Source organism: Triticum urartu, chromosome 2A, assembly GCF_056163025.1.
Source record: "Triticum urartu cultivar PI428250 chromosome 2A, HENAU_Tu73, whole genome shotgun sequence".
In the NCBI taxonomy this organism is placed as follows: domain Eukaryota; kingdom Viridiplantae; phylum Streptophyta; class Magnoliopsida; order Poales; family Poaceae; genus Triticum; species Triticum urartu.
Genome location: NC_141874.1, coordinates 88026778 through 88097606, shown reverse-complemented (window position 1 = coordinate 88097606; position 70829 = coordinate 88026778). Strand labels below are relative to the sequence as shown.

The window sequence follows — 70829 nt, the reverse complement described above, 5'->3', positions numbered from 1 at the left end:
CAAACAAGCAACAAGAACACAATCAACCACGTGCAAGGATCAAACAAGATGATGCAAACATGGTATGCTATGCGGGATGCGATGCGGGATGCATATGCAAGATATGATAGGAAATGCATGAACCTGGCCTCAACTTGGAAAACCAAGTGTGCCACTGGAAAGATGAGATGAAAACGCTTGAAAACGATATAAAGATCACCGGAATCGAAGTTACGGTTTGGAAATGGCAAGCGATTCAAACATGACCACGTTCTGCGATTTACAGCAAGTAGTCATCTAAATGCAATGAGGTGAACATGCTACAGTACCCAAACATGGCATCAAAATACATGGCAGGGATGCATTCAAGATGCTTAACAAAAGTCTAGCACTGAGCTATGGCCAATTCATCCATTAGGAGGTTCAAACAAGCATGGCAAAAATGCAAATGGTAAAACAGATCTCAGACTTAGTGAAATTAACACTTGTCTGGAATTTCAGATCAGGTAGCCCTCTTCGGAGCAACAAAACTATATGCTACAGGGCCTGAACATGGCAAAGTAAGACATGGCATGGAGCTACTCAAAGAGCTTAACAAAAGTCCCTTAGTGACCTTGATCCAAAAGGGATCACAAAATACAATTCCAAGCATGTGAACATAGCAAAAACATAATCAGTTTTCAGACTTAGTGAAAACTGGGACATGCTGAAATCATAACTCAAGTAGGCATGTTTACGAGCTCGATGCACTCACTACGATGCAAGTCATGGCAAGACAAGCATACATCTATCAAGAAGGCACAAAATGCAAGCTAGGCATGGCAAGAACAATGGCATAGCATGCACGGATCAACTACAACAACATCGGCAAAATCGCAAACAAGTTGACGATCTGCCCAGATTCACAAAGTAGCAAAAGTAGAGCTCGATTGACTCAAGCTAGGGTGCTCGATATGTGCAAACAAAGGCATGGATGGATAGAGAACTACAAGATTAACAAAACATCCTTACTGATCATCCTCAAAAGAGGCACCAATCACTAGGAAACAACATGAACATATGGCATCATGAACTAAACAGCTCAAGGACTTAGTGGAAATGCTAAGTCCCTGAAAACAGAATTACCGAGTGCCTCACTTTGCAAGCTTGCACTAGTCACTACACACATCACAAAAATACATGGGTTGCACCTCTGGAAAGATGAAAAAACCCTTAACAAAACATATGTAGAACTCATGGGCATATCATGCACACAATAATCATGGCAAAAATGACAAATGTCTAAGATGGAGTAGCAGATCTGACAATTAACTCAAGTAGCCCTCTTCTAACAGAATTTCGGGCATCAAGATGAACTCAAATGCAATTGATGCAATGGAATGAAATGATGCTCTCTCTGAGACGAACATTTTGATATGCTATATGCATGAATCGGAGCTACGGATGCAAAGTTACGTGGCCTCGAACAGGAGCACTTGGATCTGCAATTCCTGGGACTTAGAAGAAGAAAAACACCTTCTAGGGTTACTGTTCATCCAGATCTGGATCGGGCCAGATCACTGTAGCTGCACGCGTCCCGAAGTTCGCCCGGCCGGAGTCTCGCCGGAACAGGGCTGACGGAGTGATGAGAGGCCGGATCCGGGGCGTGGTCGTCGGAGTCGGACTTGGCACGGTCGACGAGGGGGCGGCGAGGCGGCGGTGACCGGATCCGGCGCCGGAGTGAGGACGCGGCTGCCGGAGCGGGGTGGCGCCGGTGATGCCGCACGGCGGCCGGAGCAGATGGCGGGCGGCGGCGCTAGGGAGCTCGGGCGACGTGGGAGGAAGCAGGCGGCGGCGGCTCTAGATGGGCTTCGGGGGCCGGTTGCGGGCCTCCCGGGCCGGCGGCGGGAGCAGTGCGGCGGCGCCACGTGGCCGCGAGTGGTTGGCGCGGGCGGCGGAGCGGACAATGTCCGGCGGCGGTTCTTTTGTCCGGTGCGGCGCGGTGGAAGAGGAACTAGGGTTTCGGAGAGGGGGATCCGCGAATTTCGGGAGGGGTCTATTTATAGAGGTAGGAGGAGCTAGGGAGCTCCAAATGAGGTGCGGTTTTCGGCCACGCGATCGTGATCAAACGCTCTAGATGATGGAGCAGAGTTTGGTGGGTTTTGGGCCAAATTGGAGGGGTGTTGGGCTGCAACACACACGAGGCCTTTTCGGTCCCTCGGTTAACCGTTGGAGTATCAAACGAAGTCCAAATGATACGTAACTTGACAGGCGGTCTACCGGTAGTAAACCAAGGCCGCTTGGCAAGTCTCGGTCCAATCCGGAACTGTTTAATCCCCACACATGAAAGAAAGGTGGAAATGACCACCGGAGGAGAACGAAGCACCGGAATGCAAAACGGACAACGGGGAAAATGCTCAGATGCATGAGACGAACACGTATGCAAATGCAATGCACATGATGACATGATATGAGATGCATGACAATGATAACAACACACGGAGACAAAGACCCGAACCCGAGAAAATAAATTAACTTAAAGCCGGAAACGGCAAGAGTTGGATTACAAATTGGGAAAGTCATATCCGGGGTGTTACAATCACCTTTGGGATGCAGCTTGGGTTCGTCGTCCACGCCCATATGCCGAGTGTGCGTGCGTCTTCCTTGCGGGTGGAGCGCGGGAGGATGTAGTCGAGCTCGCTGTCGACGCCAATGACGCGGTCGATGGTGTCCTCATTCCAGGCATGCAGGGGGATGCCCTCCAAGCTGAGTTGAACATGGTGCTTCATCTCTTGGTGCTCTGCTTGCGCCTCCATGATCCAAGGCTTGGGGTGAAGCTGCAGCTGGTCACGCTCGAAGTTGCCGCGGGCGATGACGTCGTCACGGTGGTGAGGGTGGGTGAACTTGGCGAGGAAGTCCTCTGGGACGTGGCGCACGACGGTGACGAGGTTGAGCGGCACATTGAACTCCTTGTGCAGGGCGTTGGCGACGGCCGAGGTGGAAACAGAGCGGCGGCGGTCACCTCCCAGCGAGATGAGCACGCAGCAGCTGGCGAGGGCGTCGGCCTGCACCTCCATGTCCGGTGTTGCCGGCGTGACGACCCTCCCCATGGCCGGCCTGAGCTGCGGGTCGCCAGCGCGGAGCTGCGGGGCGCCAGCGCGGCGCGCCATCAAGGCGTCGCGGTAGGAGAGGTCTTGCGGGAGAGGCGGTCGTAGAGGAGGAGCGGCCTGGCGAGCCCGAACTGGAGCAGCAGGGCGAGCAGAAGCAGGAGGACGCCCCCGTTCGGGCACCCACGGGCCCGATGGCCAGGCCGGAAGCAGGCGTTGCAACGCACCTCCTCCGTGCACACCCTGATGTGGTGAAGTGGGGAGAAACAATTGAAGCACTTGCCCACGAGGTGCGGGGGGATATGAAGGTGCTTGCGATGTGCAGAGGGCGGCGGAGGCAGACGCGGCCGCTGGGAATCGCGCGCCGAGCCCACGCGCGTCCAGCCTGGCTCCAGCAGCTCGCTCTGAGCATGGCCATGAAGGCGCGCAGCGGGGGCAGCGGGAGACCGGGGAGAAAGCTGGGGAGGCGCCGTCCCGTCGCCGCATGTCCCATCACCCGCATTGATGGCGGCATCACCATGAATGCCCACTGCAGGGGCGACGATGATGGACGCGACGCGCACGCATCCGCCCTGAAGCTCCGGTTGCGTCTCCAGAACCACGCCCGCATTCAAAGCCTCCTGGATCCGCACGCAGGAGGACGGCGAGGGCAGAGAGGATCCAGATCCGCGCGGCGGCCGATCTAGATCGGGCAGGGACGCGTCAGCGGCAGCAGAGATCACCACCAGGATGAAACCGCGCGGCAGGCGGGGCGGGGGCGGTGGCAGCTGAAACGGGCGCAGCGAGAGGGAGGAAGGGGTGGCTGGCGAGGCCGGAATGGCCCTCGCCGGGAGGGGTTGGTGGTGGTGAGGCGGGCTCGGGGGTGGAGGGTCGCTGCGCTCCATTCGGTCGTATGTGTTTCAATTTGAAATACAAAAGAAAATTTATATATAGCTGGCTGGACTTGGGGCTCATAAACTTGAAACTATACAACACAAAACACTTTTATCTATATTTATCTCTAAGAAACAAAAATCAAGTCTGTCTTCAGCTAATTGTGAACAATGTAAAATGCAAAGGCAACATAAAGAAAAAACAAAATACATGAGAATATAAATTGTTAATTTTTTTAAAAAAATATATGTTGTTTTCTTACATAAGTTAAAGAAAAAAAATAGACAACAAAGATTTGGGTCCCTTTATAGTAACAAGTCTCATCATGGTCGGATGGTTAGCCCATGCACATGCAGCCAGCCACCAGCAGGACACAAAGGTTTGAACCATGGGGCTCACAATCTTCCGTTCAGATTTAGATATTATTCTGTATGGTCTTCAAAGGACATATCATGTATAGTTGTGAAAGTTTAACAAGAGTCATTATTGGTCTGGTGGCTATCCATGCTAGTCGTTTAGTAGGGGATCATTCATTTGATCCACACTGCGGTGTCTTTTTTTCATTTTATTTGACTGATTTTGTACGTGAGTAAATAAAATGCAAGGGAGTTATCTGGAAAAAAATGCTTCCAGCCGCCACTGACAGGTGGGCCTACGCCATGCTGGTAGGCCACATGTGCAGGCCATACGTCCAGATACGAGAGGAAGCACCGTATTTGAATGTGCGAACAAGTTATATGATCGCAATTCCGTATTTTGCAAGTTTTAGAACCAAACTGCACATCAAACGCAAGTTGTATGACTCCCAGTGATATTGACTCATGCGAAAACTATCAGAAAAACCAAACCATGACAAATGCCCAAAAAAACTCTATAGAAATAATCCAAAATAAACAATATTACAAATATGTCCTTTGGTGTCCCTGCAACCAACCAGATCTGAAACCGTCGTTGACCGTTAACGCGTTGAGAAGCACACCCGAGGAAAGAGATGGAACACCAACAAATCGAAATCCAGGCCAACGCCGTAACCTTGAAGGCATTGAGAGCCAAAGACCGGGCCTGAAGAACAGTCACTTGACGATGTGGCGTATCAGCCGAGGACGATCCCCACGACAATCTGGATCCAGACTTGACGCACCCCACTATCGTTGCAAAGGAAGAACGCCAGACCCACCACCATGGGGTCACCTGTTGAGAAACGTAGCATGTAATTTCAAAAAAATTCCTACGATCACACAAGATATATCTAGGAGATGCATAGCAACAAGAGGTGAAGAGTGTGCCCATGTACCCTCGTAGACCGAAAGCGAAAGCGTTAGGTTAACGCGGTTGATGTAGTCGAACATCTTCACGATCCGACCGATCTAGTACCAAATGTACGACACCTCCGAGTTCAACACACATTCAGCTCGATGACATCCCTCGAACTCTTGATCCAGCAGAGGGTCGAGGGAGTTTCATCAGCACGACGGCATGGTGACGGTGATGGTGATGTGATCCGCGCAGGGCTTCGCCTAACCACTACGACGCTATAACCGGAGGAGTAAACTGTTGCACACGGCTAAGAGAACAACTGTTGTGTCTTGGGGTGCCCCCTGCCCCCGTATATAAAGGAGGAGGGGAGGAGGCGGCCGGCCCTAGGGCGCGCCATGGGGGGAAACTGAATAGGACTCCAAGTCCTATTCGGCCCCCCTTCCTTTCTTACGAAGGGGGAAAAGGGAAGGGAGAGGGAGGAAAAGAAGGGAAGGGGGCGCGCCCCCTCCCCTAGTCCAATTCGGACTCCCCATGGGAGGGGGGCGCGACCACCCTTGTGGGCTGCCTCCTCTCTCCCTATGGCCCATGTAGGTGATACGTCTCCGTCGTATATACTTTTTCAAACATTTTTGCCCTTGTTTTGAACTCTAACTTGCATGATTTGAATGGAACTAACCCGGACTGACGCTGTTTTCAGCAGAATTGCCATGGTGTTATTTTTGTGCAGAAATAAAAGTTCTCGGAATGACCTGAAAATCAACGGAGAATTATTTTGGAATATATAAAAAACACTTGAAGGAAGATCCACGTCAGGGGGGCCTCCACCTGTCCACGAGGGTGGGGGCGCGCCCTACCCTCCTGGGCGCACCCCTGCCTCGTGGGCCCCTGATGCTCCACCGACCTCAATCTTGACTCCATATATTCACTTTCGGGGAGAAAAAACCAGGGAGAAGGATTCATCGTGTTTTACGATACGGAGCCGCCGCCAAGCCCTAAACTCTCTCGGGGGGCTGATCTGGAGTCCGTTCGGGGCTCCGGAGAGGGGAATCCGTCGCCATCATCATCATCAACCATCACCAATTTCGTGATGCTCACCGCCGTGCGTGAGTAATTCCATCGTAGGCTTGCTGGACGGTGATGGGTTGGATGAGATTTATCATGTAATCGAGTTAGTTTTGTTAGGGTTTGATCCCTAGTATCCACTATGTTCTGAGATTGATGTTGCTATGACTTTGCTATGCTTAATGCTTGTCACTAGGGCCTGAGTGCCATGATTTCAGATCTGAACCTATTATGTTTTCATTAATATATGAGAGTTCTTGATCCTATCTTGCAAGTCCATAGTCACTACTATGTGTTATGATCCGACAACCCCGAAGTGACAATAATCGGGACCACTCCCGGTGATGACCATAGTTTGAGGAGTTCATGTATTCACTATGTGTTAATGCTTTGGTCCGGTACTTTATTCAAATGATGCCTTAATATCCCTTAGTTTCCAATAGGACCCCGCTGCCACGGGAGGGTAGGACAAAAGATGTCATGCAAGTTCTTTTCCATAAGCACGTATGACTATATTCGGAATACATGCCTACATTACATTGATGAATTGGAGCTAGTTCTGTGTCACCCTATGTTATGACTATTACATGATGAACCGCATCTGGCATAATTCTCCATCACCGATCCATTGCCTACGAGCTTTCCATATATTGTTCTTCGCTTATTTACTTTTCCGTTGCTATTGTTACAATCACTATAAAACACCAAAAATATTACTTTTGTTACCGTTACATTTTTCCACCGTTACCACTACTATCATATTACTTTGCTACTAAACACTTTGCTGCAGATATTAAGTTTCCAGGTGTGGTTGAATTGACAACTCAGCTGCTAATACTTGAGAATATTCTTTGGCTCCCCTTGTGTCGAATCAATAAATTTGGGTTGAATACTCTACCCTCGAAAACTGTTGCGATCCCCTATACTTGTGGGTTATCAAGACTATTTTCTAGCGCTGTTGTCGGGGAGCATAGCTCTATTCTTTGAGTCACTTGGGATTTATATCTTCTTATCAGTATGAAGAACTTGAAAGACGCGAAAACAAAAAATTATCCCTCAACTACGAGGGGAGGTAAGGAACTGCCATCTAGCTCTGCACTTGATTCACCTTCTGTTTTGAGTAAGCTTGCGACACCTAAACCTGCTTCTGCTATTAATTCTGATATGTCGCATGTTGTTGATGATGTCACTTCTGCTATGCATGATACTTATGATAAAACTACTTCTATGCTTGATACTACTGTGCCACTTGGTGAAATTCTTGATGAACAACTTGCTTGGGCTAGAGAGAATGAAATTATTGAAACTGATAATATTGATGAAAGTGATGATGAGGATTCTCCCCCTAGATATGAATTGCCTGTTGTTCCTGAGGGTTATGTTATGGATGAAGAAACTGCTAGAGACTTTCTTGCTTGCAATGATAGGAGTGATCTTAAGAAATTATTAGCTAAGCTGAAACAAAAAACTATGAATGTTAGAATGAAATATGATCCTGCTTATGCTACTTCACCTATCTTTGTTACTGATAAGGATTATGATTTCTCTATCGACCCTGATATAATTACTTTGGTTGAATCTGATCCTTTCTATGGCTATGAATCTAAAACTGTTGTGGCACATCTTACTAAATTAAATGATATAGCCACCCTATTCACTAATGATGAGAAAACTCGCTACTATTATATCCTTAAGATATTTCCGTTCTCATTAAAGGGTGATGCTAAGATATGGTTTAATTCTCTTGATCCTCGTCGTGTGCGTAGCCCACGGGATATGATTTATTACTTCTCTGCTAAATATTTCCCCGTTCATAAGAAACAAGCTGCTTTAAGGGAAATATATAATTTTGTGCAAATTGAAGAAGAGAGTCTCTCACAAGCTTGGGGGGCTTCTCCAGTTACTTAATGCTTTGCCTGATCATCCTCTTGAGAAAAATGAAATAATTGATATCTTTTATAATGGACTAACCGATGCTTCGAGAGACCACCTGGATAGTTGTGCTGGTTGTGTTTTCAGGGAAAGAACACCAGATCAAGTTGAAATTCTATTGAATAATATGTTGACTAATGAAAATAATTGGACACTTCCTGATCCAATTCCTGAACCAACTCCTAAGCCACCTCCGAAGAAAAGGGGTGTTATATTTCTCAGTCCTGAAGATATGCAAGAGGCAAAGAAATCTATGAAAGAAAAAGGTATTAAAGCTGAAGATGTTAAGAATTTACCTGAATAAATACATGGTCTTAATTTGTCATCTGTTGAAGAAATACATGGTCTTGATAAACCCGACACAGGTAGTAAAATTAAATTCTCTCTATAGATATGCTAAAGCTGAAATCCCTCCTACTAAGTTTGCTAGCCAATGCTTAGATGAGTTTGATAACTTTATGGTTAAGCAAGAAGATTTTAATGCTTATGTTGGTAGATAATTGAAACATAATGCTTATATGATTGAACACTTGAGTGATTATATGGCTAATGTTAAAGGTGAACTAAAACTTATTAGTAAACACGCTTCTATGGTTACCACTCAAGTAGAACAAGTACTTAAAGCTCATAATGATTTCCTCAATGAATTAAATAGTAAGAAAAATGATAATGTTGTTGGAGTTATGACTAGAGGTGGTAAAATGACTCAGGAACCCTTGTATCCCGAGGGCCATCCTAAGAGAATTGAGCAAGATTCTCAGAGAAATAATATTGATGTACCTAGTCTTTCTAAAAGGAAGAGAAAGAAAAATGATAGAACTTTGCATGCTTATAGTGAACCTGTTATTGACACACCTGAGAATCCCAATGATATTTCTATTTCTGATGCTGAAACACAATCTGGTAATGAGCATGAACCTAGTGATAATGTTAATAATGATGTTCATGTTGATGCTCAACCTAGTAATGACAATGAAGTAGAGATTGAACCTGCTGTTGATCTTGATAACCCACAATCAAAGAATCAACGTTATGATAAGAGAGACTTTGTTGCTAGGAAGCACGGTAAAGAAAGAGAACCATGGGTTCAGAAACCCATGCCTTTTCCTCCTAAACCATCCAAGAAAAGGGATGATGAGGATTTTGAGCGCTTTGCTAAAATGATTAGACATATCTTTTTGCGTATGCGTTTGACTGATATGCTTAAAATGAATCCTTATGCTAAATATATGAAAGATATTGTTACTAATAAAAGAAAGATACCGGAAGCTGAAATTTCCACCATGCTTGCTAATTACACTTTGAAGGGTGTAATACCTAAGAAACTAGGAGATCCCAGAGTACCAACTATACCATGCTACATTAAAAGAAACTATGTTAAAACCGCTTTATGTGATCTTGGAGCTGGTGTTAGTGTTATGCCTATCTCTTTATATCATAGACTTGATTTGAATAAGTTGACACCTACTGAAATATCTTTGCAAATGGCTGATAAATCAACTGCTATACCTGTCGGTATTTGTGAGGATGTGCCTGTTGTGGTTGCAAACATTACTATTTTAACGGACTTTGTTATTCTTGATATTTCCGAGGACGATAGTATGTCTATTATTTTTGGAAGACCCTTTTTGAATACTGTAGGGGCTGTTATTGATTGCACCAAAGGCAATGTCACTTTTCATATTAATGGTAATGAGCATATGGTACACTTTCTGAGGAAACAACTTCAAGTCCACAGTATCAATTCTATTGGAAAATTTTCAACTATTACTATTGGAGATTTTGAATTTCCTCTTCCTACTGTTAAGAAGAAATATGATATTCTTATTGTTGGGGACATGCATATCCCCGTTGAGGTAACCTAGTGTTATTTGAAAATTCTCCGGTTCCATATTATTCGGAATGAGTTTGTTAACAAGACCTGATCAACCTTGTTAGTGGATTCCTTTTGATGAGCATGAGATGGATGAATTTAGAAAACACAACTCTCTGTACCCTCTTTTTACTTTCTGTTATTTATATTAAACAAAGCAAAAATAGTATTTTTCTGTCTGTTTTCTGAATTATCCAAACAATAAAAATACCCCGAAAATAAAAGTTCTCCAAATGCCCTGAAATTTAAATATGATTTTTTTGGAATATTTGAGAATATCTGGCACTGAAAACACAGTAGGAGGAGCAAGCACCTGGCCACGAGGGTGGAGGGCGCGCCCTACCCACCTGGGCGCGCCCCCTACCTCGTGGGCCCATGGTGGCTCCCCTCCACTTATTCCAGCTGCCACGCACTCCTTCTTCCTCCCACAAACATCACTAACCAGCTCAAACCCAAGCCCAAGCTCATCTTGCTGCCATTTTCGATCTTCTTGCTCAAAGCTCCATTCACAAAACTGCTTTGGGGGATTGTTCTTTGGTATGTGACTCCTCCATTTATCTAATTAGTTTTTGTTCTAGTGCTTTATTCATTGCAAATTTTTGCTGCTTAGGTGACCCTGTTCTTGAGCTTGCATGTCAAATTTATGTGGTCAAAAGTAGTTTTAATGCATGATATATCCTCTAGGCACTTGTAGGAGTAGTTGCTATCAATTTTGTTGAGTTTGGTTCACTTTTATTTTGAAATTACTAAAAATTTCAGAAATTTTCAGAAAAAAGATGAAGAGATTTTTGAGGGGCTCATCGAGCCGAAGCTCGAAGGATAAACAAAGTGAAGAGAATAAGAAGCCCAAGTATAATCTCCCTCGCACCGCAGAGGTCCGGCCGTGTGAATGGCCTTGTGATGATTTCTTGAGAGCAGCCGGGATTTATGATGATTTCTATGAATTGGCTGAGAATGCAGGCCTCACCGCCTTCCTCCACGACCAAGGCGAACAGTATCTCTTATTCATCAATATCTTTGTGCACAATTTTCATTTACATGCTAGGAGCTCACCACCTACGGTGGAATTTTATTTGTATGATGAGCATAAGGAGATATCACTTCGTGATTTTTGTCGGGTTTATTTGACCCCTTTCGAGGGCAGCGTAGAGGAACCACATTGTGACGATGTGGATGGGTTTATTGATACCATTGATGTAGGGAAAACGAGGAAGGTTTCCGATGCACGAATTACTAGTATACATTTTCCTATTTTACGTTACTTCGCAATATTTGCTAGTAGATGCTTAATTGGTCGCGGAAACTGTGGTAACCTTAGTGCCCCTGGTATTGTTATTTTGTGCCATGCCTTGTCCCATGATGACACATTTAGTATGGGCGCTATTGTTGCAAAGCGGTTAAATCTTAACCGTATTAAGGGCCCCGTCCTTGGAGGCATCTTCGCCTCGCACCTCGCTACACTCTTTAACATACCTATTAGGCATTATGAGAAAGAAGAAAAATTGATGCCTCCTGTTTATCTAGATTATAAGAGTATGATAGCACATGATTTATTGTTAAAAATAGGAAAAAGACGTTTAAGTACAAATTAATATTTGGTAAAAATCATCCTGAGACTATTACCTTGCATGCTCCTTCCTTGTTTGATTTATCTGCAGGCAAGTACCTTGTTCCGTTGGAGGCCATTCACGCCTACCGGAACCCTACATCAGCTAAGAGCCAGAGCCGGAACCATAATTTGGTCCTCCATGACAGTCTGATTTCCAGTGGGATCCGGAGGTGATTGCCAACCAGTGACAATCCGAGGCTTCTTCACAGTACGACCCCAACTATTACTTTGGATATCCATCAGGCCAGCCGTGGCCATAGACCAACTTAGGCCAAAAGCCTAAGCTTGGGGGGGGTATGTATTTCTCACCGGCATTACATTCATGTTCACACACTCATGCTAGTTGTCGGTGCTCATACTTTTTTATTATATCATCCATGCTAGTTTATTTTCCTTTTTTTATGCTTTCTTCTTGTGTTTAATAAACCTTAAGAAAAACAAAAAAATAGTTGTAGCTTTTAATTAGTCTACTTTCCATGCTTGTAGTAGTAATTAAAAAGAAAACCCAAAAATATTTCTCGTTCTTCTTTTGTTTGTTGGGAGCTTTCCCGTGTAAATAGTTTTATTTCTTTTCTTGTTCTTTTGGGGTCGAGAGGAGAAGACCATGATTAAAATGATTGAGTGGATCTTATATGCATTATCGTTGATCTGACAAAGAGCCCATATTACTTTGTCTTCTCTCTTGAATTGAATGCTTGCAGATTCCAGCGTAGTCCAATGTACGTGCACTATTATTATTATCCACACTATTCGGTCGTGCAAATGAAAGGTAATAATGATGATTATATGATGAACCTATTGAGATGAGAAAAGCTGGTATGAACTCGACCTCTCTTGTTTTTGTAAATATGATTAGTTCATCGTTCCTGATTCAGCCTATTATGAATAAACATGTTTGCAATGACAAATAGAGATTATAGTTGCTTATGCCATGCTTAATTAGCTAGGAGCTTATAATGGTTTACCTTGCGTGCCAACATGCTATTAAAATGGTTGTGATGTGGTATGATAGGGTGGTATCCTCTTTTGAACGATTCGAGTGGCTTGACTTGGCACATGTTCACGCATGTAGTTGAAACAAAATCAACATAGCCTCTACGATATTTATATTCATTGTGCATTATATCCTACTCATGCTTGCATTCGGTGTTGATTAATTTTAATGCATGTTCATGACTGTTGTCGCTCTCTAGCTGGTCGCTTCCCAGTCTTTTGCTAGCCTTCACCTGTACTAAGTGAGAATACTGCTTGTGCATCCAATTCCATAAACCCCAAAGTTGTTCCATATGAGTCCACCATACCTACCTATATACGGTATCTACCTGCCATTCCAAGTAAATTTGTATCTGCCAAACTCTAAACCTTCAAATAAACATTCTGTTTTGTATACTCGAATAGCTCATGTATCAACTAGGGTTGTTCGTATCTTCCATGTTAGGCGGGTTATTCTCAAGAGGAGTGGACTCCACTCCTCACTCACCAGAAAATGGCTGGTCACCGGGATGCCCAGTCCCATGCTTTATGCAAATCAAATCAAAATAATTGCAAACAAAACTCCCCCGGGACTGTTGTTAGTTGGAGACACTCGTTGTTTCGAGCAAGCCATGGATTGATGCTTGTTGGTGGAGGGGGAGTATAAACGTTACCATTCTGTTTGGGAACCGCCTATAATGTGTGTAGCATGGAAGATATCGCCATCTCTCGGTTGTTATGTTGACAATGAAAGTATACCGCTCAAAATATTATTCATATCTATTTCAAAACCAAGCTCTGGCACCTCTACAAATCTCTGCTTCCCTCTACGAAGGGCCTATCTATTTACTTTTATGTTGAGTCATCACCCTCTTATTAAAAAGCACCAGTTGGAGAGCACCACTGTCATTTGCATTCATTACTGTTAGTTTACATTGAGTATGACTTGACTGGATCTCTTTTACCATGAATTACAATGTCTAGTCAGTCCTTGATCTTTAAAGGTGCTCTGCATTTATGTTTTGCGGTCTCAGAAAGGGCTAGCGAGATACCATCCTGTTATATCATATCATGATTGTTTTGAGAAAGTGTTGTCATCCGAGATTTATTATTATTGCTCGCTAGTTGATTATGTCATTGATATGAGTAAACATGAGACCTAAATGTTATTTGTGAATATGGTTAGTTCATAATCTTTGCTGAAAACTTGAATGTTGGCTTTACATATTTACAACAACAAGAGCAAACAGAGTTTGTAAAAGTTTTTTTTATCACTTTCAGTTTATCAACTGAATTTCTTGAGGACAAACAAAGGTTTAAGCTTGGGGGAGTTGATACGTCTCCGTCGTATCTACTTTTCCAAACACTTTTGCCCTTGTTTTGGACTCTAACTTGCATGATTTGAATGGAACTAACCCGGACTGACGCTGTTCTCAGCAGAATTGCCATGGTGTTATTTTTGTGCAGAAATAAAATTCTCGGAATGACCTGAAAATCAACGGAGAATTATTTTGGAATATATAAAAAATACTGGAATGAAGATCCAGTATGGGGGGCCTCCACATGTCCACGAGGGTGGGGGCGTGCCCTACCCCCCTGGGCGCGCCCCCCTGCCTCGTGGGCCCCCTGACGCTCCACCGACCTCAACCTTGACTCATATATTCACTTTCAGGGAGAAAAAACCCAGGGAAAATGATTCATCGCGTTCTACGATACAGAGCCGCCGCCAAGCCCTAAACTCTCTCGGGAGGGCTGATCTGGAGTCTGTTCGGGGCTCCGGAGAGGGGAATCCGTCGCCATCGTCATCATCAACCATCCTCCATCACCAATTTCATGATACTCACCGCCGTGCGTGAGTAATTCCATTGTAGACTTGCTGGACGGTGATGAGTAGGATGAGATTTATCATGTAATCGAGTTAGTTTTGTTAGGGTTTGATCCCTAGTATCCACTATGTTCTGAGATTGATGTTGCTATGACTTTGCTATACTTAATGCTTGTCACTAGGGCCCGAGTGCCATGATTTTAGATCTGAACCTATTATGTTTTCATCAATATATGTGAGTTCTTGATCCTATCTTGCAAGTCTATAGTCACCTACTATCTGTTATGATCCGGAAACTCCGAAGTGACAATAATCGGGACCACTCCCGGTGATGACCGTAGTTTGAGGAGTTCATGTATTCACTATGTGTTAATGATTTGGTCCGGTACTCTATTAAAATGAGGCCTTAATATCCCTTAGTTTCCAATAGGACCCCGCTGCCACGGGAGGGTAGGACAAAAGATGTCATGCAAGTTCTTTTCCATAAGCACGCATGACTATATTCGGAATACATGCCTACATTACATTGATGAATTGGAGCTAGTTCTGCGTAACCCTATGTTATGACTGTTACATGATGAACCACATTCGGCATAATTCTCCATCACCGATCCATTGCCTATGAGCTTTCCATATATTATTCTTCGCTTATTTACTTTTCCGTTGCTATTGTTACAATCACTATAAAACACCAAAAATATTACTTTTTGTTACCGTTACCTTTTGCCACCGTTACCACTACTATCATATTACTTTGCTACTAAACACTTTGCGGCAGATATTAAGTTTCCAGGTGTGGTTGAATTGACAACTCAGCTGCTAATACTTGAGAATATTCTTTGGCTCCCCTTGTGTCGAATCACTAAATTTGGGTTGAATACTCTACCCTCAAAAAATATTGCGATCCCCTATACTTGTGGGTTATCAGTAGGACCATTACTTCCTCGAGGGGTTCCGGTAACCCCTCGGTGCTCCGAAAAATACCCGAACCACTCCGGAACCATTCCGGTGTCTGAATACCATCTTCCAATATATCAATCTTTACCTCTCGACCATTTCGAGACTCCTCGTCATGTCCGTGATCTCATCCGGGACTCCGAACAATCTTCAGCCACCAAAACACATAACTCATAATACAAATCGTCATCGAACGTTAAGCGTGCGGACCCTACGGGTTCGAGAACTGTGTAGACATGACCGAGACACATCTCCGGTCAATAACCAATAGCAGAGCCTGGATGCTCATATTGGCTCCTACATATTCTACGAAGATCTTTATCGGTCAAACCGCAATGACAATATACATAATTCCCTTTGTCATCGGTATGTTACTTTCCCGAGATTCGATCGTTGGTATCCTCATACCCAGTTCAATCTCGTTATCGGCAAGTCTCTTTACTCGTTCCGTAATGCATCATCCCGCAACTAACTCATTAGTCACATTGCTTGCAAGGCTTATGATGATGTGCATTACCGAGAGGGCCCAGAGATACCTCTCCGATACTCGGAGTGACAAATCCCAATCTCGTTCTATGCCAACCCAACAAACACCTTCGGAGACACCTGTAGAGCATCTTTATAATCACCTAGTTACGTTGTGACGTTTGATATCACAGAAGGTGTTCCTCTGGTATTTGAGAGTTGCATAATCTCATAGTCATAGAAATATGTATAAGTCATGAAGAAAGCAATAGCAATAAAACTTAACGATCATTATGCTAAGCTAATGGATGGGTCTTGTCCATCACATTATTCTCTTAATGATGTGATCCCGTTCGTCAAATGACAACACATGTCTATGTTGGAAATATGCCCTAGAGGCAATAATAAAATGATTATTATATTTCCTTGCTCATGATAATTGTCTATTATTCATGTTATAATTGTATTATCCGGAAATCGTAATACATATGTGAATACATAGACCACAATGTGTCCCTAGTGAGCCTCTAGTTGACTAGCTTGTTGATCAACAGATAGTCATGGTTTCCTGGCTATGGACATGGGGATGTCATTGATAACGGGATCACATCATTAGGAGAACGATGTGATGGACAAGACCCAATCCTAAGCTTAGCTGAAAGATCGTGTAGTTTGTTTGCTGTAGCTTTTCTGAATGTCAAGTATCATTTCCTTATACCATGAGATTGTGCAACTCCCGGATACCGTAGGAGTGCTTTGGGTGTGCCAAACGTCGCAACGTAACTGGGTGACTATAAAGGTACATTACAGGTGTCTCCGAAAGTGTCTGTTGGGTTGGCACGAATCGAGACTGGAATTTGTCACTCCGTATGACGGAGAGGTATCTCTGGGCCCACTCGGTAATGCATCATCATAATGAACTCAATGTGATCAAGTGGTTGATCACGGGATCATGCATTACAGTACGAGTAAAGTGACTTGCCGGTAACGAGACTGAACAAGGTATTGAGATACCGACGATTGAGTCTCGGGCAAGTAACGTACCGATTGACAAAGGGAATTGTATACGGGTTGATTGAATCCTCGACATCGTGGTTCATCCGATGAGATCATCGTGGAGCATGTGGGAGGCAACATGGGTATCCAGATCCCGTTGTTGGTTATTGACCGGAGAAGCTTCTCGGTCATGTCTGCATGTCTCCCAAACCCGTAGGGTCTACACACTTAAGGTTCGGTGACGCTAGGTGTCGGTGTCAAAACCGGCGGATCTCGGGTAGGGGGTCCCGAACTGTGCGTCAAGGACGGATGGTAACAGGAGACAAGGGACATGATGTTTTTACCCAGGTTCGGGCCCTCTCGATGGAGGTAATACCCTACTCCTGCTTGATTAATATTGATGATATGGGTAGTACAAGAGTAGATCTACCACGAGATCAAGGAGGCTAAACCCTAGAAGCTAGCCTATGGTATGATTGTTGTATATGGAGTTGATGTCCTACGGACTACAACCCTCTGGTTTATATAGACACCGGATAGGGTTAGGGTTACACAGAGTTGGTTACAATGGTAGGAGATCTTGAATATCCGCATTGCCAAGCTTGCCTTCCACGCCAAGGAAAGTCCCATCCGGACACGGGACGAAGTCTTCAATCTTGTATCTTCATAGTCCTGGAGTCCGGCTGAAGGTATAGTCCGGCTACCCGAACACCCCCTAATCCAGGACTCCCTCAGTAGCCCCTGAACCAGGCTTCAATGACGACGAGTCCGGCGCGCAGATTGTCTTCGGCATTGCAAGGCGGGTTCCTCCTCCAAGTCCTTCATAGAAGATTGTAAACACCAAGAGTAGTGTCCGGCTTTGCAAAATAAGTTTCCACATATTGCCATAGAGAGAATAATATCAACACAAATCAAATCTGCTGATGTATTCCGCAGTGCGTCATCACACTACGGCCAAGTCCTTTACTCGAATCGTTTTTACTTTTCCACCTCAGCATGTTTTGCGAGGCGGTTTCCTTGGCACGTCTTGTCAAAGCAGAGATCGTGTACCCCCTTTTACGGGATTCTCATCAATACGGATGTGGGTAACCCAACTGCGCCATTTATCACGGCGCTTGGGAGGCAAGCGAGTTTTACTAGGCTGGTGGGGACGCACAACCGCATCCGCCCATATAAGGGGATAAGGATCCACCTTTTTACCTACGCCTTCTTCCTCCTTTGTCTATCCATCTCCTGCGCGCTCGAGCTCCAGCGCCCAAGCCCGCACTTCCCACCTCAACCTTCTCCAGCAATGTCCGGAGCGGGAGGCAAGTGGATGGTCTCCTCCACCACGGAGGGCCAAGTCAAGAAGCTAAGGAAGGCCGGATAGCTGTCTAAGGACATCGTGCACCGGCTTCCCGAAAAGGGGCAGCTTCTCCCCACCCCAAGGCCCCATGAGAGGGTAGTATTTCTTCCCCACTTCCTCCGCGGACTGGGTTTTCCACTCCACCCATTTGTCCGGGGGCTCATGTTCTACTACGGCCTGGATTTCCACGATCTGGCCCCGAACTTCATCCTCAACATCTCGGCGTTTATCGTCGTGTGCGAGGCTTTCCTCCGTGTCCGCCCTCATTTCGGCCTCTGGCTCAAGACCTTCAACGTCAAGCCCAAGGTGGTGCGCGGCAGCCAGGCGGAGTGCGGAGGCGCCATGGCGGGCAAGATGGCCAACGTCCTATGGTTCGAGGGCTCTTTTGTGGAGACCCTAAAGGGGTGGCAATCCGGGTGGTTTTACATCACCGAGCCACGCGATCCGAAATGGATCGCAGCCCCCGAGTTCTGATCCGGACCCCCCACGCGGCTTATGTCCTGGAAAGAGACGGGCCTGTCGTGGGGTGACGAAAAAGAGGTGACCGGATTGCAAACATGCATCCAGTCCCTGGTGAACAAGCCAATCCGGCTTGTTAATGTAATCCAGGTTATGCTCGTCCGCCGGATCCTCCCGTGCCAACAACAGGATTTTAATCTATGGGAGTTCGACCCGGCGCAGCACCAAACCCTTAGCAGGCTCTTCGACACGACGTACGAAGATGCCTGGAAGGTGCTATTCAAGGGCGCCGAGGCTCCCGCATCCGCTTCTGAGGACCGCGGATACAGCTCGCAGCGTCACGCTAGCGAGGTAAGCTATCTTCACCTTTTACAGGATGTTAAGCTTTTTTCATAGTTTGACTCTATGCGGGATCTAAACTCCCTTACCTTTGACAGGCTTGGCGGGCGATATTCGGACCGATTAACTGTCCGGCTCCGCTGCCCGAAGACCCAGCCCCAGCTCTACTAGTGAAGCTGCTGGTTCCGGCGCCTTATGTGGTGCCGAAGAAGAAGGCCAAGAAGAAGAAGACCACGGGGACTCGAAAGAGTGCCCATAACGTGGTGGTGTCGGACTCGTCATCCGATGAGTCCGAGACGCCCTCTTCCCGTGAAAACGAGGAGGAGGAAGAAGAAAACTCTCCCCCCCAGCGGAGGGAGGAGAGAAGAGGAAGGCCGCCCCAACGGGGGAGGCCGAGGGGTCTAGGAAAAGGAAGACCCCTCCGCCGGACTACTCCCCCGACGCCGAAGAGGGCGAAGAGGAGTGGCCAAACAGGGCCAAGCGTCCGGCGAAATCGTAAGTTCAGATATCAGAGTAACTCATGATGTTCCTTTGTTGCACAGCTTTCCCTAATGTCGAACATAATTATGCAGCCCGCCTCGGGCCGAATTCAACGAATCGTCGAGCGGCTCCCTGGACTCATCGGACGTGAACTCAGTTCCGCCCGCTGTCTCCCCCCACACTGCAGACGACGCCGAAGTGGCGTCGCGACAAGCTCCGGGGCAGGAGGAGGTGGTCCCGGAGGAGCCGCAAGGCAACCTCCCGGACTCCAGGAGTGAAGGGGATAAGCCCCCCCAGGGCTCCAAGTCCGGCTTTGTGCCGGAGACCGCGTCGGAATCTTCCACAGTTCCGGACCGCGGTAGGCGAACTCCTTCCAAGAGGAGCAAGCCTTCTGAGCCGGCGGCCTCCGTCCAACCGGAGGTGCCGGACAATCTGCTGGAGGTGCTTGACGGCGCCTCCATCGACGAGGGGCACCGTACTATTATGAGTACGGTGATCCAGAAGGTTCGGTCCGCCAAGAGCGGACTGACTGAAGCTTGCGCTAGCCTTCTAACAGGCTTCGAGGTAAGTAAAAATATGTAAAAATATTACCGCATAGACAGTAGCCCCTGATGCTCTGTTTGGCGTTCGGAAAGAAAAGCCGAATAGAGGATCTATTAAATTTCGTAGGAGTCTAACAAAAAAGAGTCAATATGCGTATGCAGGCTTTGCTGCTATCTACCGCCGCACTGACTGCGGAGGTGGGTGTCCTGAAGCAGGACCTCGAGCGGACCGAGCAAGAGCTCGGCCTTGCCAAGCGGCGGCTCGAGGAGAAAGAAGGTAAGAAATACCTTACAGAAAAAGTGCCTATAAAAAGGCGTGATTGCAAAAAAAATAACAGGATTGTACTGCTTATTGTAGGGGCCACGACTGAGGTGGCGACCCTTAAGCAGGTGCTGTCTGAGGCCAAAAATAAAACGGCCGCGGAGCGCACCGAGCGAGACAGACTTGGGGCTCAGGTCGGCGAGGTGCAGCAAGAGCTTCAGGCTCTCATGAAAAAACATGAGAGTTTGGAGCTTGAGTCAAAGGCGCAAGCATCCGAGCTCGCGACGGCCCTTGAGACTGCCAAGTCTGCCAAGGCCGAAGCCCAAAAGGCCCTCCAAGAGTTGGAGGAGATGAGGAAGATAGCAGCGGGTAAGGCATTCTTTATGCAAAGCAGAAATGTAAAAGTAAACTACTTGTTACTTACCCAAATCCGGAGCTCTCCAGGGGTATTCGCAGATCTTCCCCGCAGCGTATCCGACGCTGCCGCATTCTACCGAGCTAAAGAGGGCAGCTCGACAGAGAAGGTGTTCTGGTCTTAGTATTCTGAGGCCGGACACCCTGTGCCCTTGAGCGACCAGCTGAAACAGCTGGTCGAGCTCCACAAGGCGGCCGAACAGGCCATGAAGGGCTTCATAGTTCGGCTGTGGCCCGGAGAGGCCCTGCCTGGGAGCTATTTCGGGCTGGTGCGGCGGCTGGTGGAGGCCTGTCCAAGGCTCGAGGTCATCAAGCGCTCCGTCTGCATCGAAGGTGCCCGTCGGGCCCTTGCCCGTGCAAAGGTGCACTGGGGTAAGCTGGACGGTGAGAAGCTTCTGAAGGACGGGCCGCCGCCGGGGAAGGAGCATCGTAGGCCCGAGAACTACTACAAGGATGTTCTTGCAGGTGCCCGCCTTGTGGCGGATGAATGTACCAAGGATGTGATTTTTGAATGAACTCGCTCGTGTTTATCCTGTGCGCTGAAAACTTGTTCATATGCGCTAAGAAATGCTTATTGAATTTAAAATATTACTTTCTGTGCGGCCGTTTATCAAAAAATTGAGAGATGGCCAGTCGTCGACTTCTGCCCCCATGCCACTAGTGCTTGGGTGTTCGGGATAAACCTGAGTGCTCTTTTTCTCATAGTTGGGTCCTTCGAGGGAGGCGCTCAGCACAACGAACCAGGCAACGGACTATAATGCTTGAACACTCTCACTTAGCCATAGAACTCTATAATTTTAAATTTCGGCGAAGCCCCTAGTTCGGAAGACTGAGTTCGGGGCGCTATCCACGCCTTGGCCGGACAAAGCCAGCTCCTCGCTCGAAGCGGCATAAGTCTTTAGGGACTCGAAAAACCTCTCGAACAGCGACCAGTCTCTCGCCTCATCATGACAGTCAGTTTTAGCTTTCTCCACTGAGGTGCTTAACCCAGCTGAACCGGGGCACAATCGCAGTGGTTCTCCTAGTGCTACCTTAGCCGATATAGCGGAACGTAAGGCACCAAAACATAGGAGCCGGGCAAACCCAACTATTGACCCAAATCATGATTCGGAGCCGATGCATATAGTGCTATAAGTTCGGGGTGCCGCACTTGTGAAAGTGTACGGACTTCTCGCACCATAATGAGGGGTACTGAAGCCCCTGGCGTGTTTGCCGTACCATGGTGTACGGGTGCAATCACGTCATTTAATAAACATATATGTGAAAAGAGGATAATGCAAAAAATAGACAAAAAGCTATGCATTGTTTATAGAGAGGCTATTTATCAAAGCCGAACGATACAAATAGTGTGATAAGCAAAAAGATATTGGACTATTTAACATGTCCTGACCAGGGGCAGGCCGCGGAATTGTATTCAAAACAGGTATACTGCTCGTAACAGAGACCACCTGGGAGTTCCATAATGCGGCATGGCTTGTCTGCCTCCCTGGATCTTGCATCGTTTGTGCGGCAGTCGAATTGCCGAACAGGTCGTCCGAAGTATGGAGTCCTGAAAGTAAGAAAAAATTAAAAAAAGAATCCGGCAGCCCCTAGTACGTTTTAAGCCGTATTTTGGGCGTGCCGTTATTGTGCCCCTTCCCTTGTGCCCATGGTATTTCAAGGGCGTAGTTATGTACGCGAGGCACTGGTTTCGCTATGTCGCGAGAGCTGGGGTTGGGGCCGCATTGCTATGCTTGCTCAGAGCGTGCCAGGCGGTCCTGCTGTGGGTTACTCGGGGCGCGCTTGGCAGTGTTTGGCTTTTTAACGGCCGGACTGGAGAATTGCCTAAGAAGGCTACTTTGTACTTTCGCTGCGAAAGCCGCCGTGTGCTCCTCCGTACGGAGGGAGCGTTCGGTGTTTCTGTTGACCGTGATTACTCCTCGAGGGCCTAGCATCTTGAGCTTGAGATATGCGTAGTGCGGCACCGCATTGAACTTTGCGAATGTGGTTCGTTCGAGCAGGGCATGATAGCCACTGCGAAACAGGACTATATCGAAGATTAACTCTTCGCTTCGAAAATTGTCCGGGGATCCGAAGACCACGTCAAGTGTTACCGAGCCTGTACAGTTGGCTTCTATACCTGGTATAACGCCTTTAAAGGTCGTTTTTGTGGGCTTAATCCTTGAGGGATCTATGCCCATTTTCCACACTGTATCCTGATAAAGCAGGTTCAGGCTACTGCCGCCGTCCATGAGGACTCTTGTGAGATGAAATCCATCGATGATTGGGTCGAGAACCAATGCGGCGAAGCCGCCATGACGGATGCTAGTGGGATGGTCCCTTCAATCAAAAGTGATCGGGCAGGAGGACCATGGGTTGAACTTTGGGGCGACTAGCTCCATCGCGTATACGTCCCGTAGCGCACGCTTCCGCTCCCTCTTGGGAATGTGGGTTGCGTATATCATGTTCACCGTCCGCACTTGTGGGGGAAAGCCCTTCTGTCCATTGTTGTTCGGCGGCCTGGGCTCCTCCTCGTCGTCGCTGTGCAGCCTCTTGTCTTTGTTTTCGGCTCTTAACTTGCCTGCCTGCTTGAACACCCAACAATCCCTGTTAGTGTGATTGGCTGGCCTTTCGGGGGTGCCATGTATCTGGCACAAGCGGTCGAGTATTCGGTCCAAACTGGACGGGCCCTGAGTATTCTTTTTGAATGCCTTTTTCCGCTGACCGGATTTATAGCCTCTGAATCCGGCATTGACTGCCGTGTCTTCATTGCTGTCACTGCTAACGCGGCGTTTTTGCTTATTCCGACATGTCCTGCCACTTTTGTCCTTGGTATCCGAATTACTAGGGTTCTTTGATAAGTTGTTACTGCGAGCTAGCCAGCTGTCTTCTCCCGCGCAAAAGCGGGTCATGAGTGTCGTGAGGGCTGCCATAGATTTTGGCTTTTCCTGTCCCAGCTGCCGGGAAAGCCACTCGTCGTTGATGTTATGCTTGAAGGCTGCTAGGGCCTCTGCGTCTGGACAGTCGACTATCTGGTTTTTCTTTGTTAGGAACCGTGTCCAGAATTGCCTGGCCCATTCCTCTGGCTGCTGAATTATGTGGCTTAAGTCGTCGGCATCCGGTGGTCGCACGTAAGTGCCCTGGAAGTTGTCGAGGAATGCGGCTTCCAGGTCCTCCCAAGAACCGATTGAGTCTGCTGGCAAGCTGTTAAGCCAATGCCGGGCCGGTCCTTTAAGTTTGAGCGGGAGGTATTTGATGGCGTGTAGATCATTGCCGCGTGCCATGTGGATGTGAAGGAGATAATCTTCGATCCATACCGCCGGATCTGTTGTGCCATCGTATGATTCGATGTTTACGGGTTTGAAACCCTCTGGGATTTTATGATCCATTACTTCATCCGTGAAGCATAGCGGGTGTGCGGCGCCTCTGTACTGGGCTATATCACGACGCAGCTCGGAAGAGCTATGTCTGTTGTGTTCGGCCCGGCCGGATTTGTTGTATCCGGACTGAAGATCATCGTCACGTGCCGTAGGGCGCCTGCGCGATCCGTAGATCGGTCTTGTTTGTCTTGCCTTATCCTCCAGTACGTCTCGCAGGTCTGGCGCATTTTCCCGTGCCTTAGTTGAGCGGCGTCGGGGCATGGCTTGGGTGGAGGGCCGAGAGGCCTCTCTGTCGCGGCCGCGAGGTGGCCGGTCTGCCATGTCGTGCGCTGGTGATGTAGGTGCTTCCTCCTCTGATCGGGGTAGCGGCCTGCGCTTTGGGTAACTCTTGGAGGGGCGTTCGAGTTCATACTCTTCGGCCGCAAGGACTTCAGTCCATTTGTCAGCTAGCAAATCTTGGTCAGCTCTAAGCTGTTGCTGCTTTTTCTTGAGGCTGCTTGCCGTGGCTAAAAGCCTGTGTTTGAAACGCTCTTGTTCGGCGGGGTCTGATGGTACGACGAATTCGTCGTCATCGAGGCTTGCCTCATCTTCGGAGGGAGGCATATAGTTATCATCCTCGACCTCTCGGTCTGCCGCTCTCTCATGAGGGCTGGCTTCTCCATCTTCCTGTGCCGAATCTTGCTGGGGTGGGTGTTCTTCGGCGCTATCCGGGGTAGTATTATCTCCCGTGCCGGAATCACCGTTTTTGCTTTGACGGGATTTAGAGCGGCGCCGCTGACGCCGGCGCTTTGGCTGTTTCTTGGAGGTGTCATCCCCCGCTGTTCCATCGCCATCTCCATCTTTTGGAGTATCCACCATATATATGTCATATGATGAGGTGTCCTTCCAGCGCCCTACAGGTGCTGGTTCCTGTTCGTCTCCTACATCGTCGTCCATACCGTCGATGTCTTCGGAGCCGAAGTCAAGCATGTCGGTTAAATTGTCGACAGTGGCTACAAAGTGGGTGGTGGGTGGGCTTTGAACTTCTTCATCGTCCGTATCCCATCCTCGCTGACCGTAATCCGGCCAGGGCTCTCCTGATAAAGAGAGAGACTTGAGAGAGTTCAGGATGTCGCCAAAAGGCGAGTGCTGAAAGATGTCCGCGGCGGTGAACTCCATTATCGGTGCCCAATCGGATTCGATTGGCAGGGGCGCGGGGGGTTCGAAGTCCAGGGAGGAGTTCGGATCCTCGGAGTCACGGGTCATGCAGAGTGCGGGGCTGGCGTTCGGCTCAATCGCCTTTGAGATCGCAGCCCCCGAGGTGACGTCCAACCGCTCATCCTCGATTGGCGCAATAGGCTCCGAGTTAGGGGTTGGAACCGGTGCGTGTGCGGCCTCCACGACACTGTCCGGAGGCAGAGCTAGATCATGCCCCTCGAGATAGTGCGGCGCGCTTGGCCGTGGCTCGAACCCGTCGAAGATCAAGTCTCCGCGGATGTCAGCCGTGTAGTTTAAGCTTCCAAACCTGACTTGATGGCGAGGGGCGTAGCTTTCGATCTGCTCCAGGTGGCCAAGCGAATTGGCCCGCAGTGCGAAGCCGCCGAAGACGAAGATCTGTCCGGGGAGAAAAGTCTCACCCTGGACCTCATCGTTGTTGATGATCAAGGGAGCCATCGGGCCTAAAGGCGACGGCACAGGGGAACTCTCAATGAAAGCACCAATGTCGGTGTCAAAACCGGCGGATCTCGGGTAGGGGGTCCCGAACTGTGCGTCAAGGCCGGATGGTAAGAGGAGACAAGGGACACGATGTTTTTACCCAGGTTCGGGCCCTCTCGATGGAGGTAATACCCTACTCCTGCTTGATTAATATTGATGATATGGGTAGTACAAGAGTAGATCTTGTTGGAAATATGCCCTAGAGGCAATAATAAATTAGTTATTATTATATTTCCTTGTTCATGATAATCGTTTATTATCCATGCTATAATTGTATTGATAGGAAACTCAGATACATGTGTGGATACATAGACAACACCATGTCCCTAGTGAGCCTCTAGTTGACTAGCTCGTTGATCAATAGATGGTTACGGTTTCCTAACCATGGACACTGGATGCCGTTGATAACGGGATCACATCATTAGGAGAATGATGTGATGGACAAGACCCAATCCTAAGCCTAGCACAAAGATCGTGTAGTTCGTATGCTAAAGCTTTTCTAATGTCAAGTATCATTTCCTTAGACCATGAGATTGTGCAACTCCCGGATACCGTAGGAGTGCTTTGGGTGTATCAAACGTCACAACGTAACTGGGTGACTATAAAGGTGCATTACAGGTATCTCCGAAAGTGTCTGTTGGGTTGGCACGAATCGAGACTGGGATTTGTCACTCCGTGTAAGCGGAGAGGTATCTCTGGGCCCACTCGGTAGGACATCATCATATGCACAATGTGACCAAAGAGTTGATCACGGGATGATGTGTTACGGAATGAGTAAAGAGACTTGCCGGTAACGAGATTGAACAAGGTATAAGGATACCAACGATCGAATCTCGGGCAAGTACAATACCGCTAGACAAAGGGAATTGTATACGGGATTGATTAAGTCCTTGACATCGTGGTTCATCCGATGAGAACATCGTGGAACATGTGGGAGCCATCATGGGTATCCAGATCCCGCTGTTAGTTATTGACCGGAGAACGTCTCGGTCATGTCTGCATGTCTCCCGAACCCGTAGGGTCTACACACTTAAGGTTCGGTGACGCTAGGGTTATAGAGATATTAGTATGCGGTAACCCGAAAGTTGTTCGGAGTCCCGGATGAGATCCCGGACGTCACGAGGAGTTCCGGAATGGTCCGGAGGTAAAGAATTATATATAGGAAGTGCTATTTCGGCCATCGGGACAAGTTTCGGGGTCATCGGTATTGTACCGGGACCACCGGAAGGGTCCCGGGGGCCCACCGGGGCCACATGGGCTGTAGGGGGTGTGCCTTGGCCTATATGGGCCAAGGGCACCAGCCCCAAGAGGCCCATGTGCCAAGAGATGGGAAAAAGAGGAGAGTCCTAAAAGGGGAAGGCACCTCCGAGGTGCCTTGGGGAGGATGGACTCCTCCCCACCCTTGGCCGCACCCTTCCTTGGAGGAAGGGGCAAGGGCTGCGCCTCCCCTTCTCCCTTGGCCCTATATATAGTGGGGAAAAAGGAGGAGCAAACCAATCTAAGGCCTGGCGCCTCCCTCTCCCTCCCGTGACACATCTACCTCCTCCCGCAGCGCTTTGCGAAGCCCTGTTGGAATCCCGCTACTTCCACCACGCCATCGTGCTGCTGGATCTCCATCAACCTCTCCCTCCTCCTTGCTGGATCAAGGCGTGGGAGACGTCTCCGTTCCGTACGTGTGTTGAACGCGGAGGTGCCGTCCGTTCGGCACTAGGATCATCGGTGATTTGAATCACGACGAGTACGACTCCATCAACCCCGTTCACTTGAACGCTTCCGCTTAGCGATCTACAAGGGTATGTAGATGCACTCTCCTTCCCCTCGTTGCTAGTCTCTCCATAGATAGATCTTGGTGATATGTAGGAAAATTTTTAATTTCTGCTACGTTCCCCAACAGTGGCATCATGAGCTAGGTCTATTGCGTAGATTCTATGCACGAGTAGAACACAAAGTAGTTGTGGGCGTTGATTTTGTTCGATATGCTTGCCGTTACTAGTCTTATCTTGATTCGGCGGCATCGTGGGATGAAGCGGCCCGGACCAACCTTACACGTACTCTTACATGAGACCGGTTCCACCGACAAACATGCACTAGTTGCATAAGGTGGCTAGCGGGTGTCTGTCTCTCCTACTTTAGTCGGATCGGATTCGATGAAAAGGGTCCTTATGAAGGGTAAATAGCAATTGGCATATCACATTGTGGTTTTTGCGTAGGTAAGAAACGTTCTTGCTAGAAACCCATAGCAGCCACGTAAAACATGCAAACAACAATTAGAGGACGTCTAACTTGTTTTTGCAGGGTATGCTATGTGATGTGATATGGCCAAAAGGATGTGATGAATGATATATGTGATGTATGAGATTGATCATGTTCTTGTCAAAGGAATCACAACTTACATGTCGATGAGTATGCCGGTGACAAGATGATCATGGAGCCCCAAGATGAAGATCAAAGGAGCTACATGATATTGGCCATATCATGTCACTATTTGATTACATATGATGTTTATCATGTTATGCATCTTGTTTACTTAGTACGACGGTAGTAAATAAGATGATCCCTCATTAAAATTTCAAGAAGTGTTCTCCCCTAACTGTGCACCGTTGCTACAGTTCGTCGCTTCGAAGCATCACGTGTTAATCGGGTGTGATAGATCCTTTCGTTCACATACAACGGGTGTAAGAAGTTTTACACAGCAAAAACACTTGGGGTTAACTTGACGAGCCTAGCATGTGAAGACATGGCCTCGGAACACAGAGACCGAAAGGTCGAGCATGAGTCGTATAGAAGATACGATCAACATGAAGATGTTCACCGACGTTGACTAGTCCGTCTCACGTGTTAATCGGACACGGCCTAGCTCACTCGGATCATGTAATCACTTAGATGACTAGAGGGATGTCTATCTAAGTGGGAGTTCATAAGATGAACTTAATTATCCTGAACATAGTCAAAAAGGATTTTGCAAATTATGTCGTATCTCACGCTTCAGTTCTACTGTTTAGATATGTTCCTAGAGAAAAATTAGTTGAAAGTTGATAGTAGCAATTATGCGGACTAGGTCCGTGAACTGAGGATTGTCCTCATTGCTTCATAGAAGGCTTATGTCCTTAATGCACCGCTCGGTGTGTTGAACCTCGAACGTCGTCTGTGGATGTTGCGAACATCTGACATACACGTTTTGATAACTACATGATAGTTCAGTTAAACGGTTTAGAGTTGAGGCACCACAGACGTTTTTTTTTGAAAACGTCACGAAACATATGAGATGTTTTGAGGGCTGAAATTGGGATTTCAGGCTCGTGCCCACGTCAAGAGGTATAAGACCTCCGATGATTTTCTTAGCCTGCGAACTAAGGGAGAAAAGCTCAATTGTTGAGCTTGTGCTCAGATTGTCTGAGTACAACAATCACTTGAATCAAGTGGGAGTTAATCTTCCAGATGAGATAGTGATGTTTCTCCGAAGTCATTACCACCAAGCTGCTTGAGCTTCGTGATGAACTATAATATATCGGGGACATGTATGATGATCCTTGAGATGTTCGTGATGTTTGACACCACAAAAGTAGAAATCAAGAAGGAGCATCAATTGTTGATGGTTGGTGAAACCACTAGTTTCAAGAAGGGCAAGGGCACGAAGGGACACTTCATAAAACGGCAATTCAGCTGCTGCTCTAGTGAAGAAACCCAAGGTTGAACCCAAACCCGAGACTAAGTGCTTCTGTAATAAAGGGAACAGCCACTGGAGCAGAATTACCCTAGATAGTTGGTAGATAAGAAGGCTAGCAAGGTCGATAGAAGTATATTGGATATACATTGTGTTGATGTGTACTTTACTAGTACTCCTAGTAGCACCAGGGTATTAGATACCGGTTCGGTTGCTAAGTGTTAGTAACTCGAAATAAAAGCTACGGAATAAACGGAGACTAGCTAAAGGTGAGCTGACGATATGTGTTGGAAGTGTTTCCAATGTTGATATGATCAAGCATCGTAAGCTCCCTCTACCATCGAGATTGGTGTTTGCGTTGAGCATAGACATGATTGGATTATGTCTATCGCAATACGGTTATTCATTTAAAGAGAATAATGGTTACTCTGTTTATTTGAATAATACCTTCAATGGTCTTACACCTAAAATGAATGGTTTATTGAATCTCGATCGTAGTGATATACATGTTCATGCCAAAACATAGTAATGATAGCACCACCTACTTGTGGCACAGCCACGTAAGTCATATCGGTATAAAACGCATGAAGAAGCTCCATGTTGATGGATCTTTGGGCTCACTCGTTTTTGAAAAGTTTGGGACATGCGAACCATGTCTATTGGTATATATGCATGAAGAAACTCCATGCAAATGGACCGTTTTGTACTCGCTTGATTTTGAATCACTTGAGACATGCAAATCATACCACATGGGCAAGATGACTGAAAGCCTCGTTTTCAGTAAAATGGAACAAGAAAGCAAATTGTTGGAAGTAATACATTTTGATGTGTGCAGTCCAATGAGTGCTGAGGCATGTAGTGGATATCGTTATGTTCTTACTTCACAGATGATTTGAGTAGATGTTGATTATATTTACTTGATGAATCACGAGTCTGAATTATTGAAAGGTTCAAGTAATTTCAGTGTGAAGTTGAAAGATCGTCGTGATAAGAGGATAAAAATATCTATGATATGATCATAGAGATGAATATCTGAGTTACGAGTTTGGCACAGAATTAAGACATTGTGGAAATTGTTTCACAACTGATACAGCCTGGAACACCATAGTGTGATGGTGTGTCCGAACATCATAACTGCACCCTATTGGATATGATGCATACCATGATGTCTCTTATCGAATTACCACAATAATTTATGGGTTAGGCATTAGAGACAACCACATTCACTTTAAATAGGGCACCACGTAATTCCGATGAGATGACACCGTATGAACTATGGTTTAGAGAAACCTAAGCTGTCATTTCTTAAGAGTTTGGGGCTGCGACGCTTATATGGAAAAGTTTCAGGCTGATAAGCTCGAACCCAAAGCGGATAAATGCATCTTCATAGGACAACCCAAAACAGTTGGGTATACCTCCTGTCTCAGATCCAAAAGCAATAAGGGATTGTTTCTTGAATCGGGTCCTTTCTCGAGGAAAAGTTTCTCTCGAAAGAATTGAGTGGGAGGATGGTGGAGACTTGATGAGGTTATTGAACCGTTACTTCAACTAGTGTATAGCAGGGCACAAAGAGTTGTTCCTGTGGCACCTACACCAATTGAAGTGGAAGCTTATGATATTGATCATGAGACTTTGGATCAAGTCACTCCCAAACCTCGTAGGATGACAAGGATGCGTACTACTTCAGAGTGGTACGTAATCCTGTCTTGGAAGTCATGTTGCTAGACAACAATGAACCTACGAGCTATGGAGAAGCGATGGTGGGCCTGGATTCCGATAAATGGCTCGAGGCCATATAATCCGAGAGAGGATCCATATTTGAAAACAAAGTGTAGACTTTGAAAGAACTACTTGATGGTCGTAAGGCTGTTGAGTATAGATGGATTTTAAAAGGAAGACGGACAATGATGGTAAATGTCACCATTAAGAAAGCTCGACTTGTCATTAAGATGTTTTCCGACAAGTTCAAAGAGTTGACTACGATGAGACTTTCTCACTCGTAGCGATGCTAAGAGTCTGTTGGAATTATATTAGCAGTCACTGCATTATTTATGAAATCTTGCAGATAGGATGTCAAAACATTGTTTCCTCGACGTTTTGCTTGAGGAAAGGTTGTATGTGATACAACCGGATGGTTTCGTCAATCCTAAAAGATGCTAATAAGTATGCAAAGCTCCAGCAATCCTTCTAAGGACTGGAGTAAGCATCTCGGAGTTGGAATGTATGCTTTGATAAGATGATCAAAGATTTTGGGTGTATACAAAGTTTATGAGAAACTTGTATTTCCAAAGAAGTGAGTGGGAGCACTATAGAATTTCTGATGAGTATATGTTGTTGACACATTGTTGATCAGAAATGATTTAGAATTTCTGGAAAGCATATAGGGTTATTTGAAAAGTGTTTTTCAATGGAAAGCCTGGATTAAGCTACTTGAGCATTGAGCATCAAGATCTATAAGGATAGATCAAAACGCTTAATAGTACTTTCAAATGAGCACATACCTTGACATGATCTTGAAGTTGTTCAAGATGGACCAGTCAAAGAAGGAGTTCTTGCCTGAGTTGTAAGGTATGAAGTTAAGACTTAAAGCTCGACCACGGCAGAATAGAGAGAAAGGACGAAGGTCGTCCCCTATGCTTAAGACATAGGCTCTACAGTATGCTATGCTGTGTACCGCACCTGAAGTGTGCCTTGCCATGAGTCAGTCAAGGGGTACAAGAGTGATCCAGGAATGAATCACAGGACAGCGGTCAAAGTTATCCTTAGTAACTAGTGGACTAAGGAATTTTCTCGATTATGGAGGTGGTAAAAGAGTTCGTCGTAAAGGGTTACGCCGATGCAAACTTTGGCACTAATCCAGATTATTCGGGTAGTAAACTGGATTCGTATAGTAGAACAGTTATTTGGAATAGCTCCAAATAGAGCATGGTAGCTGCATCTAGGAGATGACATAGAGATTTGTAAAGCACACACGGATCTGAAAGGTTCAGACCCGTTGACTAAAACCTCTCTCACAAGCAACATGATCAAACCTAGAACTCATTGAGTGTTAATCACATAGTGATGTGAGCTAGACTACTGACTCTAGTAAACTCTTGGGTGGTAGTCACATGGCGATGTGACCTGTGAATGTTAATCACATGGCGATGTGAACTAGATTATTGACTCTAGTGCAAGTGGGAGACTGTTGGAAATATGCCCTAGAGGCAATAATAAATTAGTTATTATTATATTTCCTTGTTCATGATAATCGTTTATTATCCATGCTATAATTGTATTGATAGGAAACTCAGATACATGTGTGGATACATAGACAACACCATGTCCCTAGTGAGCCTCTAGTTGACTAGCTCGTTGATCAATAGATGGTTACGGTTTCCTAACCATGGACACTGGATGCCGTTGATAACGGGATCACATCATTAGGAGAATGATGTGATGGACAAGACCCAATCCTAAGCCTAGCACAAAGATCGTGTAGTTCGTATGCTAAAGCTTTTCTAATGTCAAGTATCATTTCCTTAGACCATGAGATTGTGCAACTCCCGGATACCGTAGGAGTGCTTTGGGTGTATCAAACGTCACAACGTAACTGGGTGACTATAAAGGTGCATTACAGGTATCTCCGAAAGTGTCTGTTGGGTTGGCACGAATCGAGACTGGGATTTGTCACTCCGTGTAAGCGGAGAGGTATCTCTGGGCCCACTCGGTAGGACATCATCATATGCGCAATGTGACCAAAGAGTTGATCACGGGATGATGTGTTACGGAACGAGTAAAGAGACTTGCCGGTAACGAGATTGAACAAGGTATAAGGATACCAACGATCGAATCTCGGGCAAGTACAATACCGCTAGACAAAGGGAATTGTATACGGGATTGATTAAGTCCTTGACATCGTGGTTCATCCGATGAGAACATCGTGGAACATGTGGGAGCCATCATGGGTATCCAGATCCCGCTGTTAGTTATTGACCGGAGAACGTCTCGGTCATGTCTGCATGTCTCCCGAACCCGTAGGGTCTACACACTTAAGGTTCGGTGACGCTAGGGTTATAGAGATATTAGTATGCGGTAACCCGAAAGTTGTTCGGAGTCCCGGATGAGATCCCGGACGTCACGAGGAGTTCCGGAATGGTCCGGAGGTAAAGAATTATATATAGGAAGTGCTATTTCGGCCATCGGGACAAGTTTCGGGGTCATCGGTATTGTACCGGGACCACCGGAAGGGTCCCGGGGGCCCACCGGGTGGGGCCACCTGCCCCGGGGGGCCACATGGGCTGTAGGGGGTGTGCCTTGGCCTATATGGGCCAAGGGCACCAGCCCCAAGAGGCCCATGCGCCAAGAGATGGGAAAAAGAGGAGAGTCCTAAAAGGGGAAGGCACCTCCGAGATGCCTTGGGGAGGATGGACTCCTCCCCACCCTTGGCCGCACCCTTCCTTGGAGGAAGGGGCAAGGGCTGCGCCTCCCCTTCTCCCTTGGCCCTATATATAGTGGGGAAAAAGGAGGAGCAAACCAATCTAAGGCCTGGCGCCTCCCTCTCCCTCCCGTGACACATCTACCTCCTCCCGCAGCGCTTTGCGAAGCCCTGTTGGAATCCCGCTACTTCCACCACGCCGTCGTGCTGCTGGATCTCCATCAACCTCTCCCTCCTCCTTGCTGGATCAAGGCGTGGGAGACGTCTCCGTTCCGTACGTGTGTTGAACGCGGAGGTGCCGTCCGTTCGGCACTAGGATCATCGGTGATTTGAATCACGACGAGTACGACTCCATCAACCCCGTTCACTTGAACGCTTCCGCTTAGCGATCTACAAGGGTATGTAGATGCACTCTCCTTCCCCTCGTTGCTAGTCTCTCCATAGATAGATCTTGGTGATACGTAGGAAAATTTTGAATTTCTGCTACGTTCCCCAACAGATCTACCACGAGATCAAGGAGGCTAAACCCTAGAAGCTAGCCTATTGTATGATTGTTGTATATGGAGTTGATGTCCTACGGACTACAACCCTCCGGTTTATATAGACACCGGATAGGGTTAGGGTTACACAGAGTCGGTTACAATGGTAGGAGATCTTGAATATCCGCATCGCCAAGCTTGCCTTCCACGCCAAGGAAAGTCCCATCCGGACACGGGACGAAGTCTTCAATCTTGTATCTTCATAGTCCTGGAGTCCGGCTGAAGGTATAGTCCCGCTACCCGAACACCCCCTAATCCAGGACTCCCTCACTAGGGTTGTAGAGATATTAGCACACGGTAACCCAAAAGTTGTTCGCAGTCCCGGATGAGATCCCGGACATCATGAGGAGTTCCGGAATGGTCCGGAGGTAAAGATTCATATATAGGAAGTCCAGTTTCGGCCATCGGGAAGGTTTCGGGGGGTCACCGGTATTGTACCGGGACCACCGGAAGGGTCCCGGGGGTCCACCGGGTGGGGCCACCTATCCCGGAGGGCCCCATGGGCTGAAGTGGGAGGGGAACCAGCCCCTAGTGGGCTGGTGCGCCCCCCTTGGGCCTCCCCCTGCGCCTAGTGTTAGAAACCCTAGGGGTGGGGGCGCCACCCTTGCCTTGGGGGGCAAGGCACCCCCTTGGCCGCCGCCCCCCTAGGAGATTGGATCTCCTAGGGTCGGCGCCCCTCCCTAGGCACCCTATATATAGTGGGGGGGGAGGGAGGGCTGCACACCCAAGCCCCTGGCCTCTCCCTCTCCCTCCCGTGACACTCCTCCATCTCCCTTGCGCTTGGCGAAGCCCTGCCGAGATCACCGTTGCTTCCACCACCACGCCGTCGTGCTGCTGGATCTTCATCAACCTCTCCTTCCCCCTTGCTGGATCAAGTTGGAGGAGACGCCTTCCCAACCGTACGTGTGTTGAACGCGGAGGTGCTGTCCGTTCGGCACTTGGTCATCGGTGATTTGAATCACGTCGAGTACGACTCCGTCAAGCCCGTTCTCTTGAACGCTTCTGCTCGTGATCTACAAGGGTATGTAGATGCACTCCTCTCTCCCTCGTTGCTAGATGACTCCATAGATTGATCTTGGTGATGCGTAGAAAATTTTAAAAATTCTGCTACGTTCCCCAACAGTCTATGGCCAGGAAACTTAACCATCTTTGATTAACGAGCTAGTCAAGTAGAGTCATATTAGGGACACTTTGTTTTGTCTATGTATTCACACATGAATCAAGTTTCTGGTTAATTCAATTCTAGCATGAATAATGAACATTTATCATGATATAAGGAAATATAAATAACAACTTTATTATTGCCTGTAGGGCATATTTCCTTCACCACCAACCTTGAACCAACACCAACATGCCGCCGGCTCCAAGAAAGGAAACAACCACCAGACACAGAGAACTTAAAGCCCACCGCTCCAGACGAACAACGAGTAGACAAGGCCATCGGCATAGCGACGCTGTTGAAGAGAACATCGTCGCGATGAGGAGAAAACAAAGCCACCTTATTCGATGGAGCACCAACCACACCAAACTAGCACCACTAGACGAAGACAAAATGCCCTACACCTATGGACCTATTGGAAAAGAAACGAGAGCCCACCTCCTCTCCACCAGTTGCGGGAGCGGTGGACGAATAGGACTCGAGATCATCGCCTCACCGTCGTCTAGAGGAGAATAGGAACTGCCGCCTCTCTCTCTCTCTCTCGCCAAGGGGAGTGGGCGATTCGCTCTTTCAGGCCGTCCTTCTGGTGCATATATTGCAAAGCAATTTGTCGACGGTAAAATACCTTGTCTGGTATAGATCCCTACAACACTACTCTTTAAAATGGATGATATCCCAAAGTGGTGCACTGGCTCCACGAATCTTAAAGGAGTCTCTCTTTACCCTCCCACTAGTGATTGTCTTTTGAGTGCAGTGATTTGGTGGCCAGGCTCATCTGCACCCGGTCAGAAAACAATCCATGAAAAATAAAAAAATATATAATTTTTTTGCATGGTAGATAATTTATTGCGTGAGGTTGGTTCCAATCTTAATATCATTTGAACATCTGAGTAGCTCCCAGCAAAAAGAAAAGAAACAAATCGGGTCAGAACAGTAAACTTTTTTACAATCCTCAAATTTGTCTTTTTTGCCGAGTGCTGCTCAGGTGTCCAAATTATTTGAAAATTGAAGCGGACCTCATGCATCAAATTATCTACCATGTAACAAAATGGATTTTTTTGAATTTTTCTATTATTTGTTTTATTTTTTTCTTCAACGTAGGTGCAGATGAGCCTGAACTCAGAAAAAGGATTTTCGTTGTCCTTTGGTTTTTTATAGATAGCTTATTATCACACATGCCATGTTGTCGCTAGTGAATCTCACTGTGTAGACATCAGACAATTCAAGAGACCGATTCAGGCACGAGAAAACCTCACGCCGCTCAATTCTAGCAGAACCGCTTCCTTCTCAAAAGGACGACGTGCTCTATAGTCTTCATCTACATCTTGACCCACCCGAGACGGGGTTAACATCGTCCCATCCATCACACATCTAGACGTTCCACATTCATCCACCATCGCTTTCTCGCGACTACGAAGAGGACGCACGCATGAAAACACGCACATTCACATGAGCACGTCCACCAAGTCACGGACCGAGCCTGACTCTCACTAGTAAACTCACAGTAACTAAACGGCCCCGCGGGTCCCTGCGAAAGATAAATAAATGCCCATGTGGGAGTAGACAAATAGCAGGTCCAATATAGACTTGTTTTATTTTTTTCATTTCACGGAGGAAGGATTTTCATCCCAGATTCCCCTCAGCAAACCCGCCGGAGAGAAGCACCAAAAACAAACGGGTCGCCATCGGTCCGTTATTATGGCACCACCAGCCGAAAAAAGCTCGCTCAGCAACCCAAAGGGCGGTGGTCCTCCACGACGCGGGACTGGCCCGGCCCGACCCGACCCGAAAGCCCCCCTGCTCCAACTGGGTCACTGTAGCAGGTAGAAATAACAGGAAGGAAAACGATTTTTTTACCCCACCGCTCGTTTTCTATGCGGAAAAGAAGCCTTGTATACTGGCGCATCGAACGTAATCTCCCTCCCTCTGGCCGGGTCGGCACCTACTCCCCCTCCCCGACGGCTCACGCGATGCCAAGAGCGGGCCTTGGGAAACGCATCGATGCTTTGCACCCCATGCTGTTTTGTTAATGATCTGTCACTGTGCGCAGTTAGTTAATAACCTGTCATTACAGTTTACAAGTCCCATTTGCGTCATGGTTGATGGCCTGGGTGGATGGGTGGATGCGTGGGGCTGTGCGGTCCGGCCGGCCAGATTTATGGGATTGTACCGCGTAGATTTATTTGCTGCGTACAACAATGTTGTTGCCGCCATGAAAACGGTCGCGTCCCACCCACCAGATACAAGTACGCAACGAGCCTTCATACCCTTTGGATAAAAAAAAATCACTTCAATTTTAGCGGTTGGATTGATCTCTGCTGTAAAATTCCGGCGAGCCTTGTGCGAATCGTACTTATATCATCGAACAAAAAGACGTGATTAGACGACCGAACCATATACTAGATGCAAATTTTTGTGCCAATGCATGGAGCCCAGGAGACGGACCGAACCAAGCTAGCCGTAAAGCATCGTCCATGTACGCACATTTTGTGCTGGTCACGCCTCATTTCCCAACCATTTTTGCTCTCCAAAAAAAACGAGGCGCGATCTAGTTTAAGGTAAGATCCATTCCAGAGGGGCAAGGCCAGGATAGGGCGGAAAGGTTAATCTAAAGCAAGTGTGGACAGCTTGGCAGCGGGCCTTAAGAAATCGAGTCGAGAAAGCTTTGGGAGCAAGCTCCCCACCCCCTACCCCTACCCCCACCCCCCACCCAAGCCAAAGTGGAGTGGACTCCCCCCAAACTCCTCGCAGACCGGAGAGAGAAATTTTACAGAGGGGGAGAGATCGCGGCGGGCGGGCAGCCCGTGTGTGTGTGCGTGCGTGCGGTCGCGTAATCGCTGTCGCATTCGCCCCCCCTCCACCCCCTCTCCCCAGCGGCAGCGGCGCCTCCAGAGAAACCCGAGCACCAAATCCTAACCACCGCCTAATCCCCGCTACGCGTCGCGGCGCTTCCACCGCACGCCAGATCGGCGGCGCGGGGTTAGATCCAATGCGGCCGCCGCTGCTTCTGTGCTAGTGGCTGCTGCGGTGGCGGCGCTGGTTGGTTGCTGCTTGATGCGGACGATCTGAGGAGGAGGAGGAGGAGGCGCGGCGGGGATGGCGGCTGCGGCGGGGGCGGCGCCGAGCGGCGGCCCGGTGAGTGGTCTTCTCCCTTCCTCCTGTGCGCTCTCTCTCGCTCTTGGATTCCTCGCCTGCGTTTGGGGGAGATGCTGTTTTTTTTTTCGGGTGATGGGTCGGAGTTTGGTATCTCTCATGCCCGGGCGGCCGAGAGATGCTCTGCTTTGGCGTGCGGACAGGTGTTCCGCTGTTTTCGTTTGGGGAATTTTTGGGGTCGAGCTCTGGGAGGCGAGATGGCGTGGTGGCGGCTCTGATGCGAAAGGCGACAGAGCGATGGATGATGCGAGCTCGCAGGAGCTGCTGCTACTGCCTCTGGGTTTTGGCTGGACTGGAGAGACAGAGAGTGTATGTCCTATTACTCGAGCATAAGCGGATACGGATTTAATTTGGCTTGGAGTAGTAGCTGATTAGTGATTAATACGGCACATGAATGCCAATGGAACTGTTTAGGGGTGGTTGCATTTAAGAAAAATGAAGGCATTCAAACGAGGAACTGCTTGTGTGTGCCTCCAATTGGTTTCAGAGATGTGTGAGTTCACCGATTACTTTGCAGGCTGAGGGACGAGGCTTCATTCTTAAGGTGCCTCATGACTAGATAAGCAAGGATTTGGTGCAGGGGGGATTTAATTTTGGGAACATGTTCAAGAATTTGCTGGAGTTTTTCCTCGTTTCGTTTTCGTGTGCATAGGGGAACAAGCTGCATACATTCATCCGGCTACTTGGATAGCTTCCACCCGTATCACTATGAGAGACGTCTCATGATTCAATTAGCTCATTATGTAATGCATCAGATATGTAGGTTCCTTTGAGCTGTCACTTTAACAGTGTTACGTTTATCTGGGTAATGAGTACCCGGTTGACTGACTTCTAAGCATTCAAGATACTGTTATTTGTTATCATTAATTCTTTGTACTGTTTCTGACATCAAAATTACCTCATAACCAGGTATTTAAGAGTGGCCCTCTCTTCATATCATCCAAAGGTAAAATTATTTACATCACACATTAGTTAACTATCCTTTTGGGGCCATAACAATGCTGCTTACCTTATTCTGTTTGAAACAAAGCTACATACACAAGTGTCGACATTAAGCGTTTACATTTGCCTTCCGTACTATTGTTAAAGGTAACAGTAGTGATTTTCTTTCTCTTGTTCTTGAAAAATTATCATCAAGAAGAAATGGATTATATGCAGAGCTAAAACATATATATCTTATTGATGATGATGCTGAAGGTTTCTCTGTATTAGTACAAAATATAATTAAGACGGGGGCTAGACCAAGTCGAGTTGCTTGTATTTTATCGCTCGAGAGAACACGAAAGTCCTGTGCCTTGAATTGATAGAAAGAAGAGTTCATAATTACAGCCTAATCCCCACACAACACTAAACAAGAGCACTAGTGCCCATGGCCAGGATCCGCCGTAACTCTGTCGCACTTGCTGTTACCCAAGACCTTGCTTCCACCTGAATCTGTATGAGCAAGCACACGATATTTGGTTGGTTTCAATTGAGGACACATGCATTCCAATGCTTCCAGATCGACCATGTGGTGAGCTGTTTCATGGTTGCCGTTCCATACCCTTGAACCGTTGGTGCGGAGTTGATTGCCAGCCTCCACCACTCAGAAATGTCGAGTTACTTGTATTCACATAATGAATCTGTTGGTTGAATTGGATTGTAGATTCAAGCCACAGATGGAGGTGCATTCATAATACCATTATGGCACTATAGTTAGCTGTGTTTCCTGTCCATGTGGGAAAGTTCCACATAGGGCCCATTCCCAGTTTCCCCAATACGTTTTCAACATCACAGCCATCCATATCTGTTACAGGCCCAAAGTAAGAGAGGGAGCTATAGGTTCTATATTGTTTGTGACCAAGTTAGAATCTGTGTCGTCGGTTTCCTTTTAAAACCTTTTTTCTTATGAGTTCCCGAGTCTGCCATAAATTTTTAAGTACTTTAGTTGTATCCTGATACCTGGCTATGATTTCAGTTGTAGATCATCAAATTCAAAATTAATACAATTAGCTAATTTTCTACGAGATATTCGGATACCCTAAACCGAATCTTGTATAAGGCAACTCTCATAGTTTAATTCTCATTCTAGTTATTCGATTTGTGCTTAATCCATCTACTATATGGGTTATGGCATGAATTTTGTCAATCTACTATGTAAATATTCTTATCATTAAAAGGAAAATCAGAAGTTTTCCTACTTATACAGTTTTATTTTGCTTTTACCTGAAAATGAATGTTGCTCATATGATTTCCAGGAATTGGATGGAAATCTTGGAAAAAGCGCTGGTTCATCCTCACCCGAACATCGCTGATTTTCTTCAAGAATGACCCTGTTAGTATTTTCATTTTTGTCCATAATGTAGATGTAGATATTATGTATACTGGAAAGCACAAACTAAGCAGATTTATCAGACCAGTTTTTTTTTAATATTCTGCTTCTTGGTCCAATATTTCGGAACACGATCTAGTATAATATCCAGCTAGATGCTTTAATCATATCTCTTGATCACTTTTTTTTAATAGTCTGGTTTGATGTCCTGACATTTATGTGTGTATACTGTATACCAAGATCAATATCTTGTGTGAGTATACACTGTCTTGAATTAAGTGCTGAATTGCAGAATGGTTATTTTGGCTTTGCTGTTTTCAGTTTTCTTTTTGAGCGGAAGTTTTTTTTAGTTCAATCTCAGTGATGTCTTCTCAGCGCTTGCTGCTTGATGTGATTGCAGCTTTATTTCTTTTCTTCTGGTGTTCACCAACTTCTCATGTGGTCCTTTACTTAAAAAGTAAAAAAAATACCGAATTATGTTCAGTACTTGATGCTTAGCTGGCGTAAACCTGATTATTCTTGTTCTTGCCCTACTTAAACCATGAATGCTGTTTAATGGAGCTACTTGCTAGAATATTGTACCGTCCATTGGTCCATCTTATGAGTTAATTCTCACTTCCTTGACATGCTTGTTCTCGACATTGCAGAATTCCTTACCCCAAAGAGGTGGTGAAGTGAACGTTACTTTGGGAGGAATTGACTTAAATAATTCTGGGAGGTATGTGTCATAAAAAATATATTCTTTTGTTGATCTCTTGATGCCTTTTGCAACAACATTGTTGTATTAAATGTTATTCATGGCCAGTGAAAAACGAGTCCTTGTTCTTCCCTTTTTTTTTGCTTTTTTTCCCAGTGTCATACTAACAGTATTTCCCGTTCACAGTGTAGTGGTTAGGGAAGACAAAAAGTTATTGACCGTCCTATTTCCAGATGGTCGTGATGGTCGTGCTTTTACCTTGAAGGTATATATGTTCCCATTTAACTTGGCAGATTCACTTCAGCAAATGCAGCTTTATACCTTTTAATGCTTCTTCAAAAGCTAAATAGAAGGACTTGCTACTTTTAACAGGCAGAAACATCTGAAGATTTGCTTGAGTGGAAAACGGCATTGGAAGAAGCTCTTGCACAGGCTCCAAATGCAGCTCTCGTGATTGGACATAATGGGATATTCCGTAATGACACACCAGATGCATACGAAGGAGCAGCTCCAAATTGTTGGTTCCTCACACTATTTTATGACTTATTGTTACTCATGACAAACTCAATCTCTGATTGTTTGTTCATACCTCTCCTCTGGCGGCTGCAGGGAGAGAGAAGAGGCCTACCAAATCCTTGGTTGTTGGAAGGCCAATTCTTCTTGCACTAGAAGATATTGATGGCAGCCCTTCTTTTCTAGAAAAAGCTTTGTGTTTTCTTGAGAAACATGGTAAGACTAAAAAGAGTCAACTATCACTAATGTTTGGAACTGTCTGCACTTTGCATTTGGTAGCCGTATGCTGCCTCACAACCAATCTGGAACATCTAACCAGAAATGTGAACATCTTGCAGGGATAAAGGTGGAGGGAATTTTGCGTCAGGCTGCAGATGTGGAGGAGGTTGACAGAAGAATGAATGAATATGAGCAAGGTTTATTTCACTGCATAGTTTGACATTTAGAACAGTCCTGTTTTTAATTGGTGATGCTTTTGGTTTGGTAGTTTTAATGTCATTGTACCTATAGTTCAATTTGGGCATCTGTTTCTGTTTTATTCCAGGAAGGACTGAGTTTGCACCGGATGAGGATGCTCATGTTGTCGGTGACTGTGTAAAGGTACCTTGCTGTGATTCATTTGTGTTGTTTTTTCAAGTATCATTCAATAGTTCATGTTCGCTTGCCAACTATACTCATGTGAACATACACATCTGCAGCATGTTCTGCGTGAGCTACCATCTTCTCCAGTGCCTGCTTCCTGCTGCACAGCATTATTAGAAGCTTTCCGTAAGTGCTCTATTCATGTTAATCTATATAGGTCTTGCAAGAAGATATCTGTTAGGGTGGTTGATAGGTTATATGTTTTTACCATAACTTTAAGAACTATCAATAAATATAAGCAAATTCACTATTTTACATGATATTAGAATAAACATTTGCAGTATGCTAGATACTGCATTTGACCAACATTAAATATTTTTTAAGAATACTTGGAGTATTTACTGCTTTGCACTCATATCCTTGACTGAGTTACCAAGTACTCCCTCCGTTCCTAAATATAAGTCTTTTTAGCGATTTGAATATGGACTACATGCGGATGAATATAGACGTATTTTAGAATGTAGATTCACTCATTTTGCTTCGTATGTAGTCCATATTAGAATCTCTAAAAAGACTTATATTTAGGAATGGAGGGAGTACATCTTCTAAGAAGCATGGAGGCCTTTCTTCTGTGCATCTTTCTATGTCAGGAAAACTATGGATTTGGTTAAGAAAAACGAGACAAATACTAGAGTGGACTAAAAGTATCTAGAAGTAGTCAAACAGATTTGACTTCTGTTTTTTTCTTCTTTTACTTCTCTCTGTTGGTCCTCATCAGCTATATTGGTGTTGTAGGCTAAGAGCCAACTTTAAAGGGTACATTGGACTCATAGGCTAGACAAAAACCAGTAGCATTAAACCTAAACTATTTGAACATCTGACTACACTCTTGGAACATTTGGTACCTTAGCAAGTAGAATGCTCATATCATGGCCATGGATTGAGACTATCTTATCAGAAGTTGCAATTTAATAGAGGTAGTTAATATATGAAATTTCATAATGTTATTTGTTTAAAAAGATTAGTATTATCTTAGTTATCTAACGATTAGTGGTAATTCATATTCTGCTCTTTACCATTCTTTTTCACTTCTATCGTCCTTGTTTAGGTCTAGAGAGTAAGGAATCTCGGATAAATTCGATGCGTGCAGCGATGTCTGAGACATTTCCCGAGCCTAATAGGCGGCTGTTACAGAGGTTAGTCTTCTTTTTGGGTTGACAATGTGTAAACAATTTTACCTGCAGGGATATCGTGCCAAGCAGTACTCCCTCTGTCCGGAAATACTTGTCTTAGAAATGGTTGTATCTAGACTTATTTTAGTTATAGATACATCCATTTTATCCATTTCTAGGACAAGTATTTCCGGACGGAGGGAGTACATTCTAAATATAATTCTTTCTATGATCACCACATGGTGAACCTAATAGTTTATGCAACTGGAGCAGAAACATCATTTCCTTGTCAGTAATCAAGTTAATTCTTCAATTAGCTCATATACATGATGTTTGCAGAATTTTGAGGATGATGCACACTGTTGCTTCTCATACTACTGAGAATCGAATGACTCCATCAGCAGTTGCTGCTTGTATGGCTCCTCTCTTGCTGCGTCCACTTCTGGCGGGTGAATGTGAGATGGAAGATGACATAGACATGAGTGATGACAATTCTGCTCAGCTCATAGCTGCTGCAAATGCTGCTAACAATGCTCAATGCATTGTCACAACTCTATTAGAGGAATATGAGAGCATATTTGATGTAAGTTTACCTGATGCTATCCCAGAGTTCATTGCCCTGATGATGCTATTCTAGGCAATTTAGGCTGATGCATTTGCTACTTGTTCTTCCACTTCCCGAGTTACCGTAAAGCTGCTTATCATAATGTTCATCACTTCTACAGGATGAACACCCAAGGTGTTCCCTCTCACCCGATTCTCGAATTCAAGATAGTGGAAGTGAAGAGTCTACAGATGATGAAACTGTGGATGCCAAAGATAATGGATTTCATGATGCAGAGAATGATGTAGATCAAGAATTAGATGAGCGTATACTGAGTGGAAACTTGAGTGAAAGCAGTGCATGTACTGGTGCTGACCTCTATGATTACCAGGTTTGATATGGTTTGCAATTTTGAAGTTTCTAATCTAGAAATTCATGGTTACCAATCATATATTTGCCTTGTATATTTTTAAGATAGCTAATAAAATTGATTTGCTTCCAGTTTTACTGATGATGTATTTTTCTGCACGTTAATAGTGTGGATCAAATTTTGGCTACAATATCATAATCTTACAAAGCTTTTTTCCGGCTCCTTTCTCTGTAGAAAATTCCTACCTAGCCTATCCTCAGTTTATAGTTCATTTTATTAATGTTTGTGGTGTGAAGTTCCGAGTAGTCCAGTCTGAAACTGACTTAATTTTCAATGTTATTCAGCTAGCAACTCTTTTTGTGTCAATATCATTATGTGGTTTTTCCTTTCTTACTCATGTTATTAGTGTGATCAAATTTTGGCTACAATATCATAATCTTATAAAGCTTTTTTCCGGCTCCTTTCCCTGTAAAAAATTCCTACCTAGCCTATCCCCAGTTTATAGTTCATTTTATTAATGTTTGTGGTGTGAAGTTCCGAGTAGTCCAGTCCGAAACTGACTTGATTTTCAATGTTATTCGGCTAGCAACTCTTTTTGTGTCGATATCATTATGTGGTTTTCCTTTCTTACTCATCTTAATGTGGCACAACAGGTAGACCCTGGTGATTCAGACGCCGAACGTTTTGTCACAGATAAGGCTTTGGAAGCAAAGTCGGATTTAAAGGATGCTCCACACAGCCATTTAAATCAAAATGGGATGATAAATGTCCAGAGATTACCGAATGGAAATGATCCAACAAATCTGGTTTCCAGTCATGAGTCTCCATTGTCAATGGGAGAGATTCTTTCGTCTTTGGATGCAGGAGTTCCTTTACCTGGTCCTGGAGCTGAACATTCTGCAGATAGGCAGTCCAAGTCCAATGAAACTCAGTTACATGTGAAGCGTTCTAATATTTGGGGACGGAGTAATGTAAGCGAGTCGTTACCTTTTGTTGTCTTCCTCTATATGTTTATGCTAGTTCAGTGAATATCATTCCGTTGACTTCCATTGTGTTGTTTTTAAAACTAGTCATGGTTTTGGAATAAATACACTACTCTAGTTACTCTTGAAGAAGCATCTGTAGTTGTCTACTGTAGCTTCTGTTTTGACCTTGTGGATCTAAACATGTGGTTTACACAGGCAAGAAAGAGCCAGCAGTCAGAGTTTGTTGATTCATCGGGTGAAGAAGAGTAAGTTCCCAGTCATTCCAAGTACTAATTCCCTATTGAGAAAGTTGTTGCTATTAATTTAAAAGTTTCTGTGCTATCTTTGTGGCCTGTGCTACCATTGATGGGTGTGGCCATGCTTGTCGCGTAGCTTTTAACTTTCTGTTGGATCACATGTAGTGATATTATCATTGAAGGGTTGATTTTGTACTTAACTATTTCACTATGCAAACGTACCTTTCAGGCTTGCTATCCAAAGACTTGAGATTGCAAAGAATGATCTGCAAATTAGGATTGCGAAAGAGGTAAGGAAGGAACACATATTCTGTAATTGTAGGCCTGTGATGTGGGGATCTTGCAAACTAACTGAAAATTCTTCTCAGACTAGAGGTAATGCAATCTTACAGGCTAGTTTGGAAAGAAGAAAGCAAGCTCTGCATGAGCGCCGTTTGGTGCTGGAACAAGATGTATGCCACATTTTCCCACTATATGAATCAACTACATTTCACACTTGTATGATGGGAATTTACCCATAATTTCCATCTTTTAAATTTGATCTTGTTGCGATTTTTGTTCATCAACATCCCATTAAATAATTATAAAAAATTCTGTAGGATTAAATGATGGCTTGATTCTTTGTTTGATTGCAATTGTTTGTCCCTGTAGGTATCAAGGTTGCAAGAGCAGCTGCAGGCTGAAAGGGATCTTAGAGCTGCATTAGAAGTTGGATTAAGCATGTCTTCTGGACAATTTTCTGGTTCACGTGCTATGGACTCAAAGGTACTGAAATGTGAATCTAGCAGCTGGTCAGCAGTTATCATACTTTCAGTTTTTGGCGGTGTCTAATTTCTTTGCCTTAAGACGAAGGCAGAGCTTGAGGAGATTGCTCTCGCAGAAGCTGATGTTGCAAGGTTAAAGCAGAAGGTTGCAGAGCTGCATGTCCAACTTAGTCAACAGCGCCAACACCAGTACGACTCTTTCGTAGACGAGAATGATCGTTATCAGCATCGTTCAAGTCATCTCCCACAGTAAGACAATGATTGATGTACTCCCTCCGTCCCAAAATAAGTGTCGCTGCTTTAGTACAAAGTTTGTACTAAATCAACGAGACTTATTTTGGGACGGAGGGAGTATTACTCATGATTAATAATTCCGTTCATCTGTCTTTTATGAAGAGCATACGGCATGGTGTAATTGTGCAATACCCCCAAGCTGTTAGTACTCCCTCCGTCCGAAAAAACTTGTCCCAAGCTTGTCCCTCAAATGGATGTATCTAGCACTAACTTGGTGCTACATACATCCATTTGAGGGACAAGCTTTTTCGGACGGAGGGAGTATATCAAATTAGAAGTGAATGTATCAGGTCCAACCCAAGCTGTTAGGGTGTAATTGTGCAATGTGGCTTCTGTCAGGCCAGGGCATCAAATAAACATGAAAAATTCAAAAAGTATAGAAATGTTGGTGTAATCTAGAGCGGGGTTACACATTTTAGAATTTGAACTCGTGTATTAGAAGGGTGAAACTATAGTTTTAACTATAACATGTGCCAGTTTTTTTTTCTATTATCCTTTTTATTTCTACTCTTAACGCAAAACGAGTTTGAATTTGAAATTTATACATAGGTAATGTAAACTGAGAAGTACATGGTTTTTTATTTGGGTATTTTCATATTGATTTGGGCCCTCAACTGGTCAGGTACTATTTGAACCCACCCATGAAAGGACGGTCTCAAACTTAGATGTGCAAGCATGAGATTCCCTACTTCTGGATATAGCGGGTTACACTTGCACCTGATACGTTGCCATTAAGCTAATATGTACAATTACTTTTAAATATCAACATATATGCGGTATACTAAATGTCCACCAAGTTTTATGCTTAGTATTTTAGTAGCAAAAGCGTGATGTTTATGTAGTAAGGCATAGTATCAGCTTAAAACATATGGTTTGTAAGTTGAATGTGTTCCGTTCTTGAATTATTCTTTCAGATTGTAATATATTAACAATTGCAAATATTTATTGCCACCAGGAGCTTTGTTCAACCAGGGTTTGATACTAAACTTGCTTTCTGTAATCAAGAGAAGAAGCAGAGGAACGAGGTTTGATAAAAACGCCCCTATCAATCTACTACCCTTTAGAAGTCTTCCAACCAGTTAGCTGAATCAAATCCATTATTCATTGCATTTCCATAATACTCTCTCCATTCCTAAACTGCCCCAGTGTCTTATATTTAGGAATGGAGATAGTAGTTTACAGAGCTCAGTTTGTTTTAGTTGTAAAAGGGCAAGCCAACAATGAAAAACTTAACTGGTGTGATGTGAAACTGGTGTTGCACGAGGATCATACTTAGAATTGAAGCCACGTTAACTTTCTGACAGGAGAGCTTGTCGGGCGCATCACACTGGAGAAGTATCAAACAGCACGTGCTGACCCAGGCTTCTTCGAAGCCCTTCTCCCGCAAGCACTCCTTGGATGCCTCTTCGAGCGATTCAAGGGAGATGTCGTCAAGCATGCCAGCGGAGAGCGGTGCAATGTCCGCGAACAATCCAAGAGCAGGGGAGGTAAGAGAAATCATTGCATCTTATGGTCCTACTGTATGGTCTTAACGCAAGCACACCAATCCTTTTCAAGGCAACCAAGGTGTTGAACTCTCTTGTTGTAATGCAGGCTGTCGAGTACGGGAGGCAACCACCCATGCCGTCGTCCACCCTGGTTGAGCTGACGACCAGACTAGATTTCTTCAAAGAACGGAGGTCGCAGTTGATGGAACAGCTCCACAGTCTTGATTTGGGACATGGATCCGCGCCGCATGGTTTTCAGTACAAGTCTTCGTCCCCTTGGAACAGTCCGAGATAGGAGGTTTTGGTTTCTTCTAGTTCCACGTTTGTATATTCTTTTTAAGGATATTCGCCCCTTCTTTCGTTAGTTGTAGCAGCTGCTAGCGAGAATGTATATTCCTTTTTCTTGTTTACTTTTTGGCTGTGCAGCAACCTCATCTGAGTGTGATTTTGTAATGCTTTTGTAATGTAATGTATGTACGTAACGATTTAAGGGTTTGACACTTGTTTTGAGAGCATCTCTGACAGATGATGCATAAACGCCGCTGCGCCCAGAAAACTGCCATTTAGGGCACTTTGGTCAAAAATCGGTGCTCCAGCAGATGATGTATGTGCATGCAGTGGTGTAATTTCTTTTCCACCATGCCCAAAATATTGCCTCCTCGTGCTGCATATTGGCAGCACCGTTGCGGGCGATTCATCACGCACAACCACATGAAAAAGGGCCGTTTACATCACCTTCTGCTAAAAACACTGCTCCAACAAATGCAGCCAGGAAGAAAAAAAGCTGTTTAAGTCATCGCTTTTACATTGTCTGTTGGATTAACAATCACCGCGATGGTGCAAAAACCTTCTCTCTCGTGTCCTGAAACTAAAATTTTGCACCAACTTATACATCATCCATTGGAAGTCTTCTCTCTGCTGCTCTAAAACTATTTTTTTGCACCAACTTATACATCATCCGCTGGAAATTCTATGTTCGATCATTTCACCGAATAGGTGGTGGGCGACAACAGTTCCAAGACATACCGAACAAAGTAAAGGGAGGGTTGAGTAGATAGAAGCGTGTGCCGAAGGACAGTCTATCCAGATTGAAGAGAGAAAGGCGACGATTATAGAGAGCAGGGAAGAAAGAAGGGAAGTGACCCTGATGGACGGGACCGATGTGCTGTAAGCGGATGTCCGGACTCTCTTACTCCGCTTCACGATTGATCCGATACCGGTCCGAGGCTTTTCAAACGTTCATACACATTTTTTAATTAATTTTATTTTGAATTGTCAAGATATCAGCTCAATAGTACATGAATCCACCCCGCAAAAAAAAAGAGAGTACATGAATCCGTGTTAGAGACTTTCTTGTAAACTTGGTAAGGCTGATAGGCCTCCTTAAGTAATGGAATGTTTTTTCCCCGCAAAAAAAAAAGAAAAAAAATCCGCGTTGGAGACCCACAAGTATCCGAACAATCCGGATATATTAATGTCAGAGCAGGAACCGTTTATTTATTTTCCCTGCCCCTTCTTCTCCTTTTGCCGAGCGAGACGGGAAGACCCAAATCGCATCGTCGGTTGTCTCCGCGCGCCGCACCTCTCCATCTCGTCACGGCCGTCGCCCGTCGCCCTGCCTTCAGTGAGCGTCCAGTGCAGGCTACAGTCAGTTTGCTGTCCTCACTGCGCACCCCCCCGGTTAGGCTACCTCCACCGCCCCTCCAGTCAGCGGCGACCGGCGGCTTCACGCCCAACCGCACCCGCCCGTCCTCAATCACCTCCACCATCGTAGGTGATCCTTCCCGCCGCCTCGACTCCGTCGACCGTCCCCGCCGCCTACGCCACACCTTTGTGTCGGCATCTCCCCCGGCCACCGCGCCGCCACCCCCGCGGGCCGTGAGCACCAAGGTACGTAGCTGGCAAAAGAATTCCCCATTTTTAGGGCGTTCCTGATCTGTTCCCTTTTTGGGCTGCAATTTCAAATTTCTGAGTTATGTATTACAGTAGAAGTTTTGGTTGACAATAATGCACAAGCTGTTTATTTTAGAGGGAAAAAGGGCACCCAGCCCCGGCTCCATTTTTCATTAAAATGAAATCAAACATTCCACATAGCGCATGAGCACGCAGCTGCAAGTCAAGCTCTGTTTTCAAGCCCCAGGCGCAATCCTGAGCTAGATGCGGTCTTCAATCAACCCGCGGGGGGATTCCTCCGCATGTTTTGCCTGCCCAACAATGGAGGCTCCCCATCCAGCGGCATCTTCAGAAGCCGGCAATCCTGACAGAGACGAAGGCCTCCACCGACGCCCCATCAGCCTGGATCCGGCCACAGCTGTGGAGTTGGGCTCATGGCAAGCGCCCAGAGTGAAGCTGTGATCTCCAGCACGCGCTCCTTTTGCATGTCCAGACTCCAGAGCACAAGATTGCCCACTGAGAGAACACTAATGCTATGCCTCAGGATCACCTGCACACCAGTCCATCAACTTCTGTTAAAACAGAGTCCTATATTTCCACAGACTATAGAGTTGCTGCATGAACTAGGTTAATTGTCTGGTGTGTTTTGTGACTGATCCACCACTTAGCAATGTACCTCAAAGTTCACATTAGTGTTAACCTAGTGAGGGTACTAAGATTTCTCCGCACCTTAGTGGCAACAGCACAGGCAAAGAATGCGCGCGTACAGGCATCTTCATTACAGAATAGGCAGGATAAATTGTCAAGATTTTGCCTTTTAGCTAGGTTATCTCTAGTGAGCAACTTATTATGAGGTAAAAGCCAAAGAAAAATATGGATTTTAGGAGGAACATTAAGTTGCCAAACAGCAGGAATATGAACAGGGACGGCCCCCCTCACAACAGCATATAAAGACCGACAGAGTAAATACCATTGGATTCAAGCTTCCAAATCACAGCATCGGCATCAGTATTAAGCCGAATAGACTCAGCAATATGAACAAAGTCAAACCACTGGAGGAGCAATCTGTTGTCCACACACCTTCTAAAAGTAATCCTAAGGTTAACACCATCCCATGTATCAGCAATAGTGATGTGGCTATTGTACTAATTACAGAATAATACACGGCCTGTATGTGGCTAGTGTACTAATTTATAGTTTTTTTTTCTAACTTAGGGTCCGTTTCGATTGTTAAAAGTTTGTGTTAATTGAGCTGAAACCTACTGTTCATGGAGTTCAAAGCTCAGCTTCTTTCTCCTCCAACACGAAATCTCAAATTTCATGGTTGAAAGTTCCTATTCTGTCAGCTGGAAGTTGAAATCATGTCATTTCAAAGCTATGGATTCACATAGTTGCATGAGTTTGCTGTTGAAATCTTTTCTTTACTGAGTTGAAAGGTTTTTAAGACAAACAGGCATATGCCCTGCTTTATACTACCTCCGTTTTGAAAACTGACGTGGTTTTAGTTCAAATTTGAACTAAAGCCACGCCAGTTATTTCCAAATGGAGGGAATACTAGAAAGCAAACTTTTTTTTGGGTCTTCTGGGACACCAGGACATTCTTGCTCCTGAAGCAAACGGTAGCAAAAAAAGAAAGCACACAACACCCAACTTAAGAAGGACCAACAAGCACTCCAACTGTCCCACATAAGATATAGATAAACTCAAAGCTCCCCACAACTCCATACAAGTACTCCCTCCGTCCCAAAATAAGTCTCAACTTTAGTACAACTTGTACTAAAGTTAGGACAAAGTTGAGACACTTATTTTGGGACGGAGGGAGTATCATACAGAGCAGAATCCTAGGCATACCAAGAACACAAACCACTAAGCTGAAAGTTGTCACATGGAGTGTTCTTTTTTTACCCATTGTCTCCTACGGTGGCAGATTGCTGGAGACAGAACAGGATGGAGTGAACGGGGAGCCATCACACCTTTTCCGTTTTTAAGCCTGAACCAGTGAGTTTAAGTGCTTCTGATAAAATCCAAAAGATGTTGGGACTCATTCATTCAAAGTTCACAAATTAGGCTCCCTGTTTCTCACTCCATCGTGTTCTCTGTCCCACGGTGACCTCTTTAGCTCCCTCTATTGTTGTTGTGTTTGAAAGAAGGGTGACGATTTTTCTTGGGCCATGGCTCCTTGTGTGAGAGGCGGTGGAGGAGGCATGAGACCTCTCTGCCTGCCCCATATCATACTCCTGTCCAGGTCACCCTGGAGACATCGATATTTCTCGGTTCAAGTGTGCGTCATGTAAGTTACTATAATATTATGTTGGCTTCACTTTGATGCTACCTCTATAGTTTCTTATCCAGGTTGAAAAATAGCTTTGCGGCAACTCATGAATTTATGGATTGTTCAAGTCTCTTGACCCCACGAGACTTTAGATCTGGAATAAACTGATGCCATGAATGATTTTCTTTGATTTGGGTTTGTTTTTGAAATGAAATTTGTGTGCTACCGCGTGCTGAGATGGAGTTGTCACCTGTATACAATATGTTGCGTTACTGCATGCTATTTCTTCTTCTGCCATTAAACAAATGCGTATGAATGCTTTTTTTTAATGCTATTACATTAGTCGAGTTGGTAATTAAGTGATTTGACAACATGAAAGAATGCTACCTTCTCATCAGCTCCTAGAGTTTGCTACAGTAGCCTCCAACCCATCAATGGCTTCCTCCTCACTACTAGAAAAAGGGCTATAGATGAGATTGACACTAATGGCGCACCAGACAAGCGGTGCGCCATTAGTATATACTAATGGCGCACCATCTTCTGATACGCTATTAGAGTTGAAACTACTAATGGCGCACCTGGCCCAGGGTGCGCCATTAGTATCAAATTTTTTTTTTGAACTAGTGCGCCTGTCCAAACATACTAATGGCGCATCCAGACACAGTGCGCCATTACTAGTTGTAACTAGTAATGGCGCACGGAAAGTACGCCACTAATGTTGTTTTTTTATTATATTTTTTATTCCTTTTTTTGCAAAACTACTAATGGCGCACTGTTCCACCGTGCGCCATTACTAGTTTAAACTAGTAATGGCGCACTGTGGAACAGTGCGCCATTAGTATGTTTTTTTTTTGCAAAACTACTAATGGCGCACCTGGTGCGCCATTAGCAACCTGGATTACTAATGGCGCATTTAGAGTTGGTGCGCCATTAGTAAGTGGGCAGCAACACGATATTTTGGACAGCCTCTCCTACCCATTCACTTTCTCCCCACTTCATTCTCTCCTCCTTGTCTCGGGTGCCTCCTCTTTTTCACCTCATTTCCATCATAGATTCATTCAATTTAAGTGGTTAAATTACCTTGTTTTGATAGGTAAGTAAGGGGGGAAGCTATATTTATGTTGTTCTCCCTACAACAATGTGCACATGCACTTTTTATGGCCTAGCTAGATCTATGTATGTTCGTGGTGTTGCATATGGTTGTGGTGTTGCATATGTGTTTGTGTTTGGAGGTGTACCGGTATTTGAAATGCGATAGTTGCCAATATTTTGCCGGAATGTTGATTCATTTCCGTTTCGGCGAGAATTTTGGCATTAAGCATTCTTTTTGGTCCTATTTTCAAGGAAAGTCATGCCAAATTTTTTCTTGGTTCTAAAATATCGTTTTGCTCTACCCCGCAGGCGACCATGGTCCGCACGATGACCGAAGGCATTGTGAATAGGTTTTTGAGGTCCGCGAAGGCCGAGATGCTTCAAAAGAACGAGACGGAGATAAGATGTCCGTGTCGAAGATGCAAGCTGAAGAGCCTTATTGCGGACCGGATTCCGGGCAGGTGCGGGACCACGTGCTCTTGCGTGGTTTCATGGATGGCTATCGGTGGCAAGGTGATGAAGATGACTACGAAGTCGTCCATGGGGGCCGGGCAAGAAATGAGGAAGGGCAGCAAGACAACCACCGCGGCTCGAGCGGGCGAGAAGACGAAGAATCCCCAGGAGATGATCATGACGGTGATGCTGTACACAGTCATCATGTAGAAGATGCAGGACATGATGATGAGGAAGATGCCGGAGCAGACGACGGGCATGATCATGAAGATGATGATGCCGGCGGAGCAGACGACGCTGGACCATCGATGGGCTGGGTGCAGGACCCTCATATTCAAGAGCTGCTTCTCAAGCAGACGGATAACGCAGGAGCTGCCGCCCGAGAGAAAGCCAAGATGGATCAACTTGAGTTAGACGCGGTTACTCCATTGTATGAAGGATGCAGGCCCGAGGATACCCGCCTGAAAGTAACGCTCATGGCTCTGGAGATGAAGGTAAAACACAAAATGACCGACGCATGCTTCGACGAGAACATGTCATTCTGGCACGAACGTCTTCCCAAGGGGAACAAGTGCCCGACCAGTTTGGAGGAGGCGAAGAAAATCGTGTGTCCTCTGGATTTACCGCACGTGAAATACCATGTGTGCATGAACAATTGCATCATTTATCGGGACGAGCACGCGGAGTCTACCATATGTACGGTGTGCGGCGTCACTCGATACAAGAAGAGGAAGAAAGCTCCTCGAAAAGTGGTGTGGTACTTTTCGATCACTCCTCGTCTGCAGCGGTATTTCGCGGACCCTAAGGTAGCAAAGCTCCTGCGTTGGCACGCGGATAGGGAGGAGAAGAAGCGAGAAGATGACGCAAATGATCCGGAGATAGATAAAAAAGACAAGATGCTGAGTCACCCTAAGGATGCGAGCCAGTGGCAAGCGTTGAACTTCGAATACCCAGAATTTGGGAAGGATCCAAGGAACATCGTGCTGGGCGCGAGCACCGATGGAGTCAATCCGTTTGGCAGCCAGAGAAGCACACATAGCACCTGGCCTGTGTTTGTGTGGATGTACAACCTTCCCCCTTGGTTGTGCATGAAGAGGAAGTACATTCACATGAGTATGCTAATTGAAGGGCCGAAACAACCAGGGAACGACATCAATCTGTATCTGGGGCTGCTGAAGGAGGAGCTAGACACACTGTGGAAAACGCCAGCCAATACGTGGGACGCCGCAGAGAAAGAATATTTCCCTATGAGAGCCGCACTGCTCACGACGGTGCACGACTATCTCGGTTACGGATATCTCGCGGGGCAGGTAGTCCACGGATTTTCTGGATGCGTAAGGTGCATGGATGGCACAACGTATCGCCAGCTAGATAGAGATCCCGGGTCTTCGAAAACCGTGTTCATGGGACATCGAAGGTGGCTTCGCGACGATGACCCGTGGAGGAAACGCAAGGATCTGCTCGATGGTGAAATCGAACCCCGAAAACGCCCGTGCACGAGGAGCGGCGAGGAAATAGATAAGCTGTTGAAAAATTGGAAAGACTGCCCACTGCCGGAAAAGAAGCAAAAGGCGCCAGAGCCGGGAAAGAAGCGAAAGGCGCCAGAGCCGCTGCTGAAGGTATGGAAAACGAGGTCTGTTTTCTGGGACTTGTCGTACTGAAAGATCCACCGTGTGCCTCACAGCCTTGATGTCATGCATATCACGAAGAACGTGTGCGATAGTCTGCTTGGTACCCTGCTCAACATGCCAGAGAGGACCAAAGATGGGCCGAAAGTAAGGGCAGACTTGAAATTAATGGGCATCAGGCAGGAGCTTCACGCTATATATGATGATGATGATGATGATGATGATGAGGCGAAGCAGGACACAGAAAGTCGTCGCAAAGGCAAAAAGGCCAAGAAGACCGGAAATGACTACCCTCCCGCGTGCTTCACTCTAAGTCAGGAGGAGATCGAGCAGTTTTTCACCTGCCTCCTAGGAGTAAAACTTCCTTACGGTTACGCGGGGAAGATAAGCAGATACCTAGACCCAGCGAAGCAGAAGTTCAGCGGGATGAAGTCTCACGACTGTCACGTGCTGATGACGCAGATACTTTCAGTTGCAATCCGTGGGATCATGGACGCGCACGTCCGTGAAACGCTATTTGGCCTATGCAACTTTTTCGACGTCATCTCTCGGAAGTCGATTGGCGTGAGGCAACTCAGAAGGCTACAGGAAGAGATCGTGGTGATACCATGCGAGCTTGAGATGTACTTCCCGCCCGCATTCTTCGACGTTATGGTGCATCTGCTGGTCCATATAGTGGAGGATATCATCCAACTCGGGCCGACGTTCCTGCACAGCATGATGCCGTTCGAAAGGATGAATGGTGTCATCAAAGGATACGTTCGCAACATGTCACGTCCAGAGGGAAGCATAGCCAGGGGCTTTCTGACCGAAGAGTGCATCTCCTACTGCACGAATTATCTAGGCATCGAGAACCCCGTTGGTCTGCTCGTCAATAGGCACCTCGGCAGGCTCGCTGGATGGGGTCACCGTGAGGGTCGCCGCGAAATGCATGTCGACTTCGAGGGTTGACTCGCCGACTTTAAAAGAGCAAACCTAGTCGCGCTACAACACATAGACGTGGTCGATCCTTGGGTGGTAGAGCACAAAACCTTTATTAAGAAGACGTACAATGACCGAGGCCAACAGAGGACGGACGGAGATATACTCAAAGAGCACAACTCATGTTTCACGCGTTGGTTCAAGCAGAAGCTTCTGTCGTACCCTTTACATGAGGATTCTTCCGCGGAAGAACAACTCATATTCGCCTTGTCACAGGGCGCCGAGCACAACCTGATGACCTATGAGGCGTACGATATCAACGGCTACACATTCTACACCGAGGCCAAGGACATGAAGAGCGATGGTTATCAGAACTCCGGGGTAACGATGGAATCCTACACCGATAACGACAAGGACAGATACTACGGAAGGATCGAGGAGATCTGGGAGCTGAGCTACGCTGGAGAGAAGGTCCCGATGTTCCGTGTCAGATGGGCCAAGAGCGTCCTAAAAGAAGACCGGTATTTCACCACCATGGTTATACCCAAAGCCAAATCCAAGACCGCGGGCGCAAACGTCACCGCGAAAAATGAGCCATGGGTACTGGCTTCCCAAGTGGACCAATGCTTCTTCATTACCGACCCGTCAAAGCCCAGTCGTGTTGTCGTGAGGAGAGGCAAAAGGAAGATCATCGTAATGGATGGAGTAGCCAATGAGCAAGACTTCGACAAGTACGGCGACCCGAGGATCGAACATGACGACGATGATGAAGTAGCAGCATACACCACAAGAAGAAGCAGGACCACCCTACCTAAAGGACGTCCGTTCCACAGAAGAACTCCATTTGCAAAAAAGAAGGGCAAGAAGATTGTGAACAGATAGCTAGCTAAGATCGATTGTATTTAAATCGTAGCCTTCATTTCTCGATTGTATTTCATGGGCACTTTTTGAACTATCATGAATATTTTTAAATTTCATGGACACTCGATCTCGATCCCCCTCCATCTCGATCGCTATCCCACCTCGCTAGATCCGGCCCCCTCACCGCCGAGCACCCCCCCGGTCCACCGGCCGCCGCCGCCGACCCCCCGCACCCTCCCCTGCTCCACCGGCATTACTGTTTAATGATATTTTTAAAAAAATTATTACTGTCTTATAAAAAAATATTACTATTATGATTTAAACAAGTTTGAACATATTTAAACACAAATAAGTATCAAACAGCATTTTAAATGCATAAAAAAATTGTGGAGCCTGGGAATCGAACCCAGGACCTCCTGGTGTGAGAACTGGCTGCTGACCAGTCGAGCTAGTAGAGGGAACTTGGTGTGGATCAGGTCAGGTGGAAGATAACCTGTTGGCTCGAGCAGAAATCAAAAAAAAAATACTAATGGCGCACCAGGGTGAGGTGCGCCATTAGTATGGATGTACTTATGGCGCACCGAGGGGTGGTGCGCCATTAGTATTGTGCCGCCCCCATCCATATTTCCTCCCCGGCCCAAACCCTCTCTCTTCCTCGCCCTCGCCCTCGATCACCTTCCCCTCTCCTCTCCCGACGCCGCTGCCCCGCCGCCTCGACGCCGCCCCGACGCCGCGACGCCGCCCCGTCGCCCTCGTCTCCTCCCAAACGCGATCTGGATCGGGGCGCCTTGCCCCTGCGCCCATCGACGGCGCCCCGTCGTCCCTGTCGCCCGTCTCCAACCACCGCCGCCTGAGGCCCCGACGTCGGCGCCGCTCTCCCCGTCGCCCCACCTCGTTGGACGCCATCGCCCCGCCGCCCTCGTCGCCGGCGGCCCGGACGCCGCCCCGTCCACACCACCGTCGCCGGAGCACCACCACCACCCGGACCTCGTCGCCTCCTCCCCTGCGTCGTCGTCGTCCCCGACATCCTCCCCGCGCCCCACTACCCTATCCCTACGGCCCTCGTGAGCTCCCCCTCCTCCTCTCCCCTCCCCCCCTCGCGCGCACGCGCTTACGTCGTTTCGAGGTAGTTGGTTTGGAAGTAGTACGAAAGTATTATTCCGATCTGTGGCTGCCTTTTTGGGTTAGTTTTTGTCCGTTCCTCGCAGTTCAGATTGTCGTATTGGTGCATCTGTCAGTCAAGCGCGCGCTGCTGACCAGTTGATCATCGGAACATAAACATCAACCAACTACCTAAGGCTTAACCATACCTGACAACGAACTATACAGATTTTTTTGTTAAGCTTTTAGTGCCACTAGCATATAACGAACTATACAGATTGTGTAGTTATTCTGTCATCTTCCTTTAGTACTGGGCCATGGGGGAATACCAGAAGAAGCAAACAAACGTTACGTATCCTCCTTAGTAAGAAGGAAGCAATGGCCACTTTCACTTGAACAACAATTGAAGGCAGTCTGATATGTTGGACTTGCCATGTGCTGTGTAGTTTAGCTCCATTATTGTTCTCATATGTTGCCACCTTTTTTTGGGGATAGTTTTTGTTTGGAGATTGCAATTGGAATTGTTGTATTTGGTGCATCTGTCAGTCAACTGCTGCTGACCAGTTGATCGTCGTAACTTAAATCATCAACCAACTATGCAAGGGAATTAACCAGATTTGACAATGTTTAATCACAACTGTTTTAAAGCTTTTTCAGTACAACATGGGTCCACAATTGGCACAGATTCTGTTATTGAAGTTTCATGCTTCCATTTATCAACAGAATTCCGGTTCTGTTTTGAAAGTTGGCGACACAGAAGATGCATCAGCGTCTTGCTGTCATGCTTAGTTTTTTTATCCATTCTCAGTTTTCTATCTGTCATACCAATATTAGTTATGTAGAGTTCTCATCTTATGTAATGTTCAACTCTGACTAAACAGGTTCTGCAAACGGTCTTTTACTGCACTTGACTGAAGAAGTGGGTGTCTGCTATATCCTGCACTTGAGGTGAGTTGTCGCGGCGTAAAAGACCGTTTGTCTGGTGCGCCATTAGTAGTTTCAACTCTAATGGCGTATCAGAAGGTGGTGCGTCATTAGTATATACTAATGGCGCACTGCTTGTCTGGTGCGCCATTAGTGTCAATCCCATTTATAGCCCTTTTTCTAGTAGGGCCTCATCCTCAGGTCCACTCAAGCCTGTTGCTGATCTTCCATCATCCTGCAGCCCTGCATCTCATCATCCTCTTCAGTTTATAACTGGTAAGGCCACAAGCTGCTTATAATTATGTGTAGAGTTTGTAGTTGTGTTGTAATTGCATTGATCCTTGGTCATTCTCGTGTGCTATATTGTGACCTTGTCGGATTGTGGACTACAGATGTTGGTTTGGCTGCCTCTCATGCTGAAAGCAAGGTTTCACCTTGCCGACAGGCTGATGGTTCTCCAAGTGCTGAAGTAATGGGGCCAGAGGTTAGCCTTCCAGAGGTATGATGAACTCCCCCAAAAATTACTACCTCCTTTCAGAAAGACTCCTAGAAAGCACGAGGTCCACCAGATATGATGTGAAAATTGACATTAGATTCGTCATGACAAACATTTTAATAATGCCATAATTCTTTTTATATACTCCCTCTGTTCCATATTAAGTGTCACTGATTTAGTACAACTTTGTACTAAATCAGCGACACTTAATATGGAATGGAGGGAGTATAAGTTTACTAACATACTTGTACAAAAATTCAGTCAAAGTTGCATGTTGGAGGCCGAGCCCAAGTCCAAAACATGTCTTTTGGCTGCCTGTACTTGATGCATTCTCTCTTGTTATACTTTTCGTTTTGGCATAAAGTAGCTCAGTGCTCAATTTATGTACTTGATAAAGTAGTCCATTTGTAGTGCCTGACAGTTCTGAATCAATGTAAACGCCCCACAAGGTGTACAATTCATGTCCACTAGCAATGTAGAGCAACAAGTCATCACTGCCAACACTATTTCAATACTTCATTTTTGTATCATGCTTGTGCAGGATATCATTTGGAAGATACATTCCCTTATGCCTATTCAAGATGCCGCTCGTGCTGCCTGCTTGTCTCATGATTTTCTTCACTCTTGGAGATGCTATCCCAAGCTCATATTTGATATGAGAGCACTAGGCAAACAAACAAGGGATTTTATCAACATAGTTGACCACATCATGCGGAATCACCCTGGCGTTGGGGGGAAGACATTTAAATTGCAAACTCGTGATGAGTTCACTGTGCATCCAAGTTATCTTGATCGCTGGCTGCAAGTTGCAATTACACCTGGGATCACAGAATTTATGCTAGGGCTCCCCATAAATAGCAAGCTGAAATATAGCTTTCCTGGTTCACTTCTATCTCCTGAGGCAGCACACTCAATCCAGTATTTTCACATCACTAGCTGTGCTTTTCATTCTGTAGGCAAAGTTGGTCGCTTGAGTGGTTTGAAGACTCTTTGTCTGCATGATGTTGGTATTACTGGGGAGGAGTTATATCTACTTCTGTCCAATTCCTTCTTGTTAGAGCATTTGGATCTCAAGTCCTGCTACGATATACATTGCTTAAAGATACCACATTTTTTGTCGAAGCTTAACATCCTGGAAGTGCAATGTTGCAAAATGTTACAGATGATTGAATGCAGTGCTCCAAACCTCTCCACCTTCAATTATGATGGTCCCCTGATACATATCTCGCTTGGAAGTTCATTGCAAGTGAAGAAAATGCAAATGACATGTGCCATTATGCCTAACCTGCTCCATTATGCTAGCGCCAAGCTTTCATCCATTGCACCAAATGTCCAAACTCTTTTTTTACACTCACTTTATGAGGTTAGTTTTAGCTTTCATGTACTCTAATTCATTAATTTGTTGATCTAAGCTATAGACCCTGAAGTCATATCTTTGGGTATTCTTTTTCAGACAGTCAATACACCTATGGTGCTGGGTAAATTTCTGCACCTCAAGTATTTGGAGATAAAACTTTTCATGCCAACTCGTTCTCCAGGTTACGACTTCTGTTCTTTGGTTTCTTTTCTTGATGCTTCTCCCACCTTGAGGACTTTCGTCTTGTGTGTAAGTCATTCTTCATTTCCCTTTTTTTGCGAAATAACTATTAATACATTATATCTTGTCTAACTTATAGCTAGGCAGATTAGTTTGGCTCATCGTGATCTTTACTTGGTGAATCATCCTTTATCCTTTTCCTTCCAAGTATTATGTTATGTCACTGTTATGCCATGGGTGCAACTAATTGCTACACAACAACTGTGATACCTTACCTATTAGGCTGTTACTACCTTGGTAAACTTCTTACTGCAAACCACTTGTTCGTGGTGTTACTTTTCATATTGTCCTTCTGAACTCTTATGATCAGCCGATTTACTATCCTGTACTTAATAATATACTAAGAATGTTATGTGTCCAGTTTTGCTTAAGAAATTGAGTGGTAACAAACATATGCAGGTAGAGGCTCCTACCATGGAAGGTGGTTTGATTCCTGGAGTCAATATGTGCGAAGATTTCTCATTGGCAAGTTGTGTTCCGAAACACCGACATCGCAAGCTTAAGAGTGTTATCATCACTGGCTTTTGCCCTTGGAAGACAATGATTGAGCTAACGAGATGTATTCTTGATTATGCAACGTCACTAAAGCACCTTACCCTGGACACTACTCTTGGATATCGTAGGAGGAGGTTGGGCAACTGTTTCCCTTTGGGTAGGGATACAATTATGGAAGCCCGAAAGGCTATTGCGGCTATCAGGACATACATTGAGGGGAAAGTACCTTCAAAGATCACGTTTAAGGTTCTTGAGCCCTGCAACTGCAATAAGTGTCAAGAATGTTGAGTTATGTTATCGTAATATGGTTACGTTATGAGTATAGCTTAGAGCCCCTAAAAAAGTGTAATCTATTCAATGACATCTCTACTACTTCCTCCGATCCATATTACTTGTCTTAGATTTGTCTAGATACAGATGTATCATGACACGTCGGAGGGAGTATTAAATTGGAGTTGGTCCTTGCATGTTTGCCTCCACCCCCTCCGGTACGCCCCCCACCTCCCACATAGGATATTCCTAGATTTAACTACATAAATACACATAATGAACTCAAAATATTTCACATATCATTTACTACTTATTTTTCCTATACAATTGACCAGCCAACTTGGCAGTGTGCGTCGGCTCATATCATTTATGTTATTGGAGAATCAGAGAATGTATGTTGGATAGTAATGACCTTGATGACTATGTCGCTATGAGTGGTGTATGTTCTGTTTGGAGGAATGCCATTGCACCTCCAATCGAGGGCCGCAAGCAGGGCGACATCGAGATCCTATGTGTCCGACTGCACCGATGCATTGTTCTTGAGGAAGAAATCGTCAAATTCGATGATGGAGATGTAGACACTTTAGTGGCCAATCTTTCCACTGGCCGGATGGTGAAGCGTTGCTTTTCACTCTTCACAAACCATCTTTTTGTTGGATATTCGGACTGGCTACCGATGTTCGTTGAAGATAATGAACCGTACCTTGTCAAACTATGCGGGCTATTCACGGGCTATCTTGTGCAATTTCCAATAGGGGTCATCAATGAACATTACTCTCATTTTGCCGTGTAGACTCATGGCACTCTGAGGTTGTCTTTTGTTATGTGTGACTAGGACTACCCTAGGGTCATGTGTTGGTTGTTCAAAGGTTTGGTTTGGTTACATGTCAGTTTGAGCTGTGCTGAGTATGATTGCACTTGAGGGAGATGTGTTTGTGATTTTCCAGGATCGCTGGTTGTTGAAGGTAACCGGGACTGGTCATGCCATGCGTGGTGCAGTAAGGGCCAGCTTGGTTCGCATCCTGATACCCTGGCTTGGGGCCTCCCTGGATTTTGCCTGGGCAATGTTTGGTTCGAGTCCTGAGTCATCCGACACTAGCCTGGCCTGAGAAAGGTGATTAATCCAGGCAAGTGTTTAGCCACAGTCAGGCCTCCGATTCCTCACGCCTGGACGCCAGGCAAGTGCTGCCTGGATGCTAACCCCTCCCATCTATATTATTTTATTTGACTCACAACGCATGTAGCTGATCCTAAGCACATTACCAGTCAGGCACCAACCAAACGCCCACATCCCAGGCTAGCCTGACCAGGCAAAAATCATGAATATCTCAGGCAGTGGCGAGGCACTACTTTTTCTCAGCCAGGGTACCCAGGACACAAACCAAACTAACCCTAATTCTGAATTACTTGGCCATAGAATCCAAACGTAGTGCATAGGAGCAATACATGGTTGTATTTGAAGGAGAGCTTCCGCTTGTGGTCATTGGCATTACAGAGACATCGATTTAATTTCCTTGTTGGTATTGAGTAGAGGACCACACTTTTTCCTTTTTTTGAGTGGAACCTTTCCTTTATTACAAAAGATGTATTTCAGTGATGCAGACAAGTTTCACGCCGTGAGATGAAACTGCCTACAGAATGTGCGAGTACAACCAAGCGGTCCGCTTGGTAAGCTACCAACAAAAAATGCAATCAATGAAAAAAGAAATGTGCGAGTACAGTCTAAGACCCTAGAAGCATACGCTTTCCCCTCCTTTCAGTAGCACACGCCCTTTGCTATTGGGTCAAAGCCCTTCAGCCCGCTGCAAGTCCTAATGCAGTATTGCAAGTTCTTACACAGTTACATTTTTTGTTATAATTATTGTCATTGTCGTGGTTATTTCTTGTATAGTTACATTCTTGTTACAATTGTTGGCCGGGATGGCTTTTTATATGCAAGGAGGTGAACATACAGGTGTGAACATGTCAAGTCAGTAGCACGTAACATGTTTTTGGTAATATGAGGTCTGTTTGATAGTGATCTCATGTTTTGTGTTACACCGTGTGAGAAATGCGATGGTATATCTCTTCTGTTTTGGAAGAGACGAAGTCTCGACAAAACTCATGCACCACAAAATATGCATCTTACATAGAACTTTACTTATGGCATGTTTATATGTGCTTTAGCAAAATCGTACATGTATACTAGAACGAATATCCGGCGGCGAAAAGTTTCTCTACAGAGCATGCAAAGATAAGAAGCCAGTAAGCACAAATGAATATACTTAGAGCATTGTGTAGAGGGGGAAAACCCTACAAATTTGTCTCTCGCCCACCTTAATCACCGCGAGCAGACAGGCGGGACAAGATAAAAAGGGCCTCAATACTCCAACCACCAGTCCACGTTGGAGCATGGAGGAGAGTGAAGAGGAAGAGAGGGACAACGCATAGCAACATAGGAAAGGAACGGCTTTGCTACACACATGAAATGATTTTACAGATGTTTAGACTTGCTAGTGTAGGCAGTTGTGATTGCGACCTAGGGGTGAAGTTCGCCCACCAATGAAAATCAAGGGGGAGGTTTAGTATTAAGTTGGAAGAGGTCCGTCGAAGGCCCGCAAAGCTCCGTGTATGTAGCATTTTTGGAAAGAAAAGACAAAAAAGAAAAGAAAATTGATGGAGAGTGTAGGGAGTGAAATTGAAAAAGTACTACCTTTGTCCTGGTTTGTTGGTCCTCTTAGTATTTTGCGCCAACTTTTGACCATAAATTTAATTAATAAAATATTAACGCGTGTCAAAAAATAGTACCATCAAAAACTAGGTTCATATAAATCCAACGATATAATTTTTCATGACATGCATTAACTTTTTGTCAGTTAAATCTGTGGTTAAATTTTAACAAACTAGGAAGAGAAACAATAACGCAGGGCCGAGGTAGTAGTACCTCCGTCCTGGTTTATTGATTTTTATTGTATTCAGTGTCAAATTTTGACTATAAATTTAACTAACAAAATGTTCATACATGTCACAAAAAAATATATCATTGAAACCTATGTTTAAATACGAATCCATCGATATAATTTTCGTAGACATGCGTTATCATTTTGTCAATTAAATCTTTAGTCAAAATTTAACACAAATTCCAAAAAAGAAAGACCGATAAACCAGGTCGAAGGTAGGAGTAGTACGTTGGCTCTATGGACCTTGTCGTGTTGCTCTAGATGGGAAAGGTGGAGCAGGGGTGCAGAGTTGCTTGGCCATGGATGAACGCGGAATTGCTTGCTCAACCCCGACGGTGTGGACCGTGGAGTGAGCTCCTCCGAAGTTGCTCTAGCCAAGGCCCCACGCCGAGTGTCCAGACTGGACCACGACGCGCTCCTCCTCCTCCTGCATAAATCCCCCAAAACCCCGGCCGGCCGAGTCGTTGGCTCTGAACTCTGAGTACGGCGCAAGGGAGCACTTTTGGGGCTGACTCTTCGCCGGCGGCATGTTCCTGCGGCAGAGCCATCCCGTCGTGCACCCGGACCCGGCGGCTACCGCTCCGGCCGCGCAGGGGCAGGGGCCGGTGGCTGCTGCTCCGGCTGCGGTGGCGCAGGCGCAGGGACCGGTGGCTGCTGCTCCGGCTCCGGTGGCGCAGGCGCAGGGACCGGTGGCTCCCGCTCCGGCTCCGGTGGCGCAGGCGCAGGGACAGGGGCAGGCAGCAGCTGCGGCGGCGCAGGCGCAGGGACAGGGCCCGGCTCCGGCACCGGCCGCGGGGGCGCAGGGGGCGAACGCGAACGGGAACGCGCCGCCGCCCGGGGTGCTGATGGTGGACCTGCGGGGGGCGCCGGGGACGCGCTGGGGGCTCGGGGCCCGCCTCGCGCAGGCGCTGCTCGCGGCCTCCGCCGTCCTCTTCATGGTCTCCACCGACGACTTCCGCGCGCTCACCGCCTTCCGGTGAGTGCCCCCCTCCGGCCCTCCCGCTCCACATCTTGTTCCCCCCACTAGGGTCTCGATCCATTTCCCCTTTGCTCCGAAAGCAGATCGATTTCTCCTTGGAAATTTGGAACTGAGCAGATGATGCTGTGTGAGGTGGGTTTTTCTCGTTTTCAGTTGAAGTCTGAAGAGATTGCATATGCATCTGCCTCAGGGATGACTGCATATTAGTTAGCCACATTCCCAGAATCTGTCTGTTCACCTGCTAGTATTTCTGTATATTGTTGAAATTGAGATGATCTTTATGTTTCCTTGAGTGCAGATCACTCTAGCATTTTTTATCTTAGTGCCACCCAGTAACAAAATTAGCAAGAATAGTGTTTTTGTTTGAAAAATGCTAATTACTACTCCCTCTGTAAATTAATATAAGAGCGTTTAGATCACTAAAATAGTAATCTAAACGCTCTTATATTAGTTTACGGAGGGAGTACTACTAAGTAGAAGTATTTCACATCCAAGCTGAATGGATGGATATAATCATACAAGCACATTATCCAACTTGCAAATAGCAGAGTTTCAGATCAACGTACACAGCTGCCAATGAATGATACGCAACCAGCCTATGCGTATTAGCGAAAAATAGCACGTAGTTTCCAGTAGAAATTGTTATTGGGTGCTTTCTTAATCCTCCAAAGAGAAATGCTCATACTCGTTCGCATTTTGATACTTTTCCTTTTGAATTGGTTTGGCATCCTGAAAGAGGCAATGCAATTAGATGGTGACATTGCCCTGTGGTATCATCTCAGCTGTCTCCTTGGATGCAGCAATTTTTAGATTGAGCCTTCCCTTTTTTTTGGTCTCCCCAGTTTGATGTCTGCATGCATAGTTTCCAGGGCATTCGGCACAGAGCATTTCACTGTGTATGCCGATAAGTTTGGTTCGCACTCTGCCATTCTGGTTATGGGAATTCGGAATAGTGTGATTTGTAATGGACAATCGTGTACTGTCCTGTGCATACATATTGTTGGTCAGGTTAAACATTTGAGCAAGTGCATCCAGTGTTTTACGATTAGTCTGGCATCTTGAAAGAGGCAATGCAGATCAGATGGTGACACGTTGATGTTCTCTGTGATACCATCTCAGCTGTCTTTCTTGGATACGGTGCTAGGTTGGTTAGCATTCTGGTTGTGGGAACTCAGAACAGTGTGATTGTTGTAATCTACATTCCTGATATGCATTACATGTTGTCTTATGCTAGTATGCATGTGTATCTTATCTTACTTCTGTGGTGCGATCAGATAGTGTTTTGTATTAGGATGTTGCTTTCAGAATTCAGAACAGGGGATCGATTTCCTTCTATAGATGAACTCACTCATTGTTGTTCTTTTGAGCAGCCTCCTTGTAGCAGCAGAGTCTTTGCAATGCCTGTGGAGCCTCTCCCTGGCCGCCGTGGACGTCTACGCGCTTCTTGTGAAGCGCTCCTTCCGGACACCCCGAGCTACCACCATATATTCCACCGGGGACTGGGTAAGTCACACTCTATTTTTCTCAGGCACCTCAAATTCAAAACAAACACCCATCTGCCGTTCCCTGTGGACTCACTCCTGCACTGAAAATGTTTCACAGACATGAACATGCAAACAATCATTTAAGCATCACATGTATTTTTCCTTTCTCCTAAGGCCTTGTTCGGTTGCGTGTGAATCCGAGTGCATTGAAGGGAAAATAGGAACCAATCCTTGCCAATTCCCTTCAATCCTCTTGGGGAGAGGATTAACCGAACAAAGCCTAAAGAAGTATGCATAGATACGGTTCTGACCCTCCCCCCGGTGTCTCATCGGCAGGTCACTGGAGCACTGAGCTTCGCTGCAGCGAGTGGGTCGGCCGTCATGACCACTCTCATCAACAACGACCTGCTACTGTGCTCGGAGAACCACTGCCCGACCTTTATGGCCGCCACCGCCATGGCTTTCTTGAGCTGGTTCGCCATCGCGCCATCCTGTGTCATTAACCTCTGGGCGGCGGTCTACGCAGTGCAGAGAGCTTAGTCTGCGGAGCAAGAACCAGGCTGTTTGACCAACTTAGGTGGCACATCTAATATAATTACTACTTACGACTCGGTATATTATCGATATTTCTGTAGTAAAATCAGGGAGTAGCTTGATGTTCAGAAGGGTGGTTGTGAAGCTCTGCACTTTATCTCCAGGAGCGTATGTATGCCATCTTATTATGCGAGGCTGGCTGGACTGGTGGTTGTGATCTGGTGATGACCTGACTGATGGGCTACTTGTGTAGAGCTCAAGGTTGCTGATGATATGCTCAGTATGTTCTATTTCGTGACTTTCGTATATTTTGTTATTGATATCTGGATCTTAGTCCCCGAGATTACTTGCGCCGTGTGCGGTATATCGGTTCATTCAGTAGGCCCTTGGTTCTTCTCCTATGTGAAAATGCCAATAGACGTTAGAACCATCAGTGTGACAGTGTTATTACTTGGTCAAGGAAATTTCTGTTGGCGTGATAAGGAAAAGGCATAATTCGTTACAATATGACACAGGAGATTTGATTCAGTATTTCGATTCAAGCCACAATGAAGGCTAGCCACTGGTTTTCTATTCCTGCAAGAAGCTTCCTCTATGAGTGCACTACAATTGCAAAGGGGGGAAACAGCAAACCTAAATGGTGAAACAAATCATCTCGAGAGATGGGTCAAATTCAGCATCGATCCGTACTAAAACCTAGGAAGGTTCGCCAGGAACTTGATATCCCTTGCATTAGGGGAAATTCGCAAGGTCATGCAGGTGCATAGGCACGCACCTGCACAATCGCCTAAAGCCATTGATTTGGGTTCTGATCCGGAAACTTGTTTCGCGTGAAATTTCCTGAAAAGAGATGAAAACTAAACATGTCAATACGAAACAGCACACATGTTCATCATGTGCTGAAATACTTCGTCCAACCATTTTTGTACGTCCTTTCCCTCTACATTCCGTCTTGTTTGTCTCCGCCTTCGATGGATTTTTCTTTTCAATAGTGTTTCATCCATTTTTAATGTTCATGTCCTTCTTACTCGTGGCCCCTGTTCAACTGTCAGCTTTCGGTGCTCTTCCCTTTCAGTTCGTCTATGTTTTTTCTTTCCAAATTCTTTCATCCTATTGTTTCTTAATTAGTTTTATGTATGTCCAATTACCTTGTTAACTCCAAATTCATGGCATGCTCCTTCCCATCGTCAATCATACACTGTTTATGCAATGATTCTTCCATCGGATTTCATTCTTAATTCTAACCTACTAGATCTTGTTTTGTCAAGTTACGTTATACGAAGCCTGCGTTCATTCGTTTTCTAACATGCTCTTCTTTAACCCATGCAAAAAAAAAAAATTTACTCTTCTTTAACGCCGACCCTCAAACCTCTCGTATCCGTTCGGACGAAGCTGTCCGGACCCCGCAAGCCATCCAACGCCGAGCCCTATCCATCTGCGTCTCAGTCTGGACCATAATTTTCCAGCAAACCGGGACCAAACCTGGGCAATGGGTGGGGGCTTTGCGGGCCCCAGACACAAGCCGCATAATACTTTGATATCCGGATCTTAGTCCCTGAGATTACTTGCGCCGTGTGCGATATATCGGTTCATTCAGTAGGCCCTTGGTTCTTCTTCTATGTGAAAATGCCAATAAACGTTAGAACCATCAGTGTTATAAATTGGTCAAGGAAATTCTGTTGGCGTGATAAGGAAAAAGCATAATTCGTTACAATATGACACAGGAGATTTGATTCAGTAATTCGATTCGAGCCACAATGAAGGCTTAGGTGGTGGTCCTAGGACTTTTTCTAGTCCCTAGGATTTGATTCAGTAATGGTGTGTTCGAACGTCGTAACCGTACTTTATTAAATATGGTGCGATCTATGATGTCTCTTACCAATTTACCACTATCTTTTTGGGGTTATGCATTAGAGACAGCTGCATTCACGTTAAATAGGGCATCATCTAAATCCGTTGATACGACACCGTATGAACTATGGTTTGGCAAGAAACCTAAGCTATCGTTTCTTAAAGTTTGAGGTTGCAATGCTTATGTGAAAAAGTTTCAACCTGATAAGCTCAAACCCAAATCGAAGAAGTGCGTCTTCATAGTATACCCAAAAGAAAATGTTGGGTACACCTTCTATCACAGATCCGAAGGCAAGATATTCATTGCTGAGAATGGATCATTTCTAGAGAAGGAGTTTCTCTCGAAATAAGTGAGTAGGAGGAAAGTAGA

At 45.8% G+C, this 70829-nt stretch overlaps 3 protein-coding genes across 11 annotated transcripts; all 3 read left to right on the top strand.

Annotated features, from left to right (window-relative positions):
• Positions 1 to 38277: 38277 nt before the first annotated feature.
• Positions 38278 to 49179, top strand: LOC125529294 (rho GTPase-activating protein 7). 4 transcript variants are annotated; one of them, XM_087543253.1, is made up of 22 exons: positions 38278 to 38695; positions 39623 to 39659; positions 40951 to 41027; positions 41672 to 41742; positions 41908 to 41986; positions 42094 to 42238; positions 42331 to 42450; positions 42573 to 42650; positions 42779 to 42834; positions 42933 to 43002; positions 43925 to 44012; positions 44328 to 44571; positions 44714 to 44923; positions 45556 to 45873; positions 46084 to 46133; positions 46354 to 46414; positions 46493 to 46576; positions 46776 to 46889; positions 46977 to 47077; positions 48138 to 48207; positions 48487 to 48669; positions 48776 to 49179. In XM_087543253.1, the coding sequence occupies exons 1-22, from the start codon at positions 38657 to 38659 to the stop codon at positions 48962 to 48964; spliced, it is 2484 nt and encodes an 827-aa protein (XP_087399379.1). In that variant the 5' UTR covers positions 38278 to 38656; the 3' UTR covers positions 48965 to 49179. The 4 variants fall into 4 exon arrangements, with proteins under 4 accessions (XP_087399379.1, XP_087399377.1, XP_087399378.1 ...); XM_087543251.1 differs by having other exon boundaries at positions 38279 to 38695; positions 46977 to 47137; XM_087543252.1 differs by having other exon boundaries at positions 38279 to 38695; positions 46971 to 47077.
• A 986-nt stretch (positions 49180 to 50165) lies between these two features.
• Positions 50166 to 62869, top strand: LOC125529291 (putative F-box protein At3g58860). Of its 4 annotated transcripts, none has more exons than XM_087543246.1 (8): positions 50166 to 50559; positions 54236 to 54873; positions 59772 to 59838; positions 60002 to 60090; positions 60207 to 60313; positions 60852 to 61673; positions 61764 to 61916; positions 62307 to 62869. In XM_087543246.1, exons 2-8 carry the CDS (start codon positions 54819 to 54821, stop codon positions 62688 to 62690), a joined length of 1677 nt encoding a protein of 558 aa, XP_087399372.1. In that variant the 5' UTR covers positions 50166 to 50559; positions 54236 to 54818; the 3' UTR covers positions 62691 to 62869. The 4 variants fall into 4 exon arrangements, with proteins under 4 accessions (XP_087399372.1, XP_087399373.1, XP_087399374.1 ...); XM_087543247.1 differs by having other exon boundaries at positions 50168 to 50559; positions 60056 to 60090; XM_087543248.1 differs by lacking the exon at positions 54236 to 54873 and having other exon boundaries at positions 50168 to 50559; positions 60056 to 60090.
• Positions 62870 to 65859: 2990 nt separating this feature from the next.
• Positions 65860 to 68932, top strand: LOC125529290 (CASP-like protein 5A1). Of its 3 annotated transcripts, none has more exons than XM_087543245.1 (4): positions 65860 to 66246; positions 66289 to 66587; positions 67961 to 68093; positions 68411 to 68932. In XM_087543245.1, the coding sequence occupies exons 1-4, from the start codon at positions 66139 to 66141 to the stop codon at positions 68612 to 68614; spliced, it is 744 nt and encodes a 247-aa protein (XP_087399371.1). In that variant the 5' UTR covers positions 65860 to 66138; the 3' UTR covers positions 68615 to 68932. The 3 variants fall into 3 exon arrangements, with proteins under 3 accessions (XP_087399371.1, XP_087399370.1, XP_048549653.2); XM_087543244.1 differs by having other exon boundaries at positions 65860 to 66300; positions 66343 to 66587; XM_048693696.2 differs by having other exon boundaries at positions 65860 to 66587.
• The last annotated feature ends 1897 nt before the right edge of the window (positions 68933 to 70829 follow it).

Coding starts and splice junctions, on each gene's coding strand:
- LOC125529294 (XM_087543250.1), top strand. CDS start 38,657: ATGGCGGCTGCGGCGGGGGCGGCGCCGAGCGGCGGCCCG. Junction 46,415..46,492: donor AAATTAGGATTGCGAAAGAG/GTAAGGAAGGAA, acceptor AATTCTTCTCAG/ACTAGAGGTAATGCAATCTT. Junction 46,577..46,775: donor GTTTGGTGCTGGAACAAGAT/GTATGCCACATT, acceptor TTGTCCCTGTAG/GTATCAAGGTTGCAAGAGCA.
- LOC125529291 (XM_087543246.1), top strand. CDS start 54,819: ATGCAGGCCCGAGGATACCCGCCTGAAAGTAACGCTCATGGCTCTGGA. Junction 59,839..60,001: donor TGCTATATCCTGCACTTGAG/GTGAGTTGTCGC, acceptor TTTTTCTAGTAG/GGCCTCATCCTCAGGTCCAC. Junction 60,091..60,206: donor TCCTCTTCAGTTTATAACTG/GTAAGGCCACAA, acceptor TGTGGACTACAG/ATGTTGGTTTGGCTGCCTCT.
- LOC125529290 (XM_048693696.2), top strand. CDS start 66,139: ATGTTCCTGCGGCAGAGCCATCCCGTCGTGCACCCGGACCCGGCGGCT. Junction 66,588..67,960: donor CGCGCGCTCACCGCCTTCCG/GTGAGTGCCCCC, acceptor TCTTTTGAGCAG/CCTCCTTGTAGCAGCAGAGT. Junction 68,094..68,410: donor TATATTCCACCGGGGACTGG/GTAAGTCACACT, acceptor TCTCATCGGCAG/GTCACTGGAGCACTGAGCTT.